Below are 72089 nucleotides of genomic sequence, written 5' to 3'. Positions count from 1 at the left end.
CGGCCCTGCTTGCGACGGTGAGGACGGTAGCACTAAAAAATTATTCAATACTCTTTCCGGTCTGGAAAAGGAGTGTGAGAGGAGCAAGAGTCGATAACCTCAACGGACGATTATATTAATAAACTGAATGAGTTCCTTCCCATTTATTTCAAAACTTCTCTAAATGCTGGATAACAAAAATATATGGAATGGGAGCAAAGTCAATAGCAGTTTGTATATGTACCGTCCTCCATTGGTTTATATGGTTTATACTAGACTAGGATCTGATATCTGTGTATTTGATAATAGTTCAGTTTTCTTAAGGGCATGATGTAAATATAGGACAATAGTTCCACATTGATAGACTGGTGCAGGAGGTTTCTTTTGGTTTATAGGTTTGATGTGATAGCTGTATTTCTATACTTTTGGTCTGCCGAATTTGGTATTTTTAAAACACCTTTTTGAGTGAACTAGTCATTACTTTCAACGATTACTAAATAATATTTGTTGTAGTGTGTTTTGTATGGAAGTAGAGTAACGAAGACACACAATTGCAAAGTAAAGATTACATTAAACTTAGTTATAGTTTCTTTGAATATTTCTTTGAATTCAATCCTTCAAAGTGCTCATTCTTATCAGCACTTGTGAACCTATAACAGTAGCTATAAATAAAAATAAATACTGCTAATTACAATCCTGAGCTATCCGGATTATTTTACTGCTTCTAGTTATAAATTGATATATCCCATTTTATGGAAAACCTAATCGTGATGGAAATATATGAGAATAATATGCAACATATACTTTATTATTATGATAGCATTTTAAAAATTATTTGATATATTAAAGAGTGATTTTCTTGAGAAAAAGTCATACAATTTTAATAGCCTTATAGTTGTAATAAGGGACATAATTGTGTAAATTTATTGCTACTTTATAGGATGCCTTAGGTCCCTTGAATAATAGAAAGTACCAACTAAAAAGTAATGAGCGTATATGTTGCGAGAACTTAATACATGTATTAGGACTACAAATACATTTGTTGCGGGACAGATGGGAGTCCTCATCATTGTGGCTCATTTAATAAGAGAAGAACAATAACCGAACATTGAAACATAATAGTGAACAAATAGATCCTATCTTATTAGATTTTACCAAAGGTTTTGACAAATTTCACCACTATAGTTTGCTTACAAAATTAAAATATTTTGCTATTGATGGTCCATTGCATCAGTGTTATACATGTACTCCACGAGGGAAAGAACAAACTATAATATTAAATGGCTCTAAATCAACACCGATAACAGCAAACTCAGGTGTACAGAAATGAATTACCAAACTGCATTAGTTCAGAAACAAAAGTCAGATTATTTGCAGATGATTGCAAAATATATAGAACAATAAAAACAACACAAGATACAAAAATAAAAATTTTACAAAGAGAATTAGATGAATTACAGAAATGGGAATCAAATTGGAACATGTCTTTCCACCCAGAAAAATGTCAGTTATTAAGAGTAACAAAAAACTAAAACAAATTAATTCCACTTATCTTATTCATGGCAAACCAGTAACACAGACTAAAAAAAAAATCAAACAAAGCATTAGGGTTTATTAAAAGAAATTTCTATAAATCAAATAAGAACATAAAACTAAAATGTTATTTAACCTTGGCTATGTCAATAATAGAATATGCATCCTCTCTTTGGGACCCCTAAACTCAAGAAAACATTAAGAAACTGGAACAGACACAAAATAGAGCAGTGAGATTCATAACAAACGAATATTCACAATTGATTGAAGTAACACCTTTAGTAAAATCACTAAATTTAGAAAGCCTTCAGGACAGAAGACTTAAAAGTAAAGTAGCAATCATACATAAAACACTGAACCATAATCTCCAAATAAAAAAAAAATTAAAAAATTTAATAAAGCACTCAGAAAGACAAAAACATTCCTTGTTCCATATGCTAGGACAAATTTGTACAAATACTCCATCTTCCCTAGTGCTAATAGAGCATGGAATGGGTTGCCCGAGCCAGCCAGGAAAATCAGTGACTTTGCAGAATTTAAGTCATTGGTTAACATGCATGACTAGATGTATGACACGCAGGACGTAATCATCTTCTTTTTTGAAGTAACGTCTGTATTATATAAGATTAAGATAAGATTGGGGATGGAAAAGAAGATTTCTACAAGGAACATTTGAGTGTGCTATTAGTTTGACCTTTTTTTAATCGACCACTTGCGGTCATGGTCGGATTTAAGGCATGACAGGTGGGGGTATAGCCCCATGTCCTCCGCAAAAAAGGGCCTCCCTAAAAAGGCCTCCACAAAAAAAATTTTAAAAGTCTCAAAATTTAGACGGTTTATCCACTTTTTTTCGAACTCTTTTGTCTGCATTTTTCCCCCAACACTACTTACAATCTAACGAGATGGTTGACCATTGCTGCAGATACGTGTCCATTCTTTTGTTATTTATTTTTGGTCACTTCAAAGTCTTTGAGCTTCTGACCAACAGTTGAGGAAGGGAAGGGGGTTAGACAAAAGCACCGCTCCTTCCCCCCTCTTCCCATGTTTTAAGACCCCAGCTTTAAATGAACTTTTCTAAAGTGCAGAACAAGACTCTCACTCATTGAAACCAAGATCACTCATTGAAACCAAGAGCACTCATTGAAACAAAACCTCTTGAATTTCTGTTTAGGATTCTTAATAGAACTATACAAACTACCTAAACTATTTATATTCAAAAAAGGTTGAAATGTCACTAAGGATGGACAAGCATGAAATTTTACAGACAATACTATCCAAGCAGACTCTTTTAATATGGTGATCTTCTGATAAATGTATATATTTTTTTATTTTAAATCGTCTTACTTGAAGTAATGTTTGCATTAGGTCAATTAAAGTTGATATTTATTTGTATCATTTTAAGTTTATCAATGAACTGTTGAAAAGCTGATCCATACTATTTCTTGAATAATTATAATGTGACTTTGTCGCTGAGAAATCATTATAAGACATGCCTTTAAGTCCGAAGACTAATTTTCTTCTTCTTCTTCTTCTTCATTCTCATTGTTATGTTGGATGTTCAGATGACTAGACCAATACTTGAGATGAACTGCGCAGTGGTTTCCAAATCAGGGAGCTCTCCATATAGTTTTCTTTCTATTGGGGTGTTTTGGGCCTGTGTCTTATTCGGGCCTCTTGGTAAAGAGAGCAGTTTTGGAGGACGTGGTCGGTATTCTCTGGTGATACTCCACATGGGCAGATTTCACTGGTTCCAATTATGAGCTTCCCGTACATGTGTTGTCGCATTCTGTTGTGTCCGGTCCTGAGTAGAAAGATTAGACGTTGGTCTTGTCGGGATAGCTTATAGTAAGCGTCATCTTTCTTGTGATTTGGATGAGGGCTCGTCCATTTCTCATTTATTTTATTTACAATTAATTTCTTCAATTCTTCTGGATAGAGTGCAGAGTTTATTTGTGAGTTAGTTCTCCCACTATTAGCGAGTGTGTCAGCCTTCTCATTGCCTTCTAGTTGTATATGAGCTGGTATCCATTGAATAACAGTTTTTTTTCTGTTGTTTGTAAGTGCTGTTCTGAGGTTTTTAATATAAGAGGAATCAGAGTTTTGCAAGCTTTGGAGGGTTGTTTTCGCATCGGTTAGAAAGACAATCTGTGTTGTGTACTTGGATGATTTGCTAGCATGGTAGCAGCTAGTGCTAGTGCTTCCCTTTCTGCTCTGTGACTGTCAGAGAGCTCTCCAGTTGCAGTGGATTTTTCTAGTTTTCCTCCATCTGGCCATTCGATGAGTATTCCAGCTCCTCCGAAGATTAATGAGGAATGCAGTCTTTCACTCTTGTATCCAGCCCAAGCTGAGACCTACTTATTTAGCCACATCAAACGAGTCTAAAAAAAAGTAACAGCCGATAGGTCCAGTCTACCATGAAAACGTATTTACAAGTGGAAGGTTACTTATGTATCAGTTGTTGTTTCTTATCTAGCTCAACTATTTTTCTAAGCTACAAGAAGTAGTCCTCAAACTATAATCTTTAATTCTATACAGGACATCTCATTACAGGAACCGTAGAGAAATGCATGCTTGCTTTATGCTTCGAACGACAAGTCGTCTCACAAAGATGTCACTGGCAATGTCTGAAGCCTCTTCCCGCCTGGTGCCCACTGCTCTGAGGTCCTCCATGGAGCCAAGTTATACGAGGATGTCCCTGTTCGCTTTCTTACATGAAAAAAATGAGTCGTTTTACTCGGTCAAGTGTTGTCAAGTCAAATGCATGAAAGTATGGACCATGATGATAACAACCAGGTCCATGGGAAAAAATGAGGAAATAATAAAAAAATGAAAAAAATTCGGGGCTATACTATTTGTTTATATAGTACGATGTACTGTCTCTTCTGACTGATAAATTAAGATCATAGTTTAATATGATCGAGGTTAAAACATGCATCAATTTTGTTTTAAATTGTTATTTCTCATAGAAGGTTTGTGTACTTTTACAAATATTTGATGACAACGTCAAAATGAAGCAGTAGTGATAACATACGCATGCGTTTTAGTTTTTTCACTAATTGACTTTTGTTAAATTTATTAGTGAAATAAAAAGTAGCTAGAGAACCCCAAAGGCGACATATAGATCTAGACATAGATACTACCTTTATTTTAATTTTCTTTTGATTTCCTAATCTCATGAGAATTTTATGTTAAATCTTTGTTTATTTTTGTGTAGTGAAAGTATTTTAAGGGAGGTAATTGCAAAACTCTTTGAAATATTTTTATCTGCAATCATTTCCCTCTACCTAATAAATATGGGAGAAGAAAATTTGGTTGATATATACGTTTAGATTAGATTTACATGAAGCTATAAATTTCGTCTTAAATGAATTCAAATTGTATGCATTCATCTCTCTCTCTTTCTCTCAATCTCTTACTCTCTCTTTCTTTTTCTCGCTCTCTCTCTCTCTCTCTCTCTCTCTCTCTCTCTTGAAACATTGGTCTTGCTAGGTCTGTTTGGTGCCGATGTTTTGAGCGATGGAGCTGCCATGATACTCATTCCTGAGGTTTGGTTCTTAGGTACATGTTGGTTATACATCTACCTTCAGTCTAGATTTGATTCTTGATTATACATCTTCCTTCATTCTAGATTTGATTGTTGGTTATACATCTACCTTCATTCTAGATTTGATTCTTGGTTATACATCTACCTTCAGTCTAGATTTGTCAACAACTCTCTGACGATGTAGCTGTGGTGAGGAGGAGCAAGTGTTCACCTCATCCAACGACACCACCCACAAAATTAATCCCTGATGGATGTTGTGCATACACAATGCAAGACGACCTTTCACTTGAAGAGGAGATAAAAAGTGCATAGGGAACGCTGCTTTAATCTTCGCTAATCTAGACTCCCGCGCTTGGGAAAACATGAAACTTATCCCCTAAACAAAAAGGAGGGTCTGTAATATCTGTAATGCTTATGTCCTGAGTACCCCACTGTACAGTAGCAAAACATGGACCGCATACGCTAAACACGGACCACATATTCGAAACATGGACCACATGTGCGAAACATACACATAATCAAAACATGGACCACATATTCGAAACATGGACCACATGTGCGAAACATGGACCACATATGCGAAACATACACATAATCAAAACATGGACCACATATGCGAAACATGGACCACATATGCGAAACATGGACCACATGTGCGAAACATGGACCACATGTGCGAAACATGGACCACATATTCGAAACATGGACCACATGTGCGAAACATGGACCACATATGCGAAACATGGACCACATGTGCGAAACATGGACCACGTGTGCGAAACATGGACCACATATGCTAAACATGGACCACATGTGCGAAACATGGACCAAGAACGAATCGCCGAAGTTATCTTTTATCTTCTTCTTCTTATCTTATAAAAAAGAAGATGATTACGTCCTATGGACTATATTCACAAGGAAAGCCAGTCGCAGAGACCAAGGAAAACCAGTCGCACAGACACCTAAGCCATCCAAGGACTCTTGACAGAGATGTAAATGTACAGGAAGACCTGAACATCTGGTGACCTTGTGGTGAGAATTGGTCGTGAGACAAGTCATGCACAGCGATAGAGCAATACTCTCTATACACAAAGAACAAGAAAAAGATTTTTAAAAAATACTTAAAAAAGAAACAAAGCTTATACTAAGTGTAATTGTCTCAATTAGTTTGGATCAGTCACGTGATTATTGATTTTAGGACACATAATGGCCATATTGCAGAAATTCAGATAAACAACCAAACCGTAGAACAAGTATAAGAATAAGAATACCTTGGTACAACCATCAACAACATACCAAAACGAAATATACGCCTTCAAAACTTTTACACAAAAATTCATAAATAATTGCGAAATCTCAGAAAGCTAAGAAAATATAACATCGACAAAGCAATAATTAAACTTTTTTATACAGCAACCATCAACAGCTAATTAACTTTGCCATCACCTGTTGGTATGGTAATACTTCACTTGCACAAAGACTTAGACTAAATAGACTAATTAAAAAATCATCGTATATCACTCGAACACAGCTACCATCTCTTGAAGAGCTTTTTCATGAAAGATGCATTTCCAAAGCACACACGATTCTTAAAGATAACCTGCACCCATTAAACCACTGTTACATCAGATCTAAACGAAGTGGTCGTCTCCTTTCTATTAGGACTAAAAAAAGTAAGATATTAAAAAACTCCTTTATCCCACTTTCGGTCAGTGTTACATGATCAGCTGTCGTCATCGAGAAGTACATAGAAGTCTAATTCAAAAAGCGCTGGTTATGAATGTGTATGTGTTTCGTGTGTGTTCGAATTTTTCACTACACTGTTATTGTACAGTATTACGCTGAGGTTGTCAATTGTAGTCAAACTGAATTTCCATTTGATTGGATCAATAATAATTATCTTATGTTAGAAATATTTTTACCAACTGTTTTTGTTTAGCGCTATTTCATACTTTTAGCTTTCTCACTACGGTGTGATCCTATCATTTATGTGGACCAGTTGGGAAAATGGAGGGGGGGGGGAGAAATCTGGGTGGATTTCTTTTAGTGTATCCGATTTTTAAAAGCCTTAATAAAAAAAAAAGAATGAACGACCTAAATTCGAACTCTAGCCTCCTCAAGCCGACACACTAACCACTCTTCTATTGAGATTATATAGTTTTTCACACACTTACTTGAAAGCGGCGACCTCTAATTCAGGGGACAAATTCAGCTTAAACCACCACTTCAGTCAACTACAATGTCTTTCAGCATACCTAACAAAATAACTAATTACCAAATAGTTCATTTCATTTTTTTAATTGATTCTTGTGTTGCCAAGTGAAAGAAATAGTTGTTCAAAATGTCAACTTCATCCGAGATTTGGGTGTCGGAGAAATAACGTGCAAACATTTCACCAGACAGACAGAGTGACTTGATAGAAGTTTTGTAAACATAAGCCAAAAAAGGAAAAAAAACAATTAGCTCCTGAAAGTAATGGTTAGATTGCCATTAAGATATATAGATACTAGAACTAATTATTCTAAATTAAAACAGCTAAACAAAATAAACTTTAATTTATTTACTTCTGCAGACAAACAACAACACCAGGACAAACACAAAGAAACAAAACAACCTAACATAAGTTCAAAATAAATCTTCAACAAGGCAAAGCGATTAGACACGGTCGGATGTGTGTCGCTCTATGGACTACTATTGGTCGGATGTGTGTCGCTCTATGGACTACTATTGGTCGGATGTGTGTCGCTCTATGGACTACTATTGGTCGGATGTGTGTCGCTCTATGGACTACTATTGGTCGGATGTGTGTCGCTCTATGGACTACTATTGGTCGGATGTGTGTCGCTCTATGGACTACTATTGGTCGGATGTGTGTCGCTCTATGGACTACTATTGGTCGGATGTGTGTCGCTCTATGGACTACTATTGGTCGGATGTGTGTCGCTCTATGGACTACTATTGGTCGGATGTGTGTCGCTCTATGGACTACTATTGGTCGGATGTGTGTCGCTCTATGGACTACTATTGGTCGGATGTGTGTCGCTCTATGGACTACTATTGGTCGGATGTGTGTCGCTCGATGGACTACTATTGGTCGGATGTGTGTCGCTCGATGGACTACTATTGGTCGGATGTGTGTCGCTCGATGGACTACTATTGGTCGGATGTGTGTCGCTCGATGGACTACTATTGGTCGGATGTGTGTCGCTCTATGGACTACTATTGGTCGGATGTGTGTCGCTCGATGGACTACTATTGGTCGGATGTGTGTCGCTCTATGGACTACTATTGGTCGGATGTGTGTCGCTCTATGGATTACTATTGGTCGGATGTGTGTCGCTCTATGGATTACTATTGGTCGGATGTGTGTCGCTCTATGGACTACTATTGGTCGGATGTGTGTCGCTCTATGGACTAATATTGGTCGGATGTGTGTCGCTCTATGGACTACTATTTATTCAAAGGAACAGAGTACGGTAAGGTGGGGGGGGGACTGTAAATGGAGGATTAAAATTCTATAAATGTCCTTTCAACATCAGTTTACACCTCCCCCTTTCTTAACTCTATTATTATTTCCTTCAGCTCCTTGTTACGTCCCTTTTGTTGTTTCTTTTTGTTCTGTGCGGCCCTTTCTATTTGCCCTGCACTGATTTGTTGGGGGGGGGGGGGGGGACATTGCTAATCGTACTTCTGCACCGGCTTGCTTCAAATGTTTTGGCTCGAGTAGCGTCCCTTTCATTCTTGTCTTACAGCTAAAATTCAGTTTATCTCCCTTGTAATTGTTTAGCGCTCCGAACAATCAAATATTCAATCTACATTTTATTTCCCGTGATTGAGTTAAGGACAAACACGTGGGCTACAATGAAGAGATTACATGCCATTTCGTTGTTCTTACCGGGATGTATCGAGTATCTCTTCAACTGAAATGTGTAGACATCTCTTGGTGAATATTTCAAAAAGGAAAATAAATAAATAAAGTTTTTTTTTTAATATCTATCTAATCAGAGATTGACATCTTGACGGATGAAAATTTCGCTTGTTAAGTAAGATGGGAAAGGCTGGCTGACCTCCTAATAAAAATGGAAAAGAACATTAGAGGACAAGAATATTATTGAAAAGAAAGGTGACTTTGATTTCATTAACAGAATCATTAAGCCTCGCGTGTTTGTTGATGTTACGCCCCTCCGTCGCCGCCCCGGCTGCCATTGGAGAGAACGAGCAAAGGAGACATTAAGATCAGACATTAGCCGAGAATTACCCGCCATCAAATCGAGGCTAGATCGGATCCTCGTGCAGAAACCAAACGCGCACGTTTTTTACCATTTGGACAGCAAATAGAACAAGACTTGCACCTCATCATAGCCGGCTTTACTGCCCTTAATGTAGGCTCAGGGGCGAGGGTTCAGACGATGACATTCAACCGGTGATCTCCCCTTGGGGAGCGCGGGGAGCTCCGAGCTATTCCATCTGCAGCAGAAGTCCCTCGGCTCTAATCTCAGCTCGTCGAGCCCTCCCGCTTCAAATACAGAGAAAAGTCAAGTTCATTTTATCCATTTCTTCTTATCGTCTGCCCTACCAAATTCATAGTTGATGATTTATACAAGCAGAACTGGGCGGCAAGTTAACATTAGTAGTGCGTGTCTTACCTGTGTGGCTATCTTTAAGTTGGCATGATGAAGTAATCTTCAAGACATTATCTCGCTCTCTCTCTCTCTCTCTCTCTCTCTCTCTATATATATATATATATATATATATATATATATATATATATATATATATATATATATATATATATATATATATATATTGTATGTGTATAAGTGGATCTTCTTTCAGATTGCTTCCCTATTCTGGCAATGAAGGCCTTGATGAAAGCAGACCAGGTCCTAGGAGTCTTCAGGAGAAAATATTTTAGAGTGGCTAATACGAACACAGAAAAAAAAAAAATACTTTAAAAAAAAAGCTTATATGAAGTGTAATTGTATCAATAATTAGTTTGCATCAGTCACGTGATTAAATGTGTAATAGATCTAGACCAGAAACAAGATATATGTGCGGTTAGAAATATTTTTACCAATAGTTTTTGTTTAGCTCAATTTCATGCTTCTAGCTTTCTCAGTACTCTATGACCCTATCACTTATCGGGACAATATGGGAAAATGGGAGGGGGTGGGGAATAATATGATATCTGGGGGATCGTTTTTTTTTAAATGAATATATAGACAAAAAATGTTGACGACCTCGAGGGCTAAAGCCTCATAAGCCTCCTCAAGACAATACACTAGCCATTGTGCCAGGGAAGTGCTTATGGAAAAAAGGTTTTATAGTCATCTCTTGTTTAGTTTTCAACTTTTCTTTCTACAAAGGGGACTAATTCAACTTATATCACACTTCAGAAAAGCACTAATTCTTTCCCTTGTTCAAGATACCAAACAAAATAATTAATTACCAATAGTTAATAAAATAATTGGTAATTTTTAAACATTGATTCCTGAGTTGTTGGATTAACAAAATTATTATTCAAAATGTCATCTTCATCCTAGGTTGGGTTGTGGGAGATATAGCGTCAACGTGTACAAGCTTTGTACAAGGCAGAGTGAGTTGATATAAGCTTTGTACAAGGCAGAGTGAGTTGATATAAGCTTTGTACAAAATAAATCACTACGCCACTAAATGTCACTAACGCTAGAAAGATCTAGAACTTTATTCGCCCGTTTCGCCTCTTTTTTTTTTTTTTTTTGTTTCACTGTCCGACGACCTTTCAGCAACATTTCAGCAAGTTCATCCACCACTTCCGGTGAGGAAACTTGGAAGTGACGTAGGGAGCTGACTTATGGGAAGAGATACTTAAATAATGTAGTGTTAACATTTAGGCATTCGGTTGACGTCTGCGACTTGGACGAAGGAGGAAAAAAAAAACAACAACAACAAACAAATAGAAGGACACATACCAGCAAACACACACACACACACATTTATATCCTGAAAAGTGTCAGACGGAGATAAATATTATCCCTCTCCGATAGCCAGAAGAAACATTCGGTGTCTGACGAGATTCAAACACAACAAGGTTTCTTCTTTTCCCTTTTTTTTCTAAATAGTCATATGTCTTGGAGGGGGGGGGGGGGGCAGCGGGTGGAAGATGATGACGGACTGAGAGGGAGGGAACTGGTTGGAAAACAAGAAAAAAATTTAATTACATTTTTTGTCTCGCTAAAGGTGAAGCTAGAAATACGAACATTAATTGAATCAAAACCAGTGCTGACAAGAAATACAAATGCTTACACCTGAGAACAAAAGAAATCGTTATGCACCATCAAGCGCTGTTAACTTCCGGACCTGTCCAGATCGCTGTAATGCCTAATTGCTCTCCATTTAACCAAGTCTGACCTCTCCAGCTGCAGCGCCTTTAAAGTTTGTTTCTTGTCTTTCTGCCCAACCCTGAGCCCCGCGTTTCACCCTCCACCCATTCGATGTCTATCTGGTGAGACAGTTTCTCTCTTATGTCTCTCGCCCTCTTAAAACGCTCGTTATTTTCTAAGAAAACATTGAAAGTGGCGAGAAGAAATCTCTGCCCCATTATTGACTGTTGCCTCTGAAATGGAGGTGCCACCATCTACGTGTTTAGCTTATCTTTTTAAAAAAACAGCAAAAACTTTTAACGGCTAACTTTTTCTGGCTGATAACAAGAGTCTCAAAAGAGTAATTTAATAACCGGCTGATGGTGTGATTACAATGGAGGATAGTTTCACAGTTTCTTGCTACGTTAACGAATGGAATTATTCAGTGTGACATTTAAGTCTAAATGTTCTAACATGTACGCTCATGGTTATAGGTCAACTTATTTCTTTTAGTTTTAAAAATTTTTAAAAATATAAAAAAAAGCTCGTTGAACTAAAGAAAATGTATTTCAAAAGAAACACACACACACACACTTTCCAGTTGGAGATTTTTGTTTCAAGGATTTCTGGAAAGAAAAAAAAAACATACTAAACTCGCCTTTTTCTTTCAACATGGCGGTGGCCAGACATTTTTAAAATGTTTTTAATTAAACCGTTTGTTGAATAGAATAAATAAATAAAATGTGACTTTATAACTTCGAATCCTGTTGTAGACTTGGATTTTTACTATCAGGATCTTTAGGGCCCCTCTGAGTCCACCCAGCTCTATTGGTTACCTGACGATCTTTAGGGAAAAGTAAAGGCAGTTGGTCATTGTGCTGGCCACATGACAACCTCGTTAACCGTGGGCCATAAAAACAAATAACCTTTACATCATCACATAGATCACAAAGGCAAACTACTTATAACGATGGTGGATACGCCAATCATGAAATATAACGAATCTCTACTGTTATCTTGGACGTACATTGATCTAGGTGCAGAGAATAAGCTCACATTTTATCATGCTATGACCTGTGGTCCTAATATTTTTGGCAGGTAACTCCGCCACACCGACGGAGATTTTCTTTTTCGGTCATCCACTTTTTAACCAAATTTCAGTTTCTCTTGGACTAGTCTGATGGACAATACAAATTTAAACTCTGGCCCGCACAAGAAGTTGTTTTAAAGCGATAACACACACACATTCGTGTCCAGCTCTCTACACAAAGATATATGCACTTACACACACGCAGTAGGGAATTGTTTCCTCATCTGTCTTAAATCTCAACCATGAAACCTGTTACCCTGTCTTCTTGTAGTTTTCATCACTCGCTGGCGAGTGCATTCACACATATTCAGCCGCCACATTCAAATAGCTGTTGTCAACTGCAACGCTGTAGCGAGGGAAACCTCTCACTTGGTGGCCGGCCGCTCACAGCGCGTGGTGAACATTCTGACACCAGGGGGTGCGAGTTTGAAACCGATCTGCAGCCGAGGATAAGGGCGAGGGTTTAAAATAACAGAAAACTAATTGGATCAATCTTCTGTCCCTGAATGTCTAATCCAATTGAGCCTTTTAACGCTGGAGCCTTGAGGATACATTGGATTGTGTTGTCTGTATAGGAGTGAAAGTTGAATCGCATTTCAAAACACTACATGATTCAGTTCAGGTCGTTTTTTGATTCCCATCACTTTGAGGTAGAGATGTTCACATAATTAGCAAGATAAAAGTCTGACTTCTGAACAATATGCTACAAACTAAACTCACATGCTAACAGGTTCTAGCACTAGAAATTGGAGATGCTAGGTTTTGTTTAAATCTAGTAGCCCTGAATGACCCTTCCTTCTAATTATAAAAGTACAGCACTGGGACTCACCAGGTACAGGGAAAAGGAGGAGGGGGGGGATGTGAAAGCAAAATTCAAAACATTTTTTTCTGAAGTTCCTGAGCTACAAATGGAAGCAGAGTTTCTTTTTTTTTTTTTTTAGATTGATTAGATTTTAGAATCTCTTTATACAATTTTCAAACTAATAAATCTTCATAAATAACAAAAGTTTTCAGGGATACCTCCCCTCGACGCGGGTCTAAACATCTCCCAGTTTTCGCCAAACTCGTGGGGCCCCAAGTGTTTGACCACTAGGCCATCACAACATGGATATCAATGTATGCTAATTTCTTTCTCTCTCTCTCTTTCTCTCTCTCAATCTCTTTCTCTTAGCCTCTCATTCGCTATTTCCTCTTGGGCTCACTATTTTGCTCTTTTTTACTGTATCTCTTTCTCTCTCTATCTCTCTCTTTCTTTTCTCTCTATCTCTCTCTTTCTTTTCTCTCTATCTCTTTCTTTCTTTTCTCTCTATCTCTCTCTTTCTTTTCTCTCTCTCTCTCTCTCTCTCTCTTATTTCTTACGATTCGTTCAACTCTCAGAAACTTTGGTTCGAATTTCAGCTGCCGTGATTTGCTCTCTGTGACCTTTTCGTTTTGAGGTGCTGTGGGAGGGGGGGGGGAGAAACGGGATGAACACAACTAAAAATCCGCACGCAAACACACAAACACACATACACAAATGTACGCATTGTTTCTCCCAGGTCTCCTCTCCAAGGGGAAAAACACAAAAGCCCCCAAATGTTGGGAGCGACACGAGGTTTTTCCACCCTCGCCTCGGATGCCTCCATAATGAAGACACGCTGGCGTATTAAAACAGTCTTTAGCTCTCACCGGAACCCCGTGTACGAGACTCATCATCTGCCGGCATCCGTGAATGTTTGATGTGTCTAGCCGAGCCCTAATGTCGAGGGAACAGCACAGCTGATGCTCGTTGCGATCCAAAAACAAGATGTTAATGACGTTATGTTATTGCGAATAAAGAAGAGAAGAGAAAGAGAGAGAGAAAAAAAACTTGAATGTTGCGAAGGGAGAGTTAGAGTTTCAAGCTTGGGGAGGGGCGGGCTATGAAGGTAGATCAGGGTGGATTTGGGGGGGGGGAGAGGGAGGGAAGTCATCGTGCTAACAATACGTCCCAAAGACAACAGCAACATTTTCCCCAGCAACGACTAAGGGACACTTGCACAAACACGACTAACCTGGACTGACCCCGCACGAAACCGGAAACGGAATTGCCGGAACTACGTAAAAGAACGTGTTTAGATGGACTCAGCAGAGTGTATTGTATTAGTGGCGTACCTTTGATGATGTGCTGTGGAAATGTTTGGTTGCGTTTGGAAAATAAAACACGTTTGTTGTCATGAAACAACTCCCCCCCCCCCGACCCCTGTTTCTTTCCTCATCCTAAAATTCCAGCCGTTTCGTCGATATAGCCTCGGTCGCTACCCGTTTCCTTTCCAATCCGAGGCACTGAGAACTCGGGGGAAAGCGCTCCCCTTTCGCGTGACTAGTCCACCCGTTACCAGTTACTGACTTCAAGACACACACTAATTCTCCTCAACGTTTGACAAATGTTGATAAGGTTATCACGGGGGACAATTCAGTGTTGTCGAATTAGCACAACTAGATGACAGACGGAGTAGTTGTTCTTGTTGCTACAGAGACTACTCCCCCCCCCCAGCTCTTTCCACTTCCCCTATCAAATTCACCAAGATACAAAACTTTCTCAAGATTCTTCCCCCCAAAGACAAACATTAATTTTAGTGATCCATTCGAAACGCACAGAAGACATCATTTTTATTGATTTTCGTAAATTTCTGTTGACATCATAAAAAGTGTATTAAATAGAATATTTTTTTTGTTTGTTTAAACAAAAAATTGAAAAAATGCTAAGTCAGAATTTGAGCGACAATTGTAAAGATTTTATTTTGCTTTCCCTCTTCGAGAGATGTGGTCAGTATGTATTCAGAATACAGCGCTGAATGCTTCAATAGGAAAATATTAACGTATTTAAATGCATTGATTAAGTTGATAAGGTTGATAAAACTGGTTAATTCTGGTTGCTAATTAGTCAGGCTAAAATCTTCCTTACATTTTCTGGTAGATTTCGTGTAAAACGTATTTGTTTTTTTATGTTCGAATGGTCAGAATTTTAAAATCCTTGCACAAACTCGGGAATCTGGGGATGACTGCAAGCAGGGTTCGAACCACGGTTCATCGAGATGACAGTCCAGAGCGCATGACCCGTGCCAATTCCGCAAAGTCTGAAATGGTTACTTTCCTTTCCCTTTAGTTGTATCAATTGCCATTGATTCTTCGTATGGCACTTTCAAAAAGTTTAAGAACCGTTGTTTTAATGAACAGAATGGAGTTTTCTTTCGAGACGCAATGACCTTTGATGAAAAAAAAAAAAGAAAGCATTTTAGTATTATGCTACGAGGCGCTATTTAATAACTGTCTTTTCATATCGCTTCTGCCTTGGTTATAAAACCTCCACTTTTAGAAGCTACTGGGACCTGATTTTTCTTTTAACAAATCCAGCAGATAATTAAGATTTTTTTTTACCCTAATGACAGAGTAATGGCCACTTCCGGTCCGGAAAACTGGACATCCGATGGTGGTGTGTTTTTTTCTCGGCTGAAATCCGGAATATCCGTTGCCTGATCCATGACTGTGTGTTTCTGTCAAGTGGGCGCCTGTGATAACGTGGCGCGGGGCCCCAGTGTTGACAGGGCGTGCATGCCCTGCGTTCCAAATGCAGCATAATAGACCGCAACGTTTTACCGGGTTTCTTCCCCTGAAGATTAAAAAAAAAAAAAAACGCGTTTGAGTGAAAAAGAAACGTGATTAAAGTTCTGATCCCTTGAATGAGCGCGTGCGACCTCTTGTAGCCTCGTTCTGAGAATGAAAAGATTTCTCCAGACGGGTGCTAATTAAGAACGATTGAAATAATATTTACAATGTAATGATCTCCCTTTGAAGCTCGTACAGGGATGAGCGAGAGCTTGAAGTGTAGAGGGAGCACAAGCCGGGGGGAGGGGCAAGATCCTTATGGAAAATCAATACTCACACTCGCCCTAGTGGCCTCTGTAGAAGAAAAGTGCTCACGAGACTCGCCCTCGGACGCCCCAAATTGGTGCTCAGCCGTGGCTCCCGCGGCGTGGAAAATGCGGCTAGATTGGGTCAATAACGAGCCGCTGTTGTATCTCGATAAGCAAATGCTGTACCGATTTGGGCCTGACAAATATTCCATGAAGGGGATTTTAATTTAGTGAATTACCCGGGGCAACTCACTGCCTCCACGGATTGATAAAGTCAAGCGAGAGATTTCAGGAGAAGGGAACTCTGGAACCTTTTTTTTAAATCGATGCAGCAGACGTAAGGACGGAAATAATATAAAAAAAAAAGGTTGCTGGGTTTTTGGGTGGAGAGAAAGGGGACAAGAGGGCGCGTGAAATAGGCGGGGCTGTGGGACACTGGGAAATGGAGTGGAGATTGAGAACTAGAAAAGAGACTCGCCATTTTCTCCTCCCTTGTAATAGAGTGACGTTCAAGACGGTGAAAATGTGTTGCTATGAATGTAATGAGAATCTACAGCTTTGACTCTGTTAGGTCTATGAAACTATTGTTCACTCTCTCTCTCTCTCTCTCTCTCTCTCTCTCTCTCTCTCACACACACACACACACATACACTTTCTCTCTCTTGCACACATTACTCATCAATCGTTCCCTCTCTTGTTCTGTATATGAAATTTTTCACAATCTCTCTCTTTCTCTTATTTACTCTTATCTTATCTTGTTAAGTTTATTCTCTTGTTCTCTTCATGATTTCTTTCCTCTTTCTTACTTTCTGTGTCCTCTATCGGTATTTATCAGCAATCGCTCTCTTTCTCTACCTTTCTCTGTCTTTCTCTCTCTCTTGTTCTATACATTCTCTCTCTCTCTCTCTCTTGTGCTCACTTAGTTTTCTCTTTCTCACACGCACACTAAACACACACACATTTTCTCACCTTTTCTAGACACTGTTCTTTCTGTTTCCCATGTTCTATGTCTGTATTAATTCACTTCATTCTCCTCTTGATTCATTTCCTTACTCCTTCTCTTGTGTTCATTCCGAACATATCTAGTCTCTATATAGTGTGTTGCTTGCGTAGTTGACAATTCAGTTCTTTGGTTATCCTAGACTCTGGCACATTACACTTTAAATATCACATCATGGATACAGCCATAAGCAAATGAAGTATCCATGCTGAGATGTTACATCTTCTCTTTATCTTGCATTGCTGCAAGTTTAGCCCTCAGATATTTCTCAAGCTTCCAAGTTGTATGGGGAATCTCCGATTTGTTTCGAAGCATTAGAGCTAAAGAAATGTTTCAAGTGTTGGTTATAATGTTGTGAATGAGGGGCGAAAGGCGGTGGGGTGGCGCATTAGACTCTCAATACAATTTTCGTGTGTGATTTTGTCAATTATGGGTTGTTTTCATGGAGGAACAAGTCCGGTAAATATCCGAAAACCGCTCCCCGTCGCTCGGATGTAAAGATCTATTTACGTGATGAGAATGGACAAAAGGTCTGAAACGGTGGCCGCAGGACATTTACCGGTTAGCTTCGTTTTGCTCAATTTCCTCGACAATTTATGATGAAGCGCACCAAGCTAAACAAGATTATTTTCTTTTCTCAAGTTCAAGAAGAGTTGTTTGTTGTCAGGGCATCAAAGGGAGGGCAGTACACTTTCTGCATTCTTTTCACACACTCCAGGAACGCTACGGGAAGATCGACAGCCTGCAGGGAAAGACAAAATGGCGACTTCAGTCCTGAGAATGAAAAAAAAAAAAAAAAGGCTTAAAAAAAAAAAAGAAGGTCTAAGGCCTGAAGTGAACCGGCCTCTGCTCGTGTCTCATGAATGGGCTCCAGTGTTTCTTGATCAACTCAACTCAACTCAACTCTAAACAACTCATTCAGCCATAATTAAAAACCAACTTAACGGGGCGCAAAGGACGACGGGATCAATTAAATAAATATTTTGGGTACAAAATGGCCATACTCCTATCTTGAGATCGCTGCTCCTGTCCAAGTGAGAAAAGATGGGTGGAAAAACTGAAATGAAAAGGCAGGAGGGAGAGAGAGAGAGAGAGAGAGAGAGAGAAAAGATGTAAAAAAAAAAATGTTCAAGAACTTTCACTCGGGAACAATGCCAGTGATGTCCCACTCGCCACGGTCCTCATCATGTGGATTGCAATCACTGAAAGCCCACGAGAAGACACACACAGAGAGAAAAACATGGGAGTGAAAAAAAAATCGAATCTACTGGAATAGCCTGTTATTGTCTGGAAACTTCTAAGTAAGTTTGCTAATGCGATTTTCATTATGAAAGGGAAATAAATCTCCAAGATGAGGTTTAATTGTAAAAAACAAGAACTAAAAAAATAAAAAGGTCCATGTTGCATTTTTTTAAGGGAACCGTTAAATGAGTATCGGAAGGATGTTTTCATAAGAATTGTTCCTGGATGATCTTTTTTTTTTTTTTTTGGAGATAAACGAATTACCGTATTCAAGCCACTGGACATTGGAGACTCTTTTAAGGCTAGAGGTTGTTTTACAGGAGTTCAATATTGTTTACACTAGTTGGAGATAGTTTAAAGGTTCAAGACTGTTATAGAAGATTGAAATTGTTTAAGGATTTTTAATTGAGGAGTTAAGATTGAGTAATTGTCTGAGCTAACATTCAGTGTGTATGTTTTTTTCTATTTATTACCATACTACTAATCAAGTCAGAACTTTATATAACCTGGATCCAGAAACCGAGACAGCTGATGTTAAAAATGGCTCTAACGATTTTCCTAGAAATTTAACAGTTGATATATAGATCTATCTCTGAGAAAAAAAAAATACTAGTTTGTTGGTCACACGGGGAAAACTCTAGTTTGACCGTTATAATTTTTCAAAGTAAAAAATAAATAAATGTAAATTTGGCTTGAGACTATATCTAGGTCTAGAGCCAACATGGCCATATTACCGTAATTATGCGATAGCAGTAAATTTAAAGTTGCTTCAATTTTATTGTAGTTTATAAGCGTTGCTTCTATTCATACGTAAATCTAATTTAGTTTCCATCTAGAATTCTAGATTCTAGATCTACTACTAGATCTAGACTAGAGCTAAATCAGAACTTAAGGTCTAATGTTAGATATAGATGTTCATATAATAAACATACCAATAAATAATCGTTCATTGTTGCCTTCTCCGCTGGCTGAATGAACAAATGGGGACGTTCTTTATTAAGACACTCAAGTTATTCAATCAATGTACGGTGTCACGGGTTCCATACCCGAAGAGTATCATATTTTTATTTTATTTTTTTAATGATGGAGGTATTGTCTTTTAAAAAAAATTATTTTTTTTAAAAATATTTTTATTGTTTTTTTTTAATATTAAATGGATCTAATATAAGCAAATAAGACATTTATGTTGTGTAAGGTTAGAGGTTCTTATTTTCATTTATCGATATATTTTAACTTGAGAGAGAGAGAGAGAGAGAGAGAGAGAGTGACTATAACAGAGTATAGTACAGATTATTTGAATGCAGAGTCCTGTGTCAATAATCTAAGGTATCCGCAGGTGTTATATCAACACGAATATAATCGCAGTGATCGCGGAGTGCGGAAGGGCGGGTCATGTTTTCGCAAAGTATCCCCGCTAAATAATTTGTATTTAACCTTAACGCCGGCAGCGGGCCGCCCCGCCTTCGAGGTTCTCTCCCGTTTACTCTTTCTCAAATAACTTTAAACATACGAAACTATTTAGTATATGTCATGTTTGGGGTACAGGGGCGGCTATTCACTTTGTCATGTTTGGGGTACAGGGGAGAATATTTACTTTATCATGTTTGGAAGACAGGGGAGGATATTTACAAGTCTTTTTTTTTCACGTTCCTCTTAAAATACCCTCCGTTTTTAAACAAACTAATTGAATTACGCCATTACGACTCCCCCCCCCCACTCCCGCCACACACACACCCTCATCATTTTTAGCCATTCATTAAAGAAATATATAGGCCCAACCTTCCTCGTCTTCAATTCTGCGGCATTCTTATGTAAACGTTATAGGCTGCTCCGTTGACCCGAAGGGACGGGAGCGTACCACTCGGTTATTTTTTTGTTCAACAGTATATGTGTTTGAATACGTTTCAAGGGTCTGTATATTTTAACCAACGGGGCGTATTGCCCCGAGCGAGATGTTTACCTTGATACAAGGAGACCCCAAGGTTTAGGCTCATCGCAGCCCTCTTTTTCACGCTTTTCTCTTCAAATTGGCCAATTAGTCCAGACTGTCAACTGTCCGCTCAATGAAGACGTGTATTTCATAAGGTGACGCTACAGACCCCCTCCCCCCTTTTCACCTGGACCAAATGAACGGGGAGGAGAAACGTAGCAGAGAGAGTTGATGTTTGGAAATATTTGGGGCCCGTTTCGCACTTCAATTAATTTATGCATGATCGCAAAGAGGTAGAGGTGACAAGTGTTTTGTGTATCTAGCGCGCTAGCGCTGATGGAGGGACGTTTTAAATCTCACTTTTTAAAACTGAAATGGGGAGGGGAGGTATCTCGAAGGGGTGAGAATATGTGAAATAAAAAAAATGTGCTGGAGGGTCAGGAGGAAAGATGTTCAGGTGTTAAATCAATGTTGAAAAGGGTTAGGTATAACAAAAAAGTATTAAGTAGTGCTAAAGTATGTCTCCATTTCTAGTCCAGTTAGGTCGACCTCTCCTGTGATACTAGTCATATAGACCTACTTTCTAGCTGAGAAAGATTTTGAGAGAAATGTATATCTCCATTTCTAGTCCAGTTAGGTCGACCTCTCCTGTGAGACTAGTCATATAGACCTACTTTCTAGCTGAGAAAGATTTTGAGAGAAGTGTATATCTCCATTTCTAGTACCATTAGGTCGACCTCTCCTGTAGTCATATACATAAAGATTTCGAGACAAGATCACATTGAAGATTTTTTATGGATCCATTTTTGTACCTTTACCTATTCCTTAGTCTGTTGGACCGTTGGGGCACCATGCACGATTTGTCGACGTCTTTCTCCATTCCTCTCTGTCTTTTGCCTTAGTTAGTACCTCTTTCAATGGCAGTCCGTCTATTCTTTTTTGTTGTCCTCCCATCGCTTTCTGTGTCTGCCTCTTCTTCCTTTTCCTGGTACTGTTCCCTGAAGGAAAGTCTTTGCGAGCCTCTAAGACCTTGTAATATGGCCACAAATTTTTAGCTTGCGTTTTTTATGACAGTTAGCAGGTCATCATGGGGTCCAATCGCTGCAGTAACACTGGATTCATTTAGGAACCGTGTGGGTTACCTCAGTTTACATCAGGACTGTTTGATTCCTTTGATGCAGACACTTCTAACCCATACAACATCCTAAACACCATCCCAAACCAAACTCACCAACCACTAGCCAGATCCACCCCTGTTAAACCTAAATCTACTAAAATTAATACAACAGCCTCACTAAACAAACCTACTAAAGAAGTAACACCAAAATACCTTAAAGCCTTAAAAAAATAAATTTTCAAAGCATTAGGAACAAAACAGCAGACTTAGAAATTTTATTAGAATGTGAGAAACCAGACATAATTGCAGGCACAGAAACTTGGCTACATCCTGAAATTTATAATGCAGAAATGTTCAATAGTAATTATGAAATTTTTAGAAAAGATAGGGCTGATAATCATGGAGGAGTTCTTTTAGCAATAAAAAACACTCTTATAGCAGAAGAAATTACCTTACCTAACTCAAAAAATATAGAATCAACATTTTGTAAAATTAATACCACCTCAACATCCCTAATAATAGGCAGCATTTACAGACCACCAAATTCTAGTTTAGAATACATGCAGGAACTATGTAATCAGATTACGACACTTAAAGAGACAAATAAAAATGCAGTTTTTTGGATTATGGGTGATTTCAACCTACCTGATATAAATTGGAAAACACTAACCATAGATAAACACCAAAACCTTAAGGACATAAATGAGCTTTTCATAGAAACTTTACACAACCTAAGTTTAGATCAAATCATTAAAAAGCCAACTAGATTAAACAACACATTAGATCTCTTCTTAACCAACAGACCTGGATTAGTAGTTGATTATGATATTATCCCTGGTCTATCAGACCATGAGATCATAAAAATACACAGTCAGATAAAAGCAGTAGCCAATACAAAACCCAAAAGAAAAATCTTACTCTGGAATAAATGTAACCTAACACAACTACACCAAGCTGCATTAAACTTTCAACAAACATTCTTATTAGAAAAAGACATTAACCAACCAGTCGATGACCTCTGGAATTTCATTAAAAACCATCTTAAAAGCATTATAGAAAATCAAATACCAACTAAATACACATCAAACAAAATAAATAAATGCTGGTTTAATAATAGACTAAAGAAGCTTTGTAAACAGAAGGAAAACCTATATAGAAAATTTAAAGAAACTAATGCAGAAAGAGTTTACAAAAAGTATATAAAAATTAAACACTTAACCCAAAAAGTAAGCAGACAGCTGCAGAGTGAATACATAAACAATGTAATATCTAAAGACAACAACAAAAACCTATGGTCATACATTAAGTCTAAGAAAATGGAAACAACAGGCGTAGCGCCATTAAAAGATGAACATAACATAATACATAATGATAATGAAACTAAAGCAAACATTCTAAACAAATACTTTGCATCAGCATTCTCAGCCCCAGGAGACAAAGACATATTACTGAATTTGAACCAAGTAGACAACATAGAAGATATAGTAGTACAAGAAAATGGAATTCAAAAACTATTAGCCAACACCAAACCAAATAAAGCTTCTGGACCTGATGGTATTCCAGCTAGATTACTCAAAGAACTAAGTAATGAGCTAGCCCCAGTGTTCAAAATACTCTTTCAGGCTTCACTTAACCAGGGCAGAGTACCAAAGGACTGGAAAGAAGCTAATGTCACCCCCCTATTTAAAAAAGGAGAAAAATCTGACCCAGGAAACTACAGACCAGTATCACTTACCAGCATCACATGTAAAATCCTAGAACACATAATATGTAGCAACATCATAAACCACTTAGACAAACATAATGTCCTCACACCATACCAACAAGGCTTTAGGAAATATAGATCATGTGAAACACAACTAATAGGACTAATTGATGATTTTTCAAAAGGTTTAGATAATAGTGAACAAATAGATGCTATCTTACTAGATTTTCTAAGGCTTTTGACAAAGTTCACCACCATAGTTTGCTTAAAAAATTAAAATATTTCGGCATTAATGGTCCACTGCATCAGTGGATTAAAGACTTTCTGATAGGGAGAGAACAAACTGTAATAATAAATGGCTCTAAATCAACACCGATAACAGTAAACTCAGGTGTACCTCAAGGAACAGTCTTGGGTCCACTACTATTTTTAATTTACATAAATGATTTACCAAATTGCATTACTTCAGGAACAAAAGTCAGATTATTTGCAGACGATTGCATAATATATAGAACAATAAAAACAACACAAGACACAGATATTTTACAAAGAGAATTAGATGAATTACAGAAATGGGAATCAAATTGGAGCATGTCTTTCCACCCAGAAAAATGTCAGTTGTTAAGAGTAACAAAAAAACTAAAACAAATTAATTCCACTTATCTTATTCATGGCAAACCAGTAACACAGACTAAAAACGCAAAATACCTAGGTGTTATAATAAATGAAAAACTGTCATGGAATCCACATATTGATGAAACTACAAAAAAATCAAACAAAGCATTAGGATTTATTAAAAGAAATTTCTATAAATCAAATAAGAACATTAAACTAAAATGTTATTTAACCTTGGTTAGGCCAATAATAGAATATGCATCCTCTGTTTGGGACCCCTCAACTCAAGAAAACATTAAGAAACTAGAACAGACACAAAATAGAGCAGTGCGATTCATAACAAACGAATATTCACATTTGACTAGAGTAACACCTTTAGTAAAATCACTAAATTTAGAAAGCCTTCAGGACAGAAGGCTCAAAAGTAAAGTAGCAATAATACATAAAACACTGAACCATAATCTTCAAATACAAAAACAAAATTTAATAAAATACTCTGAAAGACACAAAGATAAAGGCACATTCCTCGTCCCATATGCTAGGACAAATTTGTACAAATACTCCTTCTTCCCTAGTGCTATTAGAGCATGGAATGGGCTGCCTGAGCTAGCCAGGAAAACCAATGTCTTGGCAGAATTTAAGTCATTGGTTAATATGCATGACGCGTAGGACGTAATCATCTTCTTTTTCGAAGTAACGTCTGTATTATATAAGATAAGAGGAACACAAAATTGAACACATTAAAACAAAAAACGAGAAAAGGCAGTGAGTAGTTCGTTGATAATAGATTTTTTTATGTCTTAAATGTGGATGATTGAATGTCTTTGGTAGAAGGAAATGTCGACATCCGGTAGATCCATTGTCTCAAATAGTATATGTTGATATGGTGCGCAAAGGTGCACGCGTTCAATATAATAAAGTATCATTCTCCGCCATGACACTAATGGTTGTTGTTTGTTTATTGCTGACTGTGAACCTAGATCATAATAAACATGGTGGCAGCGGTGTATTAATGATCAAAGGTAATCATTAATCAGTATATAAAGGTTAATTGTTTGCAATAATAAATAGGCAATAATTCAAGGCTACGCCGTGCAATGGCAGCTAGAAATTTCCTTCCTGTACCCGAGCCGCTCGAGGTAGAAGGAAACATGGCCGCTAATTGGCAAAAGTTTCACCGGAGCTGGCGAAACTATGAGTTAGCCACTAAATTGTCGGAAGAATCAGAGGAGGTCAGAGTGGCCACATTTCTAACGATTATAGGGACAAAAGCGATGGACATATATGAAGGTCTTGAAATTGAGAAGGGAAAAGAAAGAAAGATGGAAGAAATAGTGAACAAATTTGAAAGTTTTTGCATTGGAAAAACGAATGAAACTTATGAGCGCTATGTTTTCAATACGCGTGAACAGCAAGAAGGCGAGGACATTGAAAAGTACATAACAAATTTGAGAAGACTTGCAAAAACGTGTAGTTTTGAACGCCTGGAAGTTAGCTTGATTAGAGACAGAGTAGTTCTTGGTATTAGACATGAATGCCTCAAAATGAAATTGTTACAAGATAGTAGTCTCACATTGGAAAGGTGCAGAGATATTTGCAGAGCATACGAGACCGCCAACAAACAGTTGAGACAAATACAAGCCGACCCTCCAATCATTGAGAAAGTATCAACACCCTCAAGAACAAACATTCAGAAAGGTAAATGCAGGTATTGTGGAAGGATTCTCGAATACATTAAAGAAAAGTGCCCTGCATGGGGCAAAATGTGCCTAGCATGCAAGGGGAGACATCATTTTGCTGTGATGTGCAAAAAGAAAGTTCAGCAGGTATCAGATGATATGTCTGACGATGAAAGACAGCTGCAGTCGGACTCAAGAGATGATGTCATGATGGTAAAAAATGAATGGGTGATGTCTTTGGAGAACCACAAAACGAAAAGGATGACAGCAGTTATGACAGTAAATGGTCACCGTGTAAGGTTTCAAATGGATAGTGGAGCTGATGTAAATACCATCCAGGAAAAAATACGTAAATAAGAATCAGATAGAAAAGGCAACGCAAAGATTACTAATGTGGAATAAGACTGAAATGAGACCCATAGGGAAAGCCACTCTAACGACGAGAAATGAGAAAACTAACGAAACATTTGAGGTGGAATATATAGTTGTACCAAATAATCTAGCATGCCTTCTAGGTCATGAAACTTTAACAAGAATGAAGTTAATCAAAGTCAATAAAGATAGGTTCATAGCATCAGTAGTGAATAACCAAGAAGAAGACTGTAGTCCAAAGTTTACTGGTGATTTTGGGTGACTTAGGAGAAGTGTCTTTAAAGATTGATAGCAGCATTAAGCCCAAGGTTCTGCCGTGTAGAAAGATCCCTATCGCTTTACAAGAAAGAGTTAAGGAGGAGTTAAAGACCCTAGTGCAGAGAGGAATCATAGAACCAGTGATAGAGCCTACAGAGTGGGTGAGTCAGATGGCAATTGTGGAAAAAGCTAATGGAAAAATTAGGATCTGCATAGATCCACAAGCCCTGAATAAATTTTTACTAAAGGAATTTTATAATCTTGCTACTTTAGATGACATATTGGCAGATTTGAACGATGCCAAAATATTCAGCAAATTGGATGTGCAAGAAGCTTTCTGGCATGTCAGACTAAACACAGCGTCATCTAATTTGACAGCAATGATAACTCCTTTTGGTAGATACAAATGGAAACGATTACCATTTGGTCTGAAAGTGAGTTCAGAAATTTTTCAGAGAAGATTAAATCTAGCACTAGAAGGACTGAAAGGCTGTTTCAATTACGTTGATGATATTATAGTGGTAGGAAGAGGAAGAACGAAAGAAGAGGCACTCAGAAATCATGATATTAACCTAAGAGAGCTGATGAAGAGATGTCAAGAAAAGAAGATTAAACGGAACCACGAAAAGTCTGTTTTTAGAACAGCTGAAATTAATTTTTTGGGTCATATTATTACAGAAGCAGGAATAAAAACAGACCCGAACAAAGTATCTGCGATTTTGAGTTTGAATGCTCCAAAAGATATTTCATCAGTCCGAAGATTCTGTGGCATGGTTCAATATCTTGCAAGATTTGTTCCAGACTTGTCGACAGATTTACAGCCCATAACAGAGTTGATCAGAAAGAACACACCATTTGTTTGGTCTGATCAATGCACACGAGCTTTCAACAAGATAAAACAGAAAATATCGACTCATGGCACATTGATATATTTTGACCCTAACAAAGAGCCTACATTACAAGCAGATAGTAGCCAGAATGGGTTAGGAGCAGCGTTATTACAAGATGGCAGTCCAATAGCATATGCTTCTAGATCATTAGCTGATTCTCAGAAAAGATGGGCACAGATTGAAAAAGAATTGTTGGCAGTGGTTGTTGGTTTGGAACGTTTTGACCAGTATACGTATGGCAGGACAGTTATAGTTCAGAATGACCATAAACCACTGGAAAACATTCTTCAAAAACCACTCAGTTCTGCTCCGAGAAGGCTACAAAGTCTAATGATGCGTCTTTATCGTTACGATATCCAGTTTCAATATGTCAAAGGCAAAAATTTGTTCATAGCTGATACTTTGAGTAGAGACCCATCAGAGGAAAAGAGTGATATCCCCGATGTAGGTGTCAATACAGTCGGACTGGCAATACCAGATGCAGTGCTGGAGAAAGTCAGAATCGAGACAGAGAAAGATAGAACAATGCAAACACTTATTCAGTATATCCTAAATGGATGGCCAGACAAACATAATAGTTTACCTGAACTCAAACAATATTTTTCACTAAGAGACATGTTAACATACGAAGACGGACTCTTGTTGAAAGGAGAACAAATAATCATACCGATATCACTTCGCAAGAAATAGAAGAAAAGCTCCATGCAGCACATCTGGGAGTAGATTCAATGAAAAGAAGAGCAAAAGAAAGTTTTCTGGCCTGGATTATCAGCTCGAATAAAGGAAATAGCCAACTCATGTTACATTTGTCAGAAAAATAAACCAGCAAATCAGAGAGAAGAACTAATACAGCACGAAATAGGTTGTAATCCGTGGGACAAGATTGGAATTGATTTATTCCAAATGTGTAACCAACAATATCTAGCTATAGTGGACTATTATTCAAATTTCATAGAGGTAGAAAACATGCAGTTGACAACAACACACGCAATTATAAAGAAACTGAAAGTTTTATTTGCAAGATATGGGGTGCCCAAAGTCTGTATATCTGATAGCGGACCTCAGTTCACATCGGAATATTTTTCCAAGTTTATGATGGAATGGGGAGTGACTCATTTGAAATCTTCTCCAGGACACCATCAATCCAATGGAAAGGCTGAGTCAGCAGTTAAAGTTTTGAAGAACATAATGAAGAAATCTAGAGAATCAAAGTCAGATGCTTATGAAGCTCTTCTGGAATTTAGAAATACTCCAAGGCAAGACACAAATCTAAGCCCAGTTCAGATGTTTTTTGGTCGGATGACTCGAACACTGATACCAAACAAAAGGAGTAACATTAAGATTTCTACATGTCAAGAGAACATTATGAGAAGGAAAGAAAAACGTCAGATGAGTGTAAAAACATCTTATGATAGGAGGTCAAGAAATTTAAGTCAGCTGAGAACTGGACAGATGGTCTATTTCCGATCTCCTAATGACCCTACATGGAGACGTGGAAGAATCCAATCTCAAGTCAATCAGAGAGCTTACATTATTCGAGGTGACAATGGTGCAGTGTACCAAAGAAACAGAGTGCATATCAACCCGAACAGAGAAACAGAAGAAGATATATTCCCCGATACTGATGACAATATATAGGACAATAGAACTCATGATCAACTTATTCGCCACTCATCAACTCATCATTCCCTGCGACCAAGGGATCAGTTGAAGAAACCGACAAGATTCAATGACTATGTGTCTTAATGAACAATTGAATGTTGATTTTTAAATGTGATATGTTTCATATTCATTGAAGCGTATATATGTATGTTATGTTTAGTTGTTTATGTTGTGGTTTTGTTTTATTTTTTTCTATGATACTGTTGTGCTTGTGTTAGGTGGAGGCTGAATGTTAGGTGGAGGCTAAGTGTTAGGTGGAGGCTGAATGTTAGGTGGAGGCTGAGTGTTAGGTGGAGGCTGAGTGTTAGGTGGAGGCTGAGTGTTAGGTGGAGGCTGAGTGTTAGGTGGAGGCTGAGTGTTAGGTGGAGGCTGTGTGTTAGGTGGAGGCTGTGTGTTAGGTGGAGGCTGAGTGGAGGCTGAATGTTAGGTGGAGGCTGAGTGTTAGGTGGAGGCTGAATGTTAGGTGAAGGCTGAGTGTTAGGTGGAGGCTGTGTGTTAGGTGGAGGCTGAATGTTAGGTGGAGGCTGAGTGTTAGGTGGAGGCTGAGTGTTAGGTGGAGGCTGAGTGGAGGCTGAATGTTAGGTGGAGGCTAAATGTTAGGTGGAGGCTGATTGGAGGCGGAATGTTAGGTGGAGGCTGAGTGTTAGGTGGAGGCTGAGTGTTAGGTGGAGGCTGAGTGTTAGGTGGAGGCTGAGTGTTAGGTGGAGGCTGAATGTTAGGTGGAGGCTGAGTGTTAGGTGGAGGCTGAGTGTTAGGTGGAGGCTGAGTGGAGGCTGAATGTTAGGTGGAGGCTGAATGTTAGGTGGAGGCTGAATGTTAGGTGGAGGCTGAATGTTAGGTGGAGGCTGAATGTTAGGTGGAGGCTGAATGTTAGGTGGAGGCTGAATGTTAGGTGGAGGCTGAGTGTTAGGTGGAGGCTGAATGTTAGGTGGAGGCTGAGTGTTAGGTGGAAACTGAATGTAAGGTGGAGGCTAAGTGTTAGGTGGAGGCTGAATGTTAGGTGGAGGCTGAGTGTTAGGTGGAGGCTGAATGTTAGGTGGAGGCTGTAAGTTAGGTGGAGGCTGAATGTTAGGTGGAGGCTGAGTGTTAGGTGGAGACTGAATGTTAGGTGGAGGCTGAGTGTTAGGTGGAGGCTGAGTGTTAGGTGGAGTCTGAGTGTTAGGTGGAGGCTGAGTGTTAGGTGGAGGCTGAATGTTAGGTGGAGGCTGTAAGTTAGGTGGAGACTGAATGTTAGGTGGAGGCTGAGTGTTAGGTGGAGTCTGAGTGTTAGAGCGCTTGGCTTCCGAACCGAGAGTCCTGAAAACGTACAAACTGTGACATCTGGCTCTTTCACTGTGAGACATGTATTGCCAAACACACATACATTAATACCATCTAAATTATAAGTTCAACTAAACATCTAGCAAGGTAACCATAACTTATTCGTTAAAGTATTAGTAGAAAATAAAGATAATGGGTATTCCTATAAATAGATGAAAATAAAACGCTAAAAGAAATGTTCAACTACTATTAAGGAAGATGATTGTAAATTTAAACCATTGTTTCTCAAACTGTGGGGCTGCGGGTGGCACAATGTTCTCTCGGAGGCGGGGCGCGACTTCATAACAAAAGGGAGGTAGGGGGCGGTTAATTTCTTTTTCAAGGGGAAAAAAAAAGCTGTATTTTCATTGTATCTCTCAGTGATGCCCAGGCTTATTCTGCCAAAGGGCCATTTAAATTTCCGACACTTGCGTCACGGGCCACATCGACGAAAAGATACGAACAAAAAACTGAACCTAAATAAAGAATTAACCAATTTAATTAGAAACCACGTGACCTGAGAAGTTTATCTGAAACCAACTTCTTATCATCTGGTTACATACATGAGACAGCAGGTTGGGACACTGAATCTAAATGCATATACATTAGGCGATTACAGAACTTTAGTTTCACGTGTCATCATTGAAACGTTTTGTTCACACCAACCGGTGCATGTAATAAGTGTGACGATTTATTAGGGATGTTTTCGGAGAGTAATACGGAGTAGAAATCAATTATTTGCATCACTCAAAATTTGCACGGCAGGATGTCTGGCTTTCTAATGTCAATCGGTTTAAGTTGCAGGTCTAGAGGGCAGCTATCTATCTATCTATCTATCTATCTATCTATCTATCTATCCTGAGTGTGTCCTCATTACTGTTGAATTAGAATGTAAATGTTGACACTTTGAAATGTTTTAATGTTTTCACCTCGTCAATTAATATATAGATAAGGCTTCGATACACATACACAGTTCAGACTCGACCTATTGATTTTGGCAAGCTGAGTGAATGACAAGACAATAAAACACAACCCTGACCCCATGCCCGCCTCTTGGATGGGTGCTTTTGATTGAGGTGACGACGGGGGCGGAACAGCCCTCGCCCCATTTTTACAGAGGCTTTCAATGGAGTTGTGTTTGGTCTAGCGAGATAATGAACAAGAGGAGGAAGAAAAAAAACACGACCATTGACAACTAGATAATGAAGACGAAAGGCAATAAAACAGACTTGACCCTCATGTTGAACAGTTAGTGTTAATTGTAGACATAAATTGAAGACGTATTGAATCATTGAAACCAAATTAATGAACAGAACAAAAATAAAATTTGTATTAATTGTATAAGTTTTAGTATTTAATGAAATGTTTTTATGCTGACCTCTTTCAACCTTTCTTTTTATTTTGTGCAGTCTAAGAATTGAGTGTAAGGTGTTTGTACCTGTGTGTACATTTGTAACAACCATTATAAAATAAATAGTTGATTATTTCTACATCATCTATAAATATGGTAGGCTCGGTGGCTGAGCTGTAAGGCGCTTGGCTTCCAAACCGGGGTCCCGGTTTCATATCCTGGTGATTCTTTTACATTTCGGGATCTTTGTGCGCCTCTGAATTCACCCAGCTCTAATGGGTACTCGACATTAGCTGGGGAAAAGTAAAGGTGGTTGGTAGTTGTGCTGGCCACATGACACCCTCGTTAGCCATGGGCAATAGAAACAGATGACCTTTACATCAATTACCCTATAGATCGCAAGGTCTGAAAGGGGAACTTACTTTTTACTATCTATCGAAATTAGAATAATGTAAAAAAAAATAATTTAATTAAATCGTCGGAAATACACGTTAGCACGACAGTGTGCTTTTGTTTTAATCTAAGTGACAAATCTAACGTCAATACAGTTCTAGCAACACTTTACCAATACTACATCAGATACACAATGACATTACTGGGCGTTAATAACAACCTATATGAATATCAATATGACACACTTTAATTGCTGCTTCGTCTAATGATTATATTAGGTATGTTACCTACAATTAATGTTATAAACTGCCTGGTCGTGCGGTATGCGCGCTGGACTGTTGTTCGGATAACTCGATGGTCCCGGGCTAGGAGGTAAATTATCTCCTGAAAGAACATCCAAAGCATGTAAAACAACAAAGAAACAATTTGTTGAGTTGCGCCCCTTCTCCCGTCTGTATGCTCAATGAAATAAAAACTTCACACTGTTAACAATTCAGTTGTAGTGTTTAAAGTTTTGAAACAATTATAACTTGCCTCTATTTCTGAAAGAGAATGAGGGAAAAAACAGGTCGATAGATAGATAGATAGATAGATAGATAGATAGATAGATAGATAGATAGAACGAGATAGATAGATAGATAGATAGATAGATAGATAGATAGATAGATAGATAGATAGATAGATAGATAGATAGATAGATAGATAGATAGAGATAGATAGATAGATAGATAGATAGATAGATAGATAGATAGATTCTCTCATTTGACAAATCTGTTATAAATGCCCTCCTTAAATCTAAAGTTTTTGTCCAACAATGTTTGGCTGAGTCTCAGTGATGTGCCTTCCTTGTCCTTGTTTTGCTTCTACACTTTATGTTCTAGACATTGCCCTCCATCTAGAGACACAAGTATTACTGCAGAGAACTTTCATTGGTTCAAGTTTCAAGATATCTACACAATTAAGCTCACGCCCTTCAGTTTGATTCTGAACTAGTTGACCCTTGGCCAACGCGGCCTCCCAGTAAAGTTAATCAGATTACTGCGCCACCGTCACAACAATACACCCTCCTTCCCCCTCTTCTCTGGTTCTTCATATTATTTGATACAAATCTCTCACAGTCGAGTGCCTCCATTTTGTTGTGTTCTCCCTGTCTCTCTCTCTCTCTCTCCCTCTCTCTTTCTCCCTCTCCCTTTCTATCTTTCTTCTTCTTCTTCTCTGGTGCATTGGTCAGTCTTGGGGGAGACGTTGAATAATGGCACATTAATAGCTGCCCGCTGTCCAACAGTGGCCACTTTAATATTTCGCCGTTTGGGCATTTCTGCTCGTGATGGGGTCAGTCTAGTCCAGCCTGGCCGTGCACGCGAGAGCAGATATGAAGTTTATCTATGATTTTCTAAAAGACTGAAACTTTTGTCAGAATTGGGCGCCATTGATCTCGTTGGCTATCTGGCGAGACTTGGACGAGAAACTGTCAGAATTATCGAGAATAGCCATCGGGGGAGAGGAGGAAAGGGGGGACATAGAAAGAGAGAAAGAGGAACAAATTAGGAAAGAAAAAAGAGTGTTCGGCACATCACATTGTTACAGCCTCTCCTTCCTTTTCTCCTTTCATTTTCCCATCCTTTCCACTGTCTTAAACGGCACTCGCGGAGGAAAGAAATTACCTCAGTTTATCATAAGAGCAGACAATTTGTCATTTCCCGCCATTCTCCGCGGCAACTACATGAGATGGCTGCGATAATGGCTACAAGTTCTCTTCTCGTACCGATAATATTTTGTGACTTTTTTCTTTTTGGTTTTGTTTCTCTTTTCTTTCTTGTGTTTCCTTTTGTGTGTGTGTGGGTGTGTGTGGGTGTGTGTTTGTTCTATTTGTTTCGTTTCTTTCTCTTGGAATTATGTTTGCCATTTGTTGGACTGTATCTTTTTAGTTTTTCTAAGGATTTCCTCCCATTCATTCTTTCAATCCATCAAGTAAATACAGTCTCCAGTCACTGGTTTCATCACGGAACTATTCATCAGTCAATCAGACATACAGCAAGCGAAACAGACAAGTACATACGTGACCCCGTTTACAGATCTCTGAACTAAAGTAGATTGTACTATGTTAGGTCTTTGTAGTACTCTAGTAGATCTATTCTTGGTTCTCCATTATATTACATCTATGTACTTGACGACACTCATATGCAAGGCCGGCCCCAAAAATTGCGGAGCCTTATGCGAATCGGAATTTGGGGCCTTATGCGAAACGGATTGCGCGGGGCCCGTCTGGGTAGGGATAAGCATAACGTCAAAATAAGAATTTTGTATTAGAAAATACATTCGTCGTTTCAATAACTTTTTTTTTGTAATGAACGCTAACAATGCCGTTTTTTTTTTTAGTGGCATCTCAAAATGACAATTTTGTCTATTTTCCAGGATATTTTTATGCGTTTTCATGAGAATTTAATAATTTCAGGAGACTTCCAGGACTTTATAAATATAGATATTGCAATTGCAGGAGATTTCCAGGAAGCCTTTGAAAATCAGAAGGCCGTGAAAATCCTGTCATTATATATAAGTTATAATGGTTCAATTGAATAATTTACACCTAGAATTAGTGCTGGGCCTATGAAAGTGCGAGGCCCACTGCGACCGCAAAGGTTGCAGTGGCATAAGTCGGCGCCTTCGACATACGGGTCACGGAGGTCACGCATAAGTCCGCCCTGCTCGTATGTTTATTCTTAGTATTCCAATATATATATATATATTGTTATGCCAATAGGTTTTATGAATATATTAGCTCAGTATACCATTACCATAGGTTTTTTGTTGTTGTTGTGGTTGTTTTTACGTATACTCCGGCGACGCCCGATAATTTGTTTCCAAGCGTTAAATTGTTTATTATGTCCGGACACCCCCACCTTTTTTTTAGTGAAATTTTAATAAACGGATCACATTTTAACGATCCTTTTAATATACGCTATGGTCAGTAATTAGTGTTTCTGTTACGATGAAATTTAACGGCCCCTCTCTTTTTCTTTCCTTCTCTCTCTCTCTCTCTCTCTCTCTCTCTGGAACCCCCATTTTGTTGTTTTTTAACCTGCGCATCGTAATTTCGCCGACATAGACTTGATTTGGCAAGACCCGCTTTATAACGCTCCTCCTACACATGCGCTGGGCATGAATTCTAGTATCACTTTTACTTCTCCTCTTCGGCTTCTCAATTCTAGTATCACTTTTACTTCTCCTCTTCGGCTTCTCAATTCTAGTATCACTTTTACTTCTCCTCTTCGGCTTCTCAATTCTAGTATCACTTTTACTTCTCCTCTTCAGCTTCTCAATTCTAGTATCACTTTTACTTCTCCTCTTCGGCTTCTCAATTCTAGTATCACTTTTACTTCTCCTCTTCGGCTTCTCAATTCAAACTATATTATATTTTGACCGTGACTCCCCCACCCTTACACACATACAAACAATTGTGATCCTATTAGTTGTAATTGCCATGACAATATGCAGCAATGTCAGACTTTTGTTTTTCGGTTTAGATCTTAGAGTCTTTCATTTGTCTGAATAGGGTTGAACAAATGTATGTATGCCCTTCAAACTGTCATCACAACCGTTCGATAGAAGGTTCGAGCTAAGACTTAATCATCTTCATTTCTGAAGAAACATTCGAGCAGAGCGTCAAACAAAACGATTCGCTTCTTAAGTTGATCCCATTCAAGACAAGCACGATGTGGAGGGGAGGTAAGCTATCATTTCATTTTAATAATGCATATTTTCTTTTCCTTTACTGCATGAGACACACACACACACACACACACACACACACAAAAACTGACTTTTTTATTTGTAACATTTTGTTCGAAATTAATTATACTTTTTTATTTTGATATCAATAATAAATAAACTAAGAAGTTTTAAAACTATAATAGATTGGTGTACCATAGATTTGTAGGTTAACCACAGCACAAGATTAGTATTGGTATTATCGATACATTTGCTTATACTATTGTTATTATAACTATTTCCAATGAATATCAGGGGAGATTAAAGTAGTTGATGTTGATGTTATATCGGTACTGGTAGGTGTACACTAAACAAAACGGTTTGAAGCCGGAATAACCAAAAAAAGAAGCATGAAGTCAAAACAAAACAAAACAAAAAACTAATTGATGCAATTCCACTTATAAAAAAAATATCAAGCCTACAAAATTTTTGATATATATTTATTTCCAGAAATCAGCAAACAGATTATCAGTAAACTATGAATAGCTTTAAAAGCCAAGGGCGTTAACAGTTCAAACTAAGATGTCAAGAGAATCAATCAAGAAGGTTTCGTAATCTAGGAATAGACAATTTTTAAAAAAGTGGAGAAAAAATGATATTTCCAAATTCCATTACTTATAATGCTTTATTCGTTACTACCTCTGTGTGTTTATTATTGAACTTGTTTGACATTGATACTTCAATCATTATGTTTACTAATTTAGTTTCATTTTTGTCATTTATATTTTTACATTGAATTTACAAAAGTATATTTTTTCCAGATACTATCAGTGTAACAAATCTCCGGCTACGTTTACAAAATGTGTCTCTAGACTTACATCTGTAAATATCATTTTGTATTCAGCAAGCACTACCAGCGTCACACTTAGGGAACAAAAAATATTTTAATCCGAACGCTGAGTGTTGTAAAGAAGAGAGAAGAGTAGCAGTCAGTGATACGAGGGATGAGAGGGGGGAAAAAAAGGATAACTCTTTGTATCAAACTTAGTTTGGAGTCATGTCCCTTGGACCCATCAGGGGACTTAAACCAACCCTAATGACTGCGATTTATAATTGAGGCTCTCGTTAACGATCTCGGCAGGCGATCATTACGCCATGCTAATGAGCTTAGTGGAGATGACAAGTGTAATTAACGGATGTGAGGTGTACCATTCATTCTGGCAGCGTGGGGGGAGATCCCGCCAGAAGCCGTGAGAAATCTGGCCCCGGACCCCCCTGTCTTTGGCCACCCCGCGAAGTCCTGGGGTGGCGTTTACAATCAATTCGCGGACAATGGCGTTGGACAATGCGTGCAGGTTCCATCAATTATGGGGTGGATTAAGGGGTCAACTTTCTTGAAAGTTCCTGGACTGGAACACAAAAAAAAAAAAAGGAAGGAAGTTTAAGAATGAGTGAGAGCATTTGGTGTTTGCCAGCTCTCAAGGTAGTGAGCATTATTTCAAGGTGACAGGATGGCAAACAAGACTTCACGCTTCAACGAACTGCAGAAACAGAAAAATACTTTTGATCATGGATCAGACATGGACATAATTAGCCTCGTATCCAGTGTTCCGTATGCTGGCACCAGATGTGTTCCTCGAACTATGTGTGTATTTAGTGAATACTTGGTTCGTTTGAATTGCTCCGATGTTGTGATTTAGTATCTCTGTTGAGCCAACTTGGTTCATGTCAGGATTTAACCTTCTGCCAGCAGAGTTATGGACGCGCAGTGGCTGAGCGGTAAAATCGGGGCACCAGGTTCAAATCCTGGTGAAGACCAGGATTTTTAATTTCGTGATCTTTGGGTGCCTCTGAGTCCACCCAGCTCTAATGGGTATCACCAGGATATCCGAAATTAGTTGGTGAAAGTAAACGGGGTAGGTAGCTTTGCTGGCCACATGACACTCTCGTAAACCGTGGGCCACAGAAACAGATGACCTTTACATCATTTGCTCTATAGATAGTACAGCCAGAAAGGGGAAAAATTACTTTTCTTGACTTAGTAGAGCAATGTTGTACCGGTACCATGGGATTGGGTGATGAATACTTTTTTTTTTGTTTTTTTTTATTTCTTAAATCTCAATTCGATGACTAATGACCTAAAGTCCAATGTGTAATGTTTAGGTGAGAAAAAAATAAATTATTTAAATAGAACTCACGAAAAGACTGAAAACAGACTATAAACACACAATAGAACTTAATGAACTAAAATATTCACAAAAATTGACTGAACATGAAGCCTGAAAGTTTTAAACTCATCACGCTTATTGTCTTCCCTGGTATGTATACCCTCTCTAAAATTAGTTTCTAAATTAGATAGAATGGAACGTGAATGTTCTATCAGAAAGATTCATATATATATATATATATATATATATATATATATATATATATATATATATATATATATATATATATATATCTTCGTGGCATCACCATGCAGGACACAAAGACAAAAAAATCATGGAAAGATAACTCTAGAGTTACCCCAGTAGCTTTCGCGGTGACAGAGAGAGAGGTTCAGAAAAAAAGAGGGGGGGGGGGCGTATGCTACACAGCGGGTCAGCTCGTTTGTTTATAACTCCCTTGGCTAATTTTAGTTTTATTTAAAAAAAAGATTCTGAAGTAAAGACGATTGGTCGTTGTGCTGGCCACTTGACACCCTCGTTAAACCGTTGGCCTTTACACCGTCAGCCCTATAAATCGAAAAGTCTGGAAGTTTTTTTTTTTTACTTCTTGACATAAATTGCACATCTTGTTCATTTCATTTTCCTTTCCTGTGCTCCAGTTCTTTAGTGCTGACCTATAGATGGTCTGTTGTTTCTTTTTTATCTGTACCAGAGAAACATTTTACAGCCATAGATATCTCTTCTGTGAATTCAGAATTCTGTAGTTCTGGGATTTAACAAGAAATTTCTCTACAGATTCATACATACGGAAACATCACCTAGAGTGGTCTCAGTATTTAAACAGGATACTGTTTGAAGAGTTTGTGTAAGGCCTTTAGAGTTAGGGGTGGGTTTACACTATGAGCACGCTTTTTTGCTAGTTCTTTTTTTTTTTGTTAAGCTTTGTGGTGCATGTTTCTTAAAATCTAATCCAGCTTTCTTTAAATCTGTCCAAGCATCTTAAAATCTGCTCCAATTTTTTTTGAATACTTGCTAGCATACTAGGTACGCTCTGGTCCATCTGTTTAGTGGACACGTGAGAGGTGGAGGGGGTAGCTGGGAGAGGGACACGTGAGAGGTGGAGGGGGTAGCTGGGAGAGGGACACGTGAGAGGTGGAGGGGGTAGCTGGGAGAGGGACACGTGAGAGGTGGAGGGGGTAGCTGGAAAAAGGGTTCTGAGATACCTTTAGGCGCTCAGCAAACACAATTCATCTCGAGTCGGGATTCGAACTAGAGCCTCCTTGATAGGCTACCAAGTTTATCCCACTCGACCACACTTTTCGCTTAAACTTTTCTAAAAAAAAAATCATTTTCGCACTTTGGCTGATGTTAATGTCGACTTTATCTTTTACATTTATTGTATTTTCAAGACTAGCTTTGCAATAATTCCACTAATATTTACATGAAAGAAATAAAGAGGTGTTAAAATTTTAGAAATCCAATCCATCATTCTTTAAGTGTTGTTTTATTGTATTAACACGACACTATTCTGAACAAATCTTCAACTGTTCTCTTTCATCAGAAACAAACAAACCAAAAACTCGTATGTTTAAATGTTTTAACATCCCTGGCTGTGTGTCTCAATACCAGACAAAGACATAAAAGACATTTGAGCCCTTTGATCTCCCGAACTATATGTACTTTTGTGTCCTAATATGTTCTAGACATGCGTCTATTTGATGTGCATTGAAAGATCAGCAACACAAGAATGTTCTTCAATAGGAGATTTACATTCCGATCTCACAAAATGAAGTGTGTGTGTGTGTTTGTGTTTTTACTTTTGTTGTAGAGTGTGTGTGTGATTGCATGTGAGAGTGTACTTTCTGAACGTGTGTAAATGTGTGAGGGTGTCTGTGACTATATGTGAGAGTTTATTTGTGATTGTATGTAGCTGTGTGTATGTATGTGTGAGTGAGTGTGTGTGTGTCAGTTTGTTTTGTGTCTGAGTGTGTGTCTGTATATGACAGTGTAACTATATGTGAATGTGTATGACTGCTTGTGGGTGTGTGTGACATTGTAGAAGTGTGTGTGATGTATGTAATGGTTTGTGAGAGTGTAACTGTGCGTGAATGTGTGTGTGATAGTAAAAGATTGTGTGTTGGAGACACTAATGATTGAGGCACACATGCCAGAGGACGGCTGCTTGGTCGTGCTGTATGCTCGCTGGACGGGTTATCTCGATGGTCCTGGGTTCATTGCCTACCTTCTGCCATTCTCGTCGTCCTTTGAACTAGGAAGTAGATTATTTTAAACTATGACAAAACATCGGAACATGTAAAATACAAAACAATGAGACTCATGCTAGGGATATGACAGACCATTTTGACCAGAAGAAATTAGGTCATTCGGTGGGTAGACAGATGTTTCTATTTTTCAGTTTAGTGACCAAAGGAATCTTGCGGAAGTTCTCCAAGACATAGCTGATATACCTTATGCAGGTATAAAAGAGAAACATTTAGCAACAAGCCTTCAACAATACATACATGTATATTTGAGACCAGAAGGTTTACTTCAGGACAGAAGGCTCAAAAGTAAAGTAGCAATCATACATAAAACACTGAACCATAATCTTCAAATACAAAAACAAAATGTAATAAAATACTCTGAAAGACAGAAAGATAAAGGCACATTCCTCGTCCCATATGCTAGGACAAATTTGTACAAATACTCCTTCTTCCCTAGTGCTATTAGAGCACGGAATGGGTTGCCTGATCCAGCCAGGAAAACCAGTGACTTGGCAGAATTTAAGTCATTGGTTAATATGCATGACTAAATGCATGACGCGTAGGACGTAATCATCTTCTTTTTTGAAGTAACGTCTGTATTATATAAGATAAGATAAGATAAGATAAGACCATAATCTCTATCTCCAGAGAAGTTCGCACACTTCCTTACTTGTTATTAGAATCATTATTTTCTTTATTGTCAATATTTAATATTATAACCTTGATCCCTTAAGACATTAATATAAATATATTTTTGGTTGCTGATTTTTCTCTTAATCTTCTATAGACATATACATACTTGGATCTTACAGTCTGAATTGTGGTAAACAACTTCTTCCCTAAAACAAATAAGTAAAACGTACCAGTCCCTTCCTATTTTTTCTTTTTATAATTCTTTATGCCCTGAGGACAGAGATCAAGTGTATCATTAAAATATTCTTATAAAACAAATTGCACACAATGCCTGCCTCGAACTGACATCTATATAAATTGACCTTTTTTACTATTGGTCTGAAGTCCAAGCTTTAGAAAACAGCCTAGACTTCACACAGAAATACAGAATCAAACATAGAGCTCTTCGCTAACTCAGGGGGTGCAATCTCTTGACATGGTTACGTTCAATGATTCGATTCAAAAATAAATTTACAATACTGATTGGATAAACAAGAAATTTTTTTTTTGGCTTAAATGGAAAGGAAACTGATGATGACAAAAGAAGATTGAAAATTTTTTTCCCCTGACAAGGTGCCGCCCATCTATCTATTCTAAACCCCCCCCACCCCCATACATGAAGATTTTTGTTTCAATTTCGTGTACTATTCCTACTATTTGCTTTCACTTTTACTTTCCTGGATGGAAGTTGGGTGGAAAGAAAAATGTGGTTTGTAGTTTTGTAAATCTCAAACTGACGTTAACACAAGATATATATACATAGGCCTATGTATACCTCTTACTAATATAACAAAAAAAAAACACATTTCTTAAGATTAAATGAAATAAAACACATTGAAACTACGTTGACATAGGTCATTTCACTTACGCTTGTAATTCAAAGTCAGGCTACATCTAGTGCTTTTATTTGAAAAAAAAAAGGCGTAGGACATAATTATTTTATTTGACGAAGAGACCCCTATAAGATAACATAAAAGATATATAAGATATATAAAATAAGCATTTAAGCATGTGATTCAAACCGACAAACACAACAACAATGGACAAACACAACAACAATAGACAAACACAACAACAATAGACAAGGACAAGAAGGACAACTCTGTTGGAATGTTGGTGACGAGGTATTTCCTTAATTGACTATCATGAAGCACTTAGACATCCATAAAAAAGGATCAAAGAATCTCTACAGGGAGGATAAAGAAATACTTACATCCAGGACCACAGTTTCCTTATAAGGGGGGATGAAATTTAAAGACAAATCACCTGCCTGTTAACAACACAGAGGGTGTGGGGACGGAGTTTATAAACGAAAGACTGGATTAGAATAAAGGTATGATGGATGACTTGTGATGTATTAGGGTGTACCGTAGATACATAGAGAATCTCATTAAAGACAAAAATGTTTTGATAAAATATAATTGTAAATAAAATGTTTACATCACATATGAGTTTATAGTGCAGTTGAAAGAATCAGAAATTCAAAAGAAAAATAATTGCTAAAATCTAAAATGTACTTACTGTAGATATTGAGGATGTGTATTAGTTATTTTGTTTAAACTAGTTGTGATTTTGTCCTTAATAAAGGAATGAATTGTATGCCACAACTTGCATGGATTTTTTTTTTTATATACGAGAGATCATTTAAATATGTTGACGAATTGAGTAAATACCAGAGTAACAAAACATTTCAAGAGTTGACGTCAATACTAATAGTTTGTATAAAAGTTTAAACACAATGCAAATTGAGTTCTCAATCTAGAAAATGTTTGCTTTAGAATTGGTTAGACTAAGAGCTTGTTAGTTTTACAACTGGTTCTTTTTTAAACTGGTTAGTATTGGAACAGGTTAGTTTTAGAACTGCTGAGTTGAATCAATCAAGTTAATTAACTAAAGATAGTAAGATATACATTAGGGTATTTATATATTGTATTATAAATATCAGATGGTATTTCAAGGGAGAAGCTAATCACGTCCAACACGGATCCATGTGTTCATCTAGGCATGCATGTTAACAAGAGACTTAAACTCTTCTTAGTCATTGGTATGCCTGGCTGATTCAGGCAACCCATTCTATGCTCTAATGGTACTAGGGGAAAAGGAGCACTTCTAAAAATGTTTCCTTGTATATTGAATAAGAAAATGCGCCTTATCCTTATGTGTGTATATGTTTGTAATGAACCTTCAAAACAACATTACAAACTGCCTTTAAAACAACATTACAAACTGCCTTTAAAACAACATTACAAACTGCCTTTAAAACAACATTACAAACTGCCTTCAAAACAACATTACAAACTGCCTTTAAAACAACATTACAAACTGCCTTCAAAACAACATTACAAACTGCCTTCAAAACAACATTACAAACTGCCTTCAAAATAACATTACAAACTGCCTTTAAAACAACATTACAAACTGCCTTCAAAACAACATTACAAACTGCCTTTAAAACAACATTACAAACTGCCTTCAAAACAACATTACAAACTGCCTTCAAAACAACATTACAAACTGCCTTTAAAACAACATTACAAACTGCCTTCAAAACAACATTACAAACTGCCTTCAAAACAACATTACAAACTGCCTTTAAAACAACATTACAAACTGCCTTCAAAACAACATTACAAACTGCCTTCAAAACAACATTACAAACTGCCTTCAAAACAACATTACAAACTGCCTTCAAAACAACATTACAAACTGCCTTCAAAACAAAAGAAGTGTCTGTGATCCGTGATCGCTTTTTAAATGCATGTGATTGTTTAAAAAGTCAATGAAGCCACTACTTTTACCAGTGGGCCAGCTGATGAAAATAGAAGGTTTTATAGTTATCAATTGTTTCAAACGACCTGATATTCTACACGAGGTATAAAAGGGACAAATTCAAATTATACCACCACATCAGTCAAGTACAATTTCTTTCCCTTGTTCGATACCGGATAAAATAATTAATTACCAATTGTTGATTGACTAATTGTTTGTTTGTTTTTAATTCTTGTGCCAAATCACCCAAATGTCTATTTAATCTGAGGTGTGGGAGAAATTACGTGAGTTGATATAAGTTTTGTAAAGTCAATGCTTTCTCTCTTTCTCTCTCTCTCTCTCACACACACACTCTCTCTCTCTCTCTCTCTCTCTCCTTTTCTCTTCTATTTCCTATCTTTCTTTCTATTTCCCTCTCTTCATCTCTCTCTCTCTCTTCATTATTTGTTTCTGTTTAGATCTACCAGGATCGGACTTCGGACGATCGGTTCCATGTTGTCCCTCGTGATGTCGAACCGGTGGGAACGATAAGTTTCACTGACGCCCCATCTGTCACGGGCTCCCCTCTTTGCTTGTCCAGATGAAAATCGCCCTCTAATCTCTCGCTTGTTTTCCAAACTGTTGTCATAATTTCCTGTCTTCCGGGCGATTTCTCCCGCCATGATAGGGGTAATGGAAAAAAAAACTATGCGGGCATATTCGATGGGCTAGCTCGAGCCATAGACCAACCCGAAGCAGCACAATAAGCGACGGGTGAGGGGGGTGGCGTCCCCTGGGGATGGGAGAAGCGGGGGCGGGCGGGCGAAGCTAACCGGCAGCCTGATTCTGATAGCCGGTTAACTCTGTGTGTTTCCTTCTGGGTAATTCTCCACATGGTCACGTACTGGTTCCCCTCCCCACCTCCTCCATACTTCGTTTTCGCCCTAAGATCTTCATCTCAAATTTTTTTGATGATCGATTTTGGTGTGTGTCGGGGATGGGGAGTATTAGTGAAAAGGGAGAGAAAGGGAGAGAACGGGTCGAATTGAAGACGACAGGCAGGCCATGAGAGGCGAAGGAAGGGGGCGCAGCTCAATATTATTTCCCATGATTTCAGTTCTTTTCCCCAATTTATTTTTTCGTCCGCTCTGTCTTTCTCTTCTCTCACTCTCTCGTGTTATCTCTCTTTTCCCTCCTTTCTCCTTCAGCCACCTCGTCAGCCCTCCTCTCTTCCTCCTGCTACAATTCTTAGGAAATTTCACGAGCATTGATTTGGCTAAGTGACTATTAGCCCTCTCGCTTGCCAGCAATTTTCGCGCGGACGCCGCACCGAGAAGTCCAGGGTGCGTGAAATCGCTGGCCAGCAACGCCGCGCGGTAATGAGATCCATAAAGACGGTATCAAGTCAAGGGGGTCATCATTTGGGCCCTGTATTACACCCTAATGCGGCGCGGGCACTGCTTTTAGACATGAAAGCATTTCCTTTCAAACAAATTCGTCCGGCAGCCCAGGCGGAAGCGGAAGCGATTGAAGCATTAATACAATGCGCACGCTCCGAGAAGCTAATTTTGGGAAGGGTCAACCCGAGTTCCGGTAACATCAGATTGAAGCAGCCTTTCAAGACAATTGATTCATTGGGCTCAATTGGTGAAAATGGCAATGATTTTCCGTCAAACGAATCGCCAAGTGATGGAAAGCTTTAGTCCTGATGTGATTTCGGGCCGTAATGATGGAGGTGCTTTGGTGAAATGTTTCCCAGAGTTCTCCTTGGTAACACTTAAAGTCTTAGCGCCAAATCTATGGGAGTAAATTGGATTAATGGACTTCATTGGATAAGAAAAGGAGGGTTATTGCCCGTGTATACTCAGCAGTAATATATTTATATCGAGTGATCAAAGATGAAACGAATGTCTACAGAGAAGTGATTGTCGTACAGATCGATAACACGGGGGGAAATATCTGATGGGCGGTCCGCATTGAAGACCGTTGTAATAAGTCATTTGTACTTATCTTTTCTTTGAAAAGTTTATAATAGACTAATTATCTGTAGAGGTTATTAGCGCATGGTATATTGAAAAAGACTAGGGTAAAGCAAATAATAAGTCGTTGTCTTGGACGATTTCGAAAAAGTCTGGTGATTTATTTGGTTACAAAGACCCTGCATTGACCTACATATTTTGATAGGAATCACAAAGACAAAGTCGTTGACTACTGGGGGTTGATCGATGCTCTCTTTACGGAGCAAATAGAGAGTAAGATTTTTAAAAACTAACTTATCCAAACATTTTTTCTAAAGCAAGTCACAAAAACTAAATCTTTAAAAGCAAAATCTCTAAAACAACGTATGATTCTTGGATTGTTTGTTAACTTTTTTGTTTATTTGTTCGTTGAATGAAATATTGTTCAGCTCAAAAAGTGTCCTCCATCCTGACATTGTCAGTCCCAAGTCTTGTGTAAACATATACCAGCATAAAGCTGTTTTGTTTTGTTTTCAGACTACTTGCTATTGTTAATAATTATTGTAGATAATTAGGAGACAGAGAGTAATTAAATAATTTCTTATTCAATCCAGTTTTATTCTATTGAACATTTTTAGTTACAATGGAAACCCATTCTAGATTTCATTTACAATGGTTATAGTAAAAATGCTAAAACTTGAGAAAGCAGGATTCTTTTTCTTTTTTTTTTTTTTAATATATTTTCATATTTCACTGTTGTGAAGATGTACAAAACATTTTCTTTGTTACGTGGTCATTTTTAGTGGCCTCCGAAAAGGGAATAGACGCTATTATTTTTATTCGGTCTGTCTGTCCGTCCGTCCGTCCGTCCGTCCCGTTTAGATCTCGTAAACTAGAAAAGATATTGAAAATCCAACATCATGATATTTTAGACCTTTTTTAGTTCTGATGCAACGGCTGTTTTTTTCTTTTCTCAAAGGGAAAAATTAAATTTTATTTTATTTTTAAATTAACTATGGAAGCAGTTTTTTTTCATAAAAATACACCACTTTTACACTTATTCACTATTAATAGTAACAAACACGGGAGGCTATCTAGTAAGGGAGGTGAATTTCTACCATTTTTGTAACACATTTATGCAAACGGTTTTAGATTTTTGTCAAAAAAAATTTCTCACACTTGTATTGCTAAGTTAAGTAAGTTCTGTCACATTAACTACTACATTTACAAAAAAAATAAATGTTTTCTTTTTTTAAAGAGAAAAATCTTTTTAGTATGCATATAAGTGGAACATAATTTAAAACAACAATTTATAAGTAGTTACTATATTATCGCGATTATGAGATAAACACCCAAAACTCCACTTTGATCAATTAGATAATCATTATATGACATCAGTTAGGCCAGGTTAACATCCAACTTCACTTTCACTTTCACCTATAACTTGGTCTGTTGGGGCACGCACGAACTGTCAAATCTTCTCCTATCTTCTCTGTCATTGGCCTTTGATAGAATTTCATTCTGATATTCTTTCTGAAAATATTAAAACCTGCCTTTTTACCTGCCTGGGCGGACCACTTCGGGGGCCGATTTTGAGTTTGTGTTTCCACACAAACTGTCTATGCAACCTTTTTTTTTATATATATTTTTGTTTGTTTCTTTAATCTTTAAAGGATTATGTGAATCCTCTATTCTATATTTTTCTCTCTTTCTGTCGCTTCACTTGTTTTTGTTTTTGTTTTTCTCTTTATCTATTTCTCCATTCTTCTTCTCTTTCTCTTCTCTCTTCATCTCTCTAAACCACTTCACTCACACACATTCAATCTTTTCTCTTTCTTTTTTTCTCAATGACTCCCAATGACTTATTCTAGATTTGTATCTCAACTAATAATGTAGTACACGGTTTGCGGGCTTTTTTTTAGTTCATGAACCAACGGCTTGGAACTCACTCCCCATTGATCTCAGAGAGACAACAGGCTACACAATATTCAAGAAGAACATTAAAACCTATCTGTTAATTTTTTTTTAAAGATTAGTTTGTCATTTTAGCTCTCATGTGTATGTTTGTAAGGTTATCACGGCGCCTGGAGCCTACATTTTGTTTGTCAACAGAGCTCAGTAAACTAAATTATTATTATTACACGCGCTTTTTTTTTACCAGTTGTAAAGATGAAATCGCCCTGTCAAACATCTCTTCATCACTGACCTAAAACATACACACAGCATAATACCACAAGAGAATGAACCCACTTTCCTATATTTCAAAAGCTGTCCAGCTGATACGTGACTACCTGGCTCTTTCTGTTCATCTATATTCATTAAGGTAAAGACCAGGGTAATCTTTTGAAGTGAGAAACCTCAAAACGAAGAGGTTGATGCGGTAGGTCTAGGGGGTGAAGTACGAGGGGAGTAGTGTCGTGACATCATCAGGAAAGAAATCTCCTGTCATCCTCAATCAGTTCCAGAAATCAGGAACATGCTCGCATTGTAGTTCCCACGTTAATTCTTCTATTAGTTTATTTCCCTTTCAGACCCTGCGGTCCACATGGAGGGTATTGTTATACTCATTAGTTTCTATTGGTCATTTTCACTATAATTTTTTAATTCTAAATAATTTTGAAGATAATATATTAAAAGATTGCTATTTCCTACTCAATAATAAAATAATTGTATCAATTAGTTGGTAAATAAATTTGTAATAGATCTAGACTAACAAAAATAAATCTCTGCGATTAGAAATATTTTTACCAATTGTTTTTGTTTATCGCAATCTCATACCTTTCGCTTTCTCAGTGCTCTTTGATCCTCTCACTTGTCTGAACCAGATGGGGAAAAAGGGAGGGAAGAAGGTATCTGGATGAATATAAGCGTTATCGTTTCTTAAATGCATTTTATAAAAATAAAGTTGTACGACATGAATTCGAAATCTAGGGCACAGAAATCTAGGGCACAGAAATCTAGGGCACAGAAATCTAGGGCACAGAAATCTAGGGCACAGAAATCTAGGGCACAGAAATCTAGGGCACAGAAATCTAGGGCACAGAAATCTAGGGCACAGAAATCTAGGGCACAGAAATCTAGGGCACAGAAATCTAGGGCACAGAAATCTACAAGCCACTACACAAACCACAGTGAAACTTGAAGTGCTTCTAAAACTAAAAGGTTTCATAGCTATCTCTGTTCATTTTAAACTCTCTATCAACGACCTACAACTCTAAACAAAGTATAAAGGGAATTAATTCAACTTTTACTACCACATCTGCCAAGTATAATTTCTTTACAACTAGTAGTTGATTGATTAATTGATTTTTTTTTTTTTTTTTTTTTTTAAGGTACAAGAAATAATTGTGCGAAAATTCAATTTTATCCGAGATTGGGTGTGGTAGAAGAGTAGTTCGTACTACAGACGAAAAAGTTTAGAAATTTTAAAAAGTTAAAAAGAGCAAAAAATGTATCGCACACTATCAAAACCACTTAGCTAGCTAAAGCAATTTCAAAACGACATACGCCAAATTGCTAGCTATCCGCCATAGATGAAAATCACAAATGACAGACGATTATTAAGGGTGTCATGTGAACAGCAAAACGACCCTTACTTGCTCAACTGATATTAGTTACCTAATTAGATTTGTGTCTAATCACGGAGGACCTTAGAAACCCGAAGCACAAGGTCATAATCTCTACCAGGATTCGAACTGGTCACCTCTTGTTGCAGAAGCCCGCGCTTTACGCCTCAAACATAAAGCATGCACAACTCTCGAAGTTTGATAGGATGTTTATTAAGGGGAGGGGGGGGGAGGTTTTGAAAGGCTGAATCTGTTAAAGCCGCTAAAAAAAAAAGTCTGTGGGTTTTGGTTCACATAAATTATGGTTAAATAACAATTTTCTTAATTCCCTGCGCGCGCTGACGTTCCCTTCACGTGTGCAAACACAACACATTAAAGCCGCGTTCACACGGGCAGGTTGCAGCTGGGAGATACTAATGTCTTTTCAAGGCGATTGCTTATTTGAGTAAGGATATGATAAAGTTCAATTGATGCCGTTTAGTGGATGGAGAGCAATGGATTAGACATGTGTACAAATAGAGAGTGCTTTCACCAGCATCCCGCCTCCCCCCGCTACTCCTTCCCATTGACTCTGCTGACATCCTTATTACTCGTAGCAGTCCTGTGCCGACACACACACACAAGATTCCTACAAGACTATCTGTAACGCGAGGATGTAGCGAGGTGTAAGGGTTTGCGTTAACCAGAGAAAGTTTCGTAAGCTTGGAAGATAGCAGCAGAAGCGGGGAATGAGGGTGGGAGTGATCCTTGATGTTCCATAAGGGGAGGAGACATTGAACTGAAAGTGACATGCATATATAATTTAATATATGTTAATGTAAATTTCAAAGGATTTAAGAATTAGCATATTTATAATTTGCTATTTTCGAGGTTTCAAATAAGGAAAATTTGTGTTACCATAAAAAAAAAAAATTGACGTTTTCCATTAAAAAAATGAAAGACACATTCCTGTTAAATGCTACCACAATTGTTACGATAATTATTACAATAATTATTTGAGGTGTGTCAACACAGCAGGCGACACATCTTACCCCGAAACAGAAAATATTATTATATGCGTTTTACAGAGTTCATAGTAACTCACTCCGTCTGTCTGTCTGTCTCGGAGGATTCGGCCCCCGTCTCCTCAACGTTTCGCCTCCGTGGAAACGTCTAGTAGTGGAACTAGATAGGCTAAGAACGGGAAGCGAACAAGTCCCGGTAGGATACCCAGGGTGAGCTTTTTTTTTTTTATCTCACTCGGGGTGGGGATGGAACAAAAGCCAGCAAACGAGTCCAAAAAAGTCCACCACACCGTTCCACAAGGGGGGTCGCCATAATGAGAGCAATAGGAGTGGCGGTCACCGCACGGAACGTGGCGGTTACAGTAAAGGAATATGAGATCAACTCCCCATGGTTAGCGCTGCCTCCTGCTACCTATACTTATAGCGAGCATGCCCGTTCCGGGGCGCGGGGCGCCATGTACGCCGTAAGGTCTCTTTACTCGGTCCATGGCCGTTACTGCAGGCAGCCCTCAGACAGGATTTGGGGTGAGGAGCTCCCGGTCCAAGCCTGTTCATTGGATAAAAGCCTTTTCAACGATCAATGGAATTATGGCGCATTCGGCGCCGATTCCCTACTGGACTTTATCGAAGGTCTGGTACAAATTGTGTATACGTTTTTCCTCTCACTACCCATACGAGTGTAAACTTGAAATTGTTCACCTTTATTCATAGTCCATGACAATAAATGAATAAAACAAAATTGTGGAGTATTTAGATATATATAACTGATTTTTGCGATTCTTCCCCTTGGATAAGCTTTGAGGTTTTTATTAAGTATCGAACGTACTTGCATAGAAAATGGTAGAGAAGATACAACCATGTTCGCAACTCTAATCACACCTGCAACTAGGGCTACAGATTTAGAAAGTTTCGTCCTCAGCGACCACACAGCATTGAATGTGCTCAGAGCTATGTGGAGGGATTGCATTGTGCTGGCAGACGTCTATTCTGTTAAGCGATTACTAGTCAGAGCTGCTTGTCAGAGCTGGTTGTCAGATTGGTAAAATGGAAATGAAAAAAAAAAGATTTGCTTTTTTAAAATTGAAACAAATAAGTGTGTGTGTTGGTAAGTGCAAGAGGAGGTAGTACTCATTCTAAAGTGGGTGGAACAATTTCAATGTCTTCCATCTTGGAATGTCAAGTATTCCATTTAAGAATGTCAAATGTTCCATCTTGGAATGCCTATAGATAACTAAAAGTGTCTTTTGAGCACTTGACGACATGCGTGTGTATGTGTGCGCGCGTGTGTGTGTGCGTACGTTTGTGTCTGTGTGTATGAAAGGCTAACAGAGAAAGGTGTAGAAAGAGAGACAGAAAGGTCGAGTAGACCAATATGTTCCTAGGCGGTAGGTCAACTAATTCATCAGTGCTAGTCGCTTGATAAACTGTAAAATAGATTTTGGGATTTCTTCAGACACAGGGATGGAAGACGTCGCGAATGAAAAAAAAAAGAGTGAGAGACGGCGCATCAGCAGGAGTTAACCGATGACTTTGAGTTTTATCAGCCTGATTTTCAGCTCTAACCTACCCCAATGGCTTTGTCTGCGTTAGAAGTGGCAAAATTTATTGGACAAAGGTGGGTCTGTGAAGCCGTGTGCAATATTGCAGATTTCCGTCACGCAACGTCTTTGAAATCAAGTCAAAATATATTGCCGTAAAAAGCTGCACCTCCAAATAAAAAGAGCTCTTATAGATAGATAGATAGATAGATAGATAGATAGATAGATAGATAGATAGATAGATAGATAGAATCTTTGAAATCAAGTCAAAATATATTGCCGTAAAGAGCTGCACCTCAAAATAAAAAGAGCTCTTATAGATAGATAGATAGATAGATAGATAGATAGATAGATAGATAGATAGATAGATAGATAGATAGATAGATAGATAGATAGATAGATGGCTGTCTTCAATCACCAAGCGACCATTGATCTAACTTTATACTGTTACAACTTTACTCTGATTTAACTTTATACTGTTACAAGTTGTTACAACTTTACTCTGATTTAACTTTATACTGTTACAAGTTGTTACAACTTTACTCTGATTAAACGTTATACTGATGCACCTTTATGCCGATAAAATTAATTTTCTACCTGAGCGTGACTCTAGAAGACCCGCAACTGCTCAAGGAACCCGACTCACTCACTTTCCTAGAACATTCTAATCCAAATAATTCTAGTAGCTAGAAACTGATGTTTGCGACTTCCTTTCCTGACCTCTTTCACTGATTGGTTAATTCTAATGAACACGTGCTTACTTTGTCTACTTCCTTTGACCTTAACCTTTTCCAGAATGAAGTAGAATGAGGTCACAGTATCGATTCGAGACAAAGATGTCGAAATAAGACCTAAAGGAAGAGACCTTGTCATTTAAGAACCTTTTAATCAACTAACGACCTTTATGTTGAACTAAAGACCTTTAGATTCATTTCATTAGATGTATGCTCCTCTTGACATATCATACTTCTACTCGGTGAGATCCTACATCATTGTTTGAGCCTACGAACATGACCTGGAAGGCGTCACTAAAAAAATTAAATTAAATAAATTATAGCTTTTATATAGCGCTACTTTCATGCTTATAGCATGCTCAAAGCGCTTTGGTCCAATCTCATTTGTGGACCAGTGGGTGGGAGGGGGTATCTGGGAGGTTTTCCATGCTGCCTTTAGACGCTCAGTAAACACAACTTTGCTCGAGTCGGGTGTCGAATCTAAACATCCTAAAATTTAAATTTCCCGAATTTTGTAATATTCGACTTTGAGATCCCTCAGCTTTACCACTCAGCTACCACACCCCTGACTTTACTTTACCACTCAGCTACCACACCCCTGACTTTACTTTACCACTCAGCTACCACACCCCTGACTTTACTTTACCACTCAGCTACCACACCCCTGACTTTACTTTACCACTCAGCTACCACACCCCTGACTTTACTTTACCACTCAGCTACCACACCCCTGACTTTACTTTACCACTCAGCTACCACACCCCTGACTTTACTTTATAACTCAGCTACCACACCCCTGACTTTATTTTACCACTCAGCTACCACACCCCTGACTTTACTTTACCACTCAGCTACCACACCCCTGACTTTACTTTACCACTCAGCTACCACACCCCTGACTTTACTTTACCACTCAGCTACCACACCCCTGACTTTACTTTACCACTCAGCTACCACACCCCTGACTTTACTTTACCACTCAGCTACCACACCCCTGACTTTACTTTACCACTCAGCTACCACACCCCTGACTTTACTTTACCACTCAGCTACCACACCCCTGACTTTACTTTACCACTCAGCTACCACACCCCTGACTTTATTTTACCACTCAGCTACCACACCCCTGACTTTACTTTACCACTCAGCTACCACACCCCTGACTTTACTTTACCACTCAGCTACCACACCCCTGACTTTACTTTACCACTCAGCTACCACACCCCTGACTTTACTTTACCACTCAGCTACCACACCCTGACTTTACTTTACCACTCAGCTACCACACCCCTGACTTTACTTTACCACTCAGCTACCACACCCCTGACTTTACTTTACCACTCAGCTACCACACCCCTGACTTTACTTTACCGCTCAGCTACCACACCCCTGACTTTACTTTACCGCTCAGCTACCACACCCCTGACTTTATTTTACCACTCAGCTACCACACCCCTGACTTTACTTTACCACTCAGCTACCACACCCCTGACTTTACTTTACCACTCAGCTACCACACCCCTGACTTTACTTTACCACTCAGCTACCACACCCCTGACTTTACTTTACCACTCAGCTACCACACCCCTGACTTTACTTTACCACTCAGCTACCACACCCCTGACTTTACTTTACCACTCAGCTACCACACCCCTGACTTTACTTTACCACTCAGCTACCACACCCCTGACTTTACTTTACCACTCAGCTACCACACCCCTGACTTTATTTTACCACTCAGCTACCACACCCCTGACTTTACTTTACCACTCAGCTACCACACCCCTGACTTTACTTTACCACTCAGCTACCACACCCCTGACTTTACTTTACCACTCAGCTACCACACCCCTGACTTTATTTTACCACTCAGCTACCACACCCCTGACTTTACTTTACCACTCAGCTACCACACCCCTGACTTTACTTTACCACTCAGCTACCACACCCCTGACTTTACTTTACCACTCAGCTACCACACCCCTGACTTTATTTTACCACTCAGCTACCACACCCCTTACTTTACTTTACCACTCAGCTACCACACCCCTGACTTTACTTTACCACTCAGCTACCACACCCCTGACTTTACTTTACCACTCAGCTACCACACCCCTAACTTTACTTTACCACTCAGCTACCACACCCCTGACTTTACTTTACCACTCAGCTACCACACCCCTGACTTTACTTTACCACTCAGCTACCACACCCCTGACTTTACTTTACCACTCAGCTACCACACCCCTGACTTTACTTTACCACTCAGCTACCACACCCCTGACTTTACTTTACCACTCAGCTACCACACCCCTGACTTTACTTTACCACTCAGCTACCACACCCCTGACTTTACTTTACCACTCAGCTACCACACCCCTGACTTTACTTTACCACTCAGCTACCACACCCCTGACTTTACTTTACCACTCAGCTACCACACCCCTGACTTTACTTTACCACTCAGCTACCACACCCCTGACTTTACTTTACCACTCAGCTACCACACCCCTGACTTTACTTTACCACTCAGCTACCACACCCCTGACTTTACTTTACCACTCAGCTACCACACCCCTGACTTTACTTTACCACTCAGCTACCACACCCCTGACTTTACTTTACCACTCAGCTACCACACCCCTGACTTTATGTTAAGAATACAATGAAACAGTCAAATAATGACTTACTTGATGGCTGCATAACGGACATTAAGTAGTCACTTTTTTAAAAATGTAGACAAGATCAATGTGCTAATTACATCTAGATAAGATCAGTTTACTAATTACATCTAGACACTATCAATGTACAGATTACATCTAGACAAGATCATTGTACTCATTACATTTAGACAAGATCATTGTACTAATTACATCTAGACAAGATCATTGTACTAATTACATCTAGACACGATCATTGTACTCATTACATCTAGACAAGATCATTGTACTAATTACATCTAGACACGATCATTGTACTAATTACATCTTGACAAGATCATTGTACTAATTACATCTAGACACGATCATTGTACTCATTACATCTAGACAAGATCATTGTACTAATTACATCTTGACAAGATCATTGTACTCATTACATCTAGACAAGATCATTGTACTAATTACATCTAGACAAGATGATTGTACTCATTACATCTAGACAAGATCATTGTACTAATTACATCTAGACACGATCATTGTACTAATTACATCTTGACAAGATCATTGTACTAATTACATCTAGACACGATCATTGTACTCATTACATCTAGACAAGATCATTGTACTAATTACATCTAGACAAGATCATTGTACTAAATACATCTTGACAAGATCATTGTACTAATTACATCTTGACAAGATGATTGTACTAATTACATCTAGACAAGATCATTGTACTAATTACATCTAGACACGATCATTGTACTAATTACATCTTGACAAGATCATTGTACTAATTACATCTAGACACGATCATTGTACTCATTACATCTAGACAAGATCATTGTACTAATTACATCTTGACAAGATCATTGTACTCATTACATCTAGACAAGATCATTGTACTAATTACATCTAGACAAGATGATTGTACTCATTACATCTAGACAAGATCATTGTACTAATTACATCTTGACAAGATCATTGTACTCATTACATCTAGACAAGATCATTGTACTAATTACATCTAGACAAGATGATTGTACTCATTACATCTAGACAAGATCATTGTACTAATTACATCTAGACAAGATCATTGTACTAATTACATCTTGACAAGATCATTGTACTAATTACATCTTGACAAGATCATTGTACTAATTACATCTTGACAAGATCATTGTACTAATTACATCTTGACAAGATCATTGTACTAATTACATCTTGACAAGATCATTGTACTAATTACATCTTGACACGATCGGTTTACTAGCTACATTTAGACACTATCATTGTACAGATTACATCTAGACAAGATCACTGCAGTTATTTCGGATAGGCAAGTGCAGTACACTCATTACATCTAAACAAGATAAGTACTCTTCTTACATCTCGACAAGTGCAGTCCCAGCTGGTAAGCCATTAAAGCATCTCAATAAAATTGCTCATTATTTAAAATGTTAAGAAAACAAAATGTTGACAAAAAATAAATCTCTGTTATTTGGTAACGTATCTCACTTCTGTTCCTGTTAGGTTTTGTTTTTTGTTTTGTTGTTTTGGACAAAGATGTCTCTAGATATAATTGACATCTCATTCTCTAGATATAATTGACACCTCATTCTCTAGGTAAATTTGACACCTCTTTTTCTCCGTCCTAATGCGCGTGGTTGAATTAGGTCGAGGTGACCGTGCGGGTTGCTCATATCTGAACAGGTTCACCGCGCCCTCTGGTGGGAGCAGACGTTTAGACAAATACGAGGTGGTCAAGAGAGCACGCTGGGGCCAGCTAATTACCGGGGCAACGCATTCTCGCGATCGTCCGGTCAGTGCTGAGATAGCCAGCATCTGGAATGTTCTCACTGAGATTGTGTGTCCAGAGTGGATAAAGTCATTCAGTGAGGATTGCAATGGAGTCCGCATTGACCCATCCACACCATCTAATAGGTCAACAAAATGTCTTGAAGGCGTGAAGAAGACATTCAATAAAGTGATTTGTAATTATAACACTGAACGTCGCTGTCTCCACTAAGAGAAAATGTTTTGCTATATCCGAACTTGAATTAAACTGGATCACTAGCTTCCTTGATGAACTGGATTTTAAATATATATATATAGTCATAAAACATCCATATCTGTATTTGTCTGTTTCCTGTTTTCCAATTGTTTATAAAAAAAAAATACAACTACAATATACCAATTGTCACAGTCTCAGTTGACATTGCCTGATTTAATGTTCACGTCATGTTAAGAGGTTAAAAGACACGTGGACTTAACTAGAAATAAATTATTTCATTTTTTGCTACCAGCTTCCCAATTCCCCTTTCTATCCACGAAGAAAGTTTGAGTTAATGGAAGGAATTAAAACATGAGAAACATACATTTTTTTTTTCTTTTTAAAATCAATCCCTCTTTTATAAAACTGTTAGTGGTCTATAATTTCTCAATCTATATTTCTCAATCTATAATTTCTCAATCTATAATTTCTCAATCTATGATTTCTCAATCTATAATTTCTCAATCTATACTTCTCAGTCTATAATTTCTCAATCTATAATTTCTCAATCTATAATTTCTCAATCTATAATTTCTCAATCTATGATTTCTCGTAATGCTTCAATTTTGGACGTTAACTGTAGAACTAGAGAAGGGAATCCTATCAATGGAACTGAGAGATGCTCTAGAGGGATGCAAGGTGTTACCTACTATGACTCATCACAGAAGAGGAGATTCGAAACAGGATCACAAAGGCAATTATGTACCATTTGGACCCGCTGACCTCAGTAAAAAAAAAACTAAAACTAAAACTGTATCGCCATATCACGTGGTTCTCGGGGCTCGCAATGATCTTCCTTCAGGGAACAGTACCAGGAAAAAAAGAAGAGTCAGACAAAGAAAGCGACGGAAAGACGACATCACCGCGGGAAGAGATTCTACTTCAAGGAAAAAACATAAGAATGGAGGAAGACGGTCGACAGATCTCGTGTGGTTCCCTAACGGCTCATCAGAATAAGAGATAAGTGAAGGAGAAGGTGAATGCTTCAAATTTGGATAGAATCTTTCCATTTTGATTACGCCATCAGGTTTTTCTATTACTGCTCAGTTCATTTCTACTCAAGACTTTGCCCGAAATGGCCAGCGTGTTCAAAGTATTCTAATTTAGATTTAAGATGATTATATTTTGACAGCTTAATACGGACATATCAGCGTTTTCCCTGTGTGGCCAATTAGCCAGTAAGAAGGGGAGCTGCAACAACAAACAAACAAACAAAATTACTTTTTAAAGTCACCTATTGCTCTCTGTTAAGTTGCAAACCTGATACACTCTACTGTGTCAATCCAACCAACACCATTAAAAACAACAATAGCAACTGATGATGATAACGATACAGAAACAATAATGGCAAATAGTTCAAAAGACATTTTACGAAATAGTGTATTCTTTGTATCCATGGAACTGACCCAATCAAGTGACCCTATTGAAACAGTGTCTATCTCGGCGCCTCACTTTCGCCCTCCCTAGCCACAAGGGAGCAATGATAGCTCCCTTTAAGTTTATCTTATCGCGTGTCACTCACTAGGATGTCATTATTCAGGCATCAGCCACGCAAACACACATTCCATGGGTTTATTAGCCCACCTTTCACTGCGTCCGGAATTGATCCCGCGGGTAGCATGGCGCTGTGATAAGTCGGAGAAATGATCTCCCCAAGTCTTAAGCGAAGTTCCAATTGGGTAACGGTAAGGCTAATCAACAGTACTGTTCGGTTACCTTATGGCCAACAAGCAGTAGGCTATCTCTTAGAGAATGTCATCAAAATTACATTAATTTTAGATTTCCATAAATGATACAAATGTATTTTAGCTCAGGCTACTTCCGGTATGTCAATACTTAATTATCTTGTAGTCAATTTCAACATGTTTCAGCTCTCGTGAGATTTGAGCCGTAAGCCCTTACTCAGATCTGACTAACGGTTATCTTATCCCACTTTATAAATATATGTATGAAAACTTTGAAAACTTAAAATATGTGCTGTCACCTATTTATATTATAATGAGTTGTAAGGTCCCTTTTTTACATGGGAAATCACAAAGACTACTTCGTCTCTGGAGCCACTATTACCCATTTGAATACTAATAGCATCAGTCCAGAATTTAAAAAGAACAATTACAAATCAATGCAAACTATTGGATATTTTTTACGTTCATGTCACTTGTTTATTAAATTTCCATAGTAACCGCCCACGTAACTCCGTCCAATATAAATTGTTAGTGTAGAGTTACGGCCCCCCAGATTCTCCTACATTCTCTCGGCAAAGCCTCACAAGTTGATGGCACCAACAGAGTCTCGGTAAAGCCGGCCTCGCACAAAGACATTATCCATCCCCCAATTGTCGTCTGCACAACGCCAGGATCGGGAGGGCCTAATTCCAATTGATCTAATCTGAGCTCTGGGCGGGATTGTGACAAGTCAGGGCCCCACAGATCTATCAGCACCCAAAATGCGATTTAATTATGGAATAAATCTCCGATTGGCGCGGTAATGGTCGTCCATCTAATCTCTCCCAGTACAAATTGAATGTTTTAAATCTTGTAGAGAAAAGAGGGGTTAGTGAAAGAGAGAGAGGGAGGGAGGGGGGATAAGGAAGACTCTCACACACCCACACACTCACACACGCACCAACAGACGTGGGCAGATCAGTAGCGCTTGGCTGTGACCCTTCTTCCAATTCTCTTCAGAATGGTCAGTAGAAATAAAACAGTATTTAATTAGCCTAGTGTGGAGCGCACTGTCTCGCTCCGGGGCTATCCAGCTAAATACGCCGGGATATATTCTATCGCCTCTATTTCCATTTTAATTAAATCCAGATCGCTCAAAGCTTTGCGCTATTCCCTTTCTTCCAGGATAGTCCCCCCCCCCCCCCTCGCAACATTTTCGCAGGGAAATTGAAATAAAACGATTACTTAGCTTTTTTTTTTTCTTTCTTTATTCTCCTCAATGTCACTTCAAAAAAAAAAAAAAAAAGCCAAAAAGCCCTCGACTCTCCCTCCTCATGAGCTGAGCTTCCAAACTCTTGCTACAGGATGTGCTAGGAATTTCCTGTCTGGAGTTTATAGAGTTTTAAGCTTTGCAGGGTTTGGAATTATCGATGCTATTATGGCTGCGAGAGACTGGCCATTTCGTATAAAAAGAGAGAGACCGAGTCTTGAAACAGGGGAGACAAGCTCGTGATCCCACGTGACGTTAATGTTCTAACGTCATCTTTAATAGAGACAGGGGGAGACAATAACAATAACAAGACAATCTGGACACTTGGTGTGCTTTTTTTGTGGTAGCGATATTGTCGCGATCAGGCTTTAGAGAAAAATGTCTGGCTAATGAGAGTCTCAGAAGGTATCCTCTAGCCTCGAGAAGCTGAGTCTAATGAATAGGAAAACAGGTTAGTAACAGGACTACGTTATTTCCTTACAAGCTCCCTGTATCGTTGTAACCAGTAGAGAAAACGCACTGGGAAAACAGGAAAAAACTATAGGAAAACAGGAACAAACATTAAGAAAAAGGGAACATACGGGTTGAGACAATTGGAGACAAGAACAAATATTTAGAAAACAGGAACGGATATTTGGATAAATAGGAACATACAAAAAGAAAAATGGAACAAACAATAGAAAAACAGGAACAGACTATTAGAAAACATGAACAAAGAATTGGAAAACAGGAACAGACATTAAGAAAACATCTAAGGGTTATGCAGTGTCAATAATAACTTTTTTATTCCTTGGAAAAAATCATTTGACTTTAAAAGTTTAAATTAGAAAAAAAAAAAAGAGAAGTCCTATTATTGATTCCATTGGTTCTCCATTGTCATAGTTATTGTCTACTGTTGTCCTTTCTGTTATAGTTTTTGTTGGGAAAATAATTATTTTACTTTTAATAGAAAACAATGTTTGAGATGCAAAACAAAATCATAAACAAGGTTACAAAAGACAGTTTGTGTGGAAACACAAACTCAAAATCGGCCCCCGAAAAGGTCCATCCAGGCAGGCTTCAATATTTTCAGAAAGAACATGCAAATGAAATTATATCAAAGACAAATGAGAGATAAGAATGGAGAAAGAAGGTTAACAGATCTTGTGTAGTGCCCCAACGGTCCCGCAGATCAAAGGATAGGTGAAAGTGAATGTAAAGTTAGATGTGAACCTGGCCTAACTAGTTCCCCATTTAGACCTTGTGGTCTATAGGACAGATGATGTAAAGTTCATCTGTTTTTTGTGGCCTACGATTAGCGAGGGTGTCATGTAGCCAGCACAACGACCAACCGCCTTTACTTTTCCCCAACTAATGTCAGGTACCCATTAGAGCTGAGTGGACTCAGAGGCGCCCAAAGATTCCAAAGTTGAAAATCCCAGTCTTCACCAGGATTTGAACCCGGAACCCCAGTTCGGAAGCCAAGCGCTTTACCGCTTAGCCACGGCGCCTCCCTTGGCCTAACTGATGTCTTATAATTGATCCAATTGTTTTGAAAAGGGCTCAATCTCTTATTCAAATCCAAAAAAAAAAATAAAAATTTCCGCAATAAAAAAAATGTTTATAAAAATGAAGTTTATAAGATTACTATTCATTTTAAATTAGGTCTAACTTATAATGCATACTAATTAGCTTTTTCTCTTTAAAAAACTGCTTGCATAACTGATTTTAAAAATTAGATTTTTCGCTTTCACAAAAAAAAAAGTAGCCGTTGCATCAGAACTTTGAATGGTCTAAAATATTGTGATGTCGGATTTTCAATATCTTTTCTAGTTTACGAGATCTAAACGGGACGGACGGACAGACGGACAGACGGTCAGACGGACAGACGGACAGACATTTCGCACAAAACTAATAGCGTCTTTTCCCTTTCGGGGGCCGCTAATGACCAACAGTTAGTTAACTAATTGTTGTTGTTGTGTTTTTTTAAAAACTTATTCTTGTGTTGTCAGGTAAAATAAATAATTGTGCAGAATTTCAGCTTGATCCAAGTTTGGGTGTTGGAGAAATAACGTGTACAAACTTTTGACCAGACAGACAGAATGAGTTGATGTAGGCTTTTGAAACATCAATTTTTATAATCAAACTTAGCTCTCAGTTCAAATAGCGTGATCACTTTTTATAATATGAAAAAAAAAATATATGTATTGTGAATAATTTGAAAGTAGATGGATAAATGTGAATGGATGTATGCCATCAAATGGTTTCTGTTGGTCCCAATTGTTGATTGCTTAAACACGGAGATGTCTTTTGAGTTCTCAAACGTATCAGAGCTCATCATTATTTTCATTTCACCCTCGCCTGAGCCTCGGGGAGAACGGATGGCGAATCTTTTCCGACGGCAATATATCGCTCCATTGGTTCCATTGATGTCAAGTCAACCTGGTTGGAGACCTCCTTCATACACACTTTCTCTCTCCTCCCTCTCTCTCTCTCTCTCTCCTGTTCTCTCTCTTGTCCTCTCTCTTTCTCTTTCCACTCCCCTCTCTCTTTCTCTTCCTCTATCACTTACTGTAATTCTTCTCTAGAACTTTTTCTTGCTTTTCTCTCTCTCGCTTTCCTTTCTCGCTCTCTCTCTCTGTCTCTTCCTCTCTCTCTCTCTCTCTTATTCATCTCTCCCATTCTCTTTCTCCTCCTTCTTACTCTTCGTCCTATCCCTTCAGTAACATTTAAAGACATAAAGTAATATTTTCTTGTCTCCTAGTTTATGCAATGAGTAACACGTAGGGTGTAGGCTATGTTTAATGATTGGATGCAGCTCGTTTTTGTCTGGTTGTTATGTTATACATGTTATGGAGTGTGTGTGCTTGTTTCTATGGTGACAGTGGGGAGAAGATTGAATGATGCAAGATAGGTGCCAGAACGTGAGTCTGAAAAGAAATGTTATTGGAGTGAGTTGGACTTTGTTAAAAATACCATTTTATATTATGACTAGCGTCTACTATATTTATTGCATTTGATCACAAGTTTATTTTGTCTACATTATAATAAAAGCAACAAAAGAAGTTCTTTCAAGTTTTCAAGTTTTACTGGCTCTTATCTTATCATATCTTATATGATACAGACGTTACTTCAAAAAAAGAAGATGATTACGTCCTACGCGTCATGCATTTAGTCATGCATATTAACCAATGACCTAATCTCCGCCAAGTCACTGGTTTTCCTGGCTAGCTCAGGCAACCCATTCCATGCTCTAATAGCGCTAGGGAAGAAGGAGCTTTTGTACAAATTTGTCCTAGCATATGGGACGAGGAATGTACCTTTATCTTTGTGTCTTTCAGAGTATTTTATTAAATTTTATTTTTAGCGGCCCCCGTAAGGGGAAAAAGCCGCTATTAGGTTTGTGCAAAATGTCCGTCTGTCCGTCTGTCCGTCTGTCCGTCTGTCCGTCTGTCCGTCTGTCCGTCTGTCCGTCTGTCACACTCAGATCTCGTAAACTAGAAGAGATATGAAAAAAATTATTTCATCATTAAATCCGGCTTGAAAAGTTTAGGTGCAACGGCTACTTTTGGTTTTCTAAAAGCAAACCGTTTAATTTATAAAATTAATTATGCAAGTGATTTTTTCATAAAAATACACCAATTCTAAAACAATTACGTAAATGTAAGGGAGGCAATGTTACAATATGCTAACAAAGATGGACAATTTTTGTGTATTTTTAGTATCACTAAGTCAAATATATTTTAAAAATGTACAGGAAATGTTTACAACAAATATAAATAATAGTTAAAGACGTTTTTTCTGGTCAACTAGCTGCTAAAATTAAAAGAAAACATTTCTGTTTGTTTATAAAGGCTAATAATGCACTTTGTATGTAAATATCACGCACATTTTTTTAAATGGACTTTTTATGCAGCGATTTTCGTGCAGTAGCGTAACGTCGCAACATGATCAGGTTCTAAACCAATTCCTTAAACTTTTTTTAAAAATCAGATTTTATTTATTTTTTGTTTAGTGCCCCCATCCGAATAAAAGAAGCTTATTTTTGTGCATTTTGTCTGTTGGTCGGTCTGTCCGTCACGATTAGATTTAAAAAACTAGAACTCTAAAAGCTATTGAAAATCTGATTTACCCTTTAATGTTCCTCCCATAACATCTCAATAGTTTTAAGTATCTAAAATTAATTGTTCCGGATTTTTTTGTGCAAAACTAATCAACGCCAACAAATGTTTGTTTGCTCTTCTAACTTATATTACATTCAATTTCCATGCTTAAACGTTGCAAAAACACATTATCAATAATATGTCGTTCCGTTTTTTATGTAAATAGCATATTAATGCTAAATCATAATCTCTATACTGACTTATATTTCATTAAGTCTAAAAATGTTCCGGATATTGTTTTATAAAACATGAATTATGCCTAATGATTGTTTGAAATCGCATAAGGCTTTTAAAAAAAGTAATTTACTAGAATTGATTACTTAAAATTACTTTTTAGACATTTAATTTTCTTGTAAAACATAACATAGAAGTTTTGTAATCGATAAAGAAAGTTCCGGATTTTGTTTCTTACAAATCGTCGCCAGAAATTTCCGAATTTATTTAAAAATCTACTAACGCCAAATAATTGTTTGAACTCCCTCTTCTAATTAATAAACAAATAATCTTCTCATTTACGAAATAATGTTTTTACGGATTTTTATGAAAAATATTTTAACTCACTACTCTCTTACAGTACATTTAACTTTCTACCTAAAACATTAAAAAATCTAATTATCGTTAATATTATGTTCCGATTTTTAAGGAAAACAGAATCCAAACATCAAAGTAAGGTATGAAAATCTCTCCACGTGGCTGTAGTACATCTAATTTTTATACGAGACCATCCAAAAAATTTAATTAACGGTATTACATTTATCTGAAATTCTCTTTTTCTTTTACTATTTATACAAACATCCGGAACAATCTATTATATAAACTTTTCAATTGTGTTCATACCTAAAAATTATTGCGATGTTTTGAAACGTAAAATAAAGGTTAATCAATTTTTAATAACTTTTAGTTGTTTTTTTTCTATCAAGATAACGGACAGACCGACTGACAGACAAAACGCAAAAACATTGTGGCTTTGATCCTTTTTAAATAATATCTATTAGAACTCAGTGCACCAATGTCTATGAACCCTCGTTAAATATCTCGTGTAAATAAAGACATTTTTTTTATGGTACCGGTACTAGCCTATTGTGAGGTAATGGAATTTTTTTTCTTTGACGTCATATGAATGGACTCTTTAAATGTAATGTTAAAAGAACGCACTCGGTGCACCAATGTCTATTAACCCTCGAAAAAATTGCTTGTATTAATGAAAACATATTTTAGTCTAACTAAGCCGTGTGACGTAGTGTTTTTTTTTTTCCTTTGACGTCACATGGAATGAATTCTTTAAATGAAATGCTAAAAGAACGCACTCGGTGCACCAATGTCTATGAACACTCGAGAAATGGCTCGTGTTGATAAAGGTGATTTTTAGTCTAGCTAGGCCGTGTGACGTAGTGTTTTTTTTTTCCTTTGACGTCATATGGAATGAATTCTTTAAATGAAATGCTAAAAGAACGCACTCGGTGCACCAATGTCTATGAACACTCGATAAAAGGCTCTTAATGATGAAGGCGATTTTTATTCTAGCTAGGCCGTGTGACGTAGTGTTTTTTTTTCCTTTGACGTCATATGGAATGAATTCTTTAAATGAAATGAAAAAAGAACTCGGTATAGTAATGTTTATTAAGCCTCGTTATGTGACTCGCGTTTAAAAAAGGAATGATATCTTGATTTAGATCTAATCTAGATTTTTTAAACTAGATCTAGATTTTTATTACAGTATATCTAGATCTGGATTTATATTCTAATTAAAATTATTTTAGAGTCTAGATCTAGAATTTCTAGATCTAGTTTAGACTAAAATAGACTAGATTAAGATGTAGAATTTCAATTTCTAAACTTAAAGTGTAAAAAAAAGTGTAGATTTTCATTTCCAAACGTTTTGATCAATATTGTAATGTTTTAATATACTAAAACTAATCTACTATTTTTTTATTAAATTTAAATTTAAATTTACGGCAAATGAATCTTTGAAACATTATTACTTTTGACCATCGGATGGCTGCCTGGTCGTGCGGTTTGCGCGCTGGACTGTCGTTCAGATTTATGGATGGCCCAGGGTTCAAACCCTGCCCGCTCCCATCCCCCGTCGTCCTGCGGGGGGTTTGGACTAGGAAGTAATTATCTTCAACTCTGAAGGAACATCTGAAACGTGTAAAACATTTTACATGAAAATTAAATCACCTCTTGAATATTATTTGCGAATATGCAGATCCGACAGGGATCCGACTTCGACGGGGGCCGCCTCTGAGTTTGTGTAACACAAACTCTCTTTGTAATCTTGTTTTATTTATAGTTAAACTATAATACTCCTACAGCGGTTTAGTTGTCTACTAGCACTTATGTGGTACAAGTCAACCACCGTCAATAACAATACAATCAACATTTCCATGTGTGTGTGTGTGTGTGTGCGCGCGTGTGTGTGTAGTTGTATTGTCAAGTGATAGATGCACGAATGTATGTCCACAGCGCACGTGTGTGTATAGTTGTATTGTCAAATGATGGATGCACGAATGTGTGTCCACAGCGCACGTGTGTGTAGTTGTATTGTCAAATGATGGATGCACGAATGTGTGTCCACAGAGCACGTGTGTGTATAGTTGTATTGTCAAATGATGGATGCACGAATGTGTGTCCACAGAGCGCCTGTGTTTAAAGATATCCCTCTTTTCGTAGTTCTGACAAGCTATGTCACTTTCTAAATCAAGCTGTCCGTTAGGATGAAAGCATTGCAGGGAGGGGAGGGCGATGCCGAGGGGAGAGTTGGCAACAGTAAGGGGAAACATGGTATGTTAAGGCGCCACGGTCAGATTCGCTTGGGGTGCCATTTTTTCAGAGAGGAGATATGACTTGAGTGGAGGGGGGGGGGGGATAGTCTAAAGTACTTAATGAAGCATCCCATTTAGAAATCACCGAAGCGGATAAAAAGTCAGTTGTCTGGCCGGACAAAGCAGATGGCATTCACTCGACACCCTCAGTTCCAATTATAGCCTAAGACGAATCGCAGGGCTGCCTCGTACTTAAACCACCCCGTCCACGCCACTCTGATCTCTGGAGGGTGCGCGAGACTAAGGCGCCTAAGTGCGATTTACCTGCCGCTACACCCAAGGTATGCAAGCGCTTCATATTCCAACGATCCACATCAGATTCGAACGAGAGGGCCCATTTCAAGTTTGGAAAGCAAAATTACCTGAAAGAGAAAAAAAATTAACTATGATCAATCAGGCGTAAAGCAGGCAGCATTCAAGTATCAAAAGCCCTATGCTACAAAATGTTCACGCCTTGAAAAAGATGCTAAATTGCTACATTTTGTGCAAACACATTAGTAGACTCAGAATGTATAACTGCGGGGCATTCTGTTGGTGTCAACATAGATCTGTAAACATGTGGTTAGAATGTAGCAACGGTTAGAGTTAAATCTTTATTGAACCCAAGTATTAAGGGCCTACTGCTTGTAGATGAATGATGTAGATAACTTAGCGCTCTAGTAGGTGAAACTTCTAATGGTGAACAAACTCGTGTCTGAACGAAAAAGTTTACATTGTAATAAAAAAATTAAAGTATAGTAGATGAGAGGCTTGCCCTTGACTTTTGAACTGAAGTGTCTCCGGTTCGAATCCCGGTGAAGACTTGGATTTTGAATTTCGTTTTTTTTTTAGGACCACCCAGTTCTAACGTGTACCTGACGTAAAGGCGGTTGGTCGTTGTGCTGGCCACATGGCACCCTCGTTAGCTGTGGACTACAGAAACATCTAACTCATAGATGGCAAGGTCTAAAAGGGGAACTTCACTTTTTTTTAAAACACAAATAGCTAACGGCCAGAAACAAAGTGCTGAGGATAATACAGAGGGGGGGGGGTTGCTTAGGGAATTAGCAACCATTGGAGTAGATGTAAGAAAGAAAGAAATAGACTTTGTTCATACAAACGCATTAATACTCAATACCTTTTCATACACACTCATACATAATACACACTCATACACATACACACTCATACACACATACACTAATAGACACATGTACACATAGTTTGTATTTTATATAAAAAGCCTTTAAAAATTGGAACACATTTTTTTTACAATCGATTTGAGAGCGTTGACCATTACGGTCATTTCAAGGGCGTAACTTAAAAGTGCTTATCCCTACTTATTCCTAGTACTTTATAAAAGGAAGAAGTCTATACAAAATAATAATTTAGTAAAACACTTCGATACACTCTGTGATGGGGAATTGGTAATTGTTGAGTGAATATTGAGTCATGGTTTTGAAGAGATACTAATTCTAATAATAATATACATACATTCTAATAATACGTTATGGGCTGCAGACAAGACCAACTACATATATCAATGTATGTTGGGAGGGGGGCTTAAATCTTGTAAGGAATAATTAAACTGGATTGTAAATTACCAATATGACTATTTCAATTTTTAGAACAGCTCCTTTGTATTTTTTTTAAATATATTTTTTAAAGCTATAATTGAGTAGAAGATGATTATATTAAACTAAACTTATTTTAAATAGTTTCTCCATTATTCTTAAAGGGTTTGTTTGAAGTCTTTCACGACAGAGAAACAAAGAAAAACAAAGCTTCTAATTGACTACTAAAAAAAAAAAAGAAATCTACACATCATAGTAATGACTTCATGCCAAAAATATTTTCACATTTGGCGCCACAAGCCAAAAGTTTAAACTAAAAAAAAAAAACTCTTTAGAATGAAAAGAATCGACAGTCAATGTCAATAATTGATGTTGATGGAAATTGTTTTGATTGATCACGATCACAGTAAGCCGCTAGAATCTATTGATATTAAAAGAAGGGGCTTTTGTAAACGGCTTCCTCCTTGGCTGTGCCGAATTTCCCTGCATGGTCACGCTTTATCAAACCGAGGACGGACTCCGAAAGTTCGGACCTCTATGACTAATAATAAGTGCAGGAGGGTTGGAGGAACATAGGGACTGAGAGAGAGAGAGGGAGGGAGAGAGAGGGGGGGGGAAGTATCGTTGTGAGAAATTAACTGGTGAATTCCCCCTTTGAAGCTGATGACCTGTAAAACACCTTCCATCACTTGGAAGGAAGAAGTAAAACCCATTATCATAGGCCATTAAATTTGTCACACAAAATAGTTTGGTTGATCTTTATCTAATTTGGCTTCAAGTCTACAAGTGTAAATTCATTAAATATATAAAAGCATAGCCTCGATTTGATCACTTGTGACTGTGATCTCTGATAGGCCACTTTGAGTCATTAGGGCCCTTTAGGATATTTGAACAAATAAATGTACACTTGAAAAAGAGTTCGCCAATACTAGATGTGTGACTCATGTTACAAAAAGCAACATGTCGGAGCCCTATGCCCAGAGTAAAAGAAACACAAATGGACCAGTGTAATACTATAACAGAGAATATCTTGTACTAAAGGACGCGTGTCCTTCTGATAGAGAAGATTAGACTTTGGCTGTGTCCCTTAAGTCCAGACCAGGGAGTACGCTTAGCTTTCAATCGAGTACCTGACCAGACGGCAGTTTGCTTTTACTCTACAATATTCAGAGGACAAGTAGGCAGTACTAAGCTGTTTATAGGTTCCGATTAGGTCACAAATATAATGTGTTGTTAATCGAAGAGATAGTGACAACTGACTTTGCAAACATATTCAGGGCCCTAAACATTCCTAAGAAGTGGATGTTTTTTTTACAAAGTATACCAACTCACTCAATCTGTCTGGTAAAAAGTTTGTACACGTTATTTCTCCCACTCCGAATCTCGAATCAAGCTGAAATTTAGCACAATTATTTCTTTTACCTGACAACACAAGGATCAATAAAAAAAATAGTTTCGTATCGAACAAGGGAAAGAACTTGTATTTAACTGAAGTGGTGGTATATGGGCACGGTGGCTGAGTGGTTAAGTGCATGGCTTCCGAACGAGGGGTCCCGGGCTCGAATCCTGGTGATGACTGGGTTTTAATTTCGGGGTCTTTAGGGTGCCTCTGAGTCCAACCAGCTCTAATGGGTACCTGACATTAGTTGGGAAAAAGTAAAGGCTGTTGGTCGTTGTGCTGGCCATATGACACCCTCGTTAACCGTGGGCCACAGAAACAGATGGCATTTACATTATCTGCCCTATAGATCGCAAAGTCTGAAAGGGGAAACTTTTACAATTTACTCAAACTATGTAGATAGAAATAGATGGCCTCTTTAAAGTTTGAAACTTACAATGGATAACTGTAAAGCTTTCTATTTTCATAAGCACTTCTCTAGTACAGTGTTTAGTGTAGTGGATTAAGTAGCCATAGAAAGGATTGAGCTATGTCAACTTTTTTTTTTAAATTAATGCATTTGAAAAGCTATCATGGTAACCTTCACACAGATATCTTCTTCTTTTGAAAAGCTATCATGGTAACCTTCACACAGATATCTTCTTCTTTATCCTCTCTTCCCACACCTATCACAGCTGGTCCGGACAAGTGAGAGGATCGTAGCGTAGTGAGAAAGTTAAAAGCATGAAAACTAAACAAAAACAAAAACTGGTAAATATATTTATAATCGCACAGATTTATTATTGTTAGTCTAGATCTGTTACAAATTTAATTACATCACTGATCCAAATTAATTGATACACTTACCCCTAATATAAGCTTTGTCGTACAGACCTGTGACGTGGCAACGAGCTATTGGTCTAGACTGCCCACAGTTTATGACGTTTCAGGTCAGTGTTCAGGCCTTCTAGAACGAATGGCCTCGGTTCTACCGAGTCGTCCATGAGATCGTCTAGATTTGTGGTCTTTGTGAAGTGGGGGGATGGTGCGCTTGGAGTTAAGAGGGCGGTATGGGGCGCTGGGCACTATGGGGGCGGTAGGGAGGCGCTGGGCATACAAGTGGGACGTAGAGATGAAAGAAGAAACTAGATGTGCACTGAAACAAAACAAATAAAACATTTAGTTCAAATCAAAGCAGGTAAACTATATATGGAAAACTTATAGCTAGCTTGCTTCTAATTTAAGAACAGAAAGAACGTTAGAAATTGAGTTCGGGAATCCCCTTTTTCTATGTTTCAATTCTTTCTCTGTTGCCATAAACTGAGGTTACCTATAGTCTTTAATTCTTGCGCCCGTAAACGTTTATGATTTGATAAACAAACTAGGTAATAGGCTTTTTACATTATAAGTTATTTTATCGACATGTATTTATAAGTAAATGTTAATTTAAAAAAAAAAAAGCTAAAGTAGCATTCAAATAATTAGCATTTTTTTTAAACAACTAAAACACTATCATGGGGAAAACTCGCTAGTTTGAAAGTGTTAATCAGTCTTAAAGTTTTAATGAATTTCCACCAGTTAAATATTATTCCAGTGTTCTACTTTAAATGACATTTTCAAATGAAGTTATGAAACCAAGCCAGCTTCACGATCATGTAGCAATATTCAAAAAGGAACTTTAGTATACTCACGATGAATTAAAAACACTTTCTACTAGTCAAACAATATTTAAACAACAAAAAAAAAAAACGGCAAAGCAGAATATGTTTTAGTGGCCTCTTAGAAAATTGCATAGCTTTTTTTTTCCAAGAAAAAAAAATCAAGTCCTATGATGTTCTTTAAAAATTGATTGAAACTAAAATACAAAATCCTGCACCATTCCAAAACTGTGGTCGCAAATATAAATATTTTTAGCTTTGCCATCAACCTACACATGGTTAAAGTGGATTTAGTACGCAACAAGCTTAATGAGTAAGCAAAGAAATAGAATAGAAATAGTGGCGCTGAATTGTTAAGCGCTTGGCTTCCAAACCTGGGGTCCTGGGATCGAATCTCGGTGAAGATTGGGATTCATAATTTGGGGATTTTTTAGGCGCCACTGAGTCCATCCAATTGTAATGGGGAAAGTAAAGGTACATGTGCTGGCCAAAGAAACAGATTATCTTAAGATCATTTGCCCTCAAGTCTGAAAGGGAAACTATTTCTATTATTGTCAGACTGCAGGAGATATATTAGCATAATTTTATTTTTTTAAATGAATTCAGCAATAATATTTATATAAAAAAAAATAAAGCTAAATTTACAATAAA

Source organism: Biomphalaria glabrata, chromosome 1, assembly GCF_947242115.1.
Source record: "Biomphalaria glabrata chromosome 1, xgBioGlab47.1, whole genome shotgun sequence".
NCBI lineage: Eukaryota > Metazoa > Mollusca > Gastropoda > Planorbidae > Biomphalaria > Biomphalaria glabrata.
This window is presented reverse-complemented; position numbering follows the sequence as displayed.